Below are 65,029 nucleotides of genomic sequence, written 5' to 3' on the forward strand. Positions count from 1 at the left end.
TATTTGTTGAGAAACTATGCAGGTAAGAGAATCTTTGTTTTTGACGCGAAGAAAGTATTTTTACGATATAGTTGGGAGAACTAGGAAACCGGATGCGATTCAAAAGATTGCGTATTATGAACACTGTTGCGTGCACGTGTCGAATATTAGTTTGAAGGAATGAATGAACGATTTACGAGGCAAAAAGAGACAAAAGAAAAAATGGAAGAAATAAGAGTTGCACATCCTGTTGATCATGTATTTTTTAAAGTTAGCATTGAGACATGCCTATATTCCTATGGAATCGATGAATAACGCTATAATTTTAATGACAAAAATGGAGTAAAATAAAATATTAAATAAAAACCAAATCGATCAGGAAAAGATCTTTTATTTAATCAAAATTAAATAATTTCATTTTTGTCATTATAATTTAGTCCATACAATAGCGAAAATTTTCCTTTTCCTGTTTCTAAAAATTTCTGTTTAAATAATGCATATTTTCATTCATAATATTCGTGAAGTATTTCTTAATTTCATTACAGGTGCCAAAAAAATATTACAGAAAAAATAGAACTGCATAAATAATAGTAAAAGAAAAAAAAAACAGAAAAACTGATATAATTCTTATATGCTACAACATTGATTTTATCTTGGCCAAAATGCATCCATTTTGATATCGTATTTTTGTAAATAATGATTTAATATCATTCTCTATTGAACAGGTATTTTATTACTTATTGCCCAAAATTTTAATGAAACAATTTACACACAGATACGTATTGTAAATTATTGAAACTTCGATTTTGATCCATTATGGCAAAGATAAAAATAAGATGTAAGCGCAAAAGTTCAAATGATCTTAAGGCCACTTTTACACATGTCTGTAGAAGTGCGTCTTTTAAAGACACATTTTTTGACAGCTCCATCTGCCATACTTTGTTGAAACATGCGTCCATTCCAGTTCCAGTCTAAAGAGAGTTAACGTATTATTTCCGTCAATGTTGCAGCACATTTAACGCGTTTAAAAACGTGGGAAGAAGGTCTCAAAAGGAAAAAAAAGTAATTTTAATGGGTACAAACTAAATGACCGAAAATGGTGCGTGCAAACATAAGAACGTTATTAAATGTAAGGATTTATGTTTATCACTTTCTTCCTTTCCATTTGTCCTAATTTTTATTTTTGAAAGCTATTTAATTTGTCATAATTTATAATAATTATAATAATTTGTCATATCTGAGAAAAAAACACATTTATGTATGAACGATTGCCTTTGTGCTTGCTGTGTTTGCCTCGTCATAATCATAAATCAAATACGTTTAACTGATTGAATGCAAATATATGTCTATATATTAACGGAGAGTTTATCGGTTGCAAATACATGGGCAATCGTGAACCGAAGCAAATACTGTTACTTGTCTGATTATTGTATACAAAATAAATAAAAAATGTATATATACATCAGAAACGGTAGTTTTAATTGTGTAGATTACAACCTATTCAAGAAACTCTTTTGAAACATCTAAAATTTTATTAAGCTCAATTATCAATCCAATATAATTCATGTATATTTTTAATGCCGATTTGTGTTGTAACCGTATAAATATTACTCATCCTATTTTTATAATATTTCAATTAATCTGATTTTTAATAACTTGAATAATTCAATAATCATTCATCAAACAATTCTTGAAGAAACAGAAATTCCTGTTATTTGCAATATTAAAGCTTCGCTTTCTTTTATTGTATCCTTATACATAGCTCGAGTATATTAATAATCTATATATATATATTTATATTTATATTTATGTTCATATATATATATTTATATTTATATAATAGTATGTATATTCTCGTCACATGTAGGCGTGTAACTCTCCCCATCTTTCTCTTTGTACGTGTATTTTCTCCGAGTTTTATAACAGTCTATCGTGTCGCATGTGTAACTGAGAGTGTAATTCGCGGTGTGCGTATCGTCTATGCGTGTCTATTTATATATACGTATATACAGTGTCGATTGTTCTTAAATATTTCAATATAACATCGTCAACCAATAATTTATTTCGCTTAAGCTACACATACAGGGGATCGCGTACTTCCTCCCCGTTTCTTCTTTTTTTCTTAAGTATCATGCATGCGTCGCAAAAATCACATCCTCGTTTCGTAATGTTCTTTTCACACATTCACACCATCTTTTATTCTTTCTCTCTCTCTCTCTCTCTCACACACACACACTCACACGTGCTCACCTTCTCTCTATCTTTTTCCTTCTTTCCCTGCTCTTTTTTTTTTTTTTTTTTAATTAGTTAACACGAAGTCTCACTCGTTAAACAGCTCTCGAAGACTAAGGACACCCAAAGCGGATCACAGTCTGTCTCTGCACTCGTAGAATCTTAGCCAAACTCCCGGAAAGGAAATTCGAATAAATACAGATTATAGAGGATACACTAACTTCTCGTTTCGTCACGACGAATTCTCGATCCTTCACAATTTGCGATAATTTATGTAGTTGATCCTTAAATACGCATTACATAATGTTTTTGCAATATTTTATAATAGGTAATTGAGTATGATCGCAATATAATTGGTTTTGTCGCCAATTTTTAGATGGCGCGTTTATCGGAGGAAATTATTTTTGTTTTTTATACTACAGTTTACCTTCGCAACTGGACAAAGTTATAGCTTTAAAACAGTAGACGATAGAAAAAGATTTTACTATACAAAATTAAAATTGATCAAATGGCTACGGTGAAATTGTAAATTTAACCTTAAAATTTTCTACATTATAATTAAGATATTTTTTAAATTAATCATCTTCAAACACAAATACCTTGGTATCTACTTTGTGAAAAATAAGAAACATATCGATTGATGTATATTAAGAAAATACTTTAATTTGAAGTAGTAAAGGTGATTCTCAACTCTAAAATTACTTCTACCTCTACTTCAGTGATGCATTACTTAAAAATCTAATTGTACCTAATGAAATCTTTGCCTATCATTTATCATTTTAAATCTATGAATTCTTTTGTGAGTGTATGTCTAGAGTTAACGCGTAAATAAGGATCTGACAATAATTCGAGTCTTCGTGACGAAATCTTGGTCCGAATAAACTCAGGATATTTTTTTTGAGAACTCCAGTGTTCGACAGAAGATTCTTGGAGGAAATTTCTCGTTTATGTTTATATTAACCCTTTCTTGACTGTGTCCCGTAAAAAGTGTATATCTTTTTTTCTGTGGTGCTGGACTTCGTAATTACTTGAGCAATGGCTATTGCTCGTTATTAAAAGAGTAATATGTATTAGCGAAAAACTAATAGTATTTCTACGTTATAAACTGTAAACAGTGTAGAGATCTGAAAAAGTTTTGAATCTTTATATTAATCTCGTCACTACATTATTAAAAATTATTTTGAAAGGGTTAAATTACAATTAGATAATATCGTTTCTGTATATAAGTGAGCTGTAAATCTAATTTTACGTGGAAATGTGATGACTGAACACTGGAGAATTTTGCTTGAAACTTGTTGTTATTGTTTTTAGTTTAAAGTTTAAACATTTTTTTTCTTTGTTTAATATTTACACGTCAAGATATCGAGCGATTTTTTTGGATTAAAGAAAGAAATTTCTTTGGACGCAATTTCGTGGCAATTTCCGATCGATGCGATCGCGCCGGAATCACGGATTTTTCGTTAAACTTCCGCGTAAACGATTTCTTCCATTATACTTGATTTTAACTTCGTAATTATAACCTTTACGAGAAAAGGGATGATAGCACGAAAGGATTGTCTATAAAATGAATGTTAGATTATCATTCGATTTTCATCTTCGAACTTGTTCGAATACTTCTGAAATACGAGTCAAAGAGACTTTATCATCCTTTTTCAAGATGTCGTTCATACAGTAATGTTTCGTTAATTGGCCAGACGTCATTTTGTTTGGCTACTTAATGAGAGTGGTATGTTCTTAGGAAATCTCAAATATCTTTCATTTCTATTGAAATTCGATGGGATAAAAATGATCTGACACATTCATTTATTTTACCTGTGTAATAGCTGATGGTTATAATGTTGGCCATTTAACGAAGCAAACTCTGTGGTCAGTTAACGAGGCACCACGATATCTTTGTATTATTAATTAATATACGCCGAGTAAAATTTTACGTGAAATATTGCCTCTAAATATAATACGTATATAATCGTATTTAAATTTTGCGCAAGATTAACATTTGAAACGTTAACATCGACTGCAATATTATGGAATCTTGTATATTATTGTATCGTTGAATAGAGTGATTAACAAGAGAGACAGAATTGAAAGTATGAAATCAATAAATTGGTCGTTTCTGATGTTAATTAAAATACATATAAAAACTGTCCAATCACCCTTCGTCGAACGATACAAAAAATGATATGCCAAAAATGTAATACCATTGATCGCATTAAAATTTAATGATTGATTCGATAATCATCGACTTTCTTAATCTTGTGTCATATTATTCTGCAAAAAACACTGTATAAAAAACATTGACAATCGCTCGTAAAAAAGGCAACGACAATGACGGACAAAATAGAAATTGAAGTCTTCGACAGCTTTCTAATTACTTGTTTTTTTGTAAATCGTAAAATGGCAGTTATTTGTTGATTCATTCGCTAATCTATTCTCTCCGCGGCAGCAGCTATTTTGTTGTAATGTCTCTCGAGCTCTAAGCTAATCGAATAAATACTGGAAGAAAGAAGTATTTCTAGGCTAGTGCTGTCTCGTCGCGACGAGACTTTATTCTTCGCCTGATAGGCCTTGCCGATAAAGCATTAATAACTATAGAGATATTTTCTCGCTACAACCTGATACTGAAACTATATTGTTTAATTCACACTAATTAAATAATAAATTCGATTTGCAATGAATAGAGATATCAAAAGAATATAAAAACGAATTAATGAATAAGTATTATAGAATTATGTAAATTGAAATGAATTAAAATTATAGTTAAAATTAAATTAAATGTATGTTAAATAAGTATAATAAAGAAATAAAGATGTGTGTGTTTATATATGTATATATGTATATATGTATATACATATATTGTATGTATATATATTATACATATATGTATATACGTGTATGTGTGTGTGAGGTAAAGATAAGGTATGAGGTTGAGGAGAAGTATCGCATCTAATAAGTTACCTAACTTTTTAACTAGCTTGCGATTGTATCACTGGAGCACCTCTGTGTAATACCGAAGCCGGTCGAGATTTACGACCACCGGCAGGAGCCGTAAGATTTGTCGATGGTTGTTGAATCGGTTGTTGCGCTATTTGTTGAGCAATTGCCGATTCTCTTTTCGGTACTTCCGGTGGTGATTGAAGAACATCCATGTATTCGCGAATTAAGTTCGCAATTTGGTGTGCCTGCAAATGAAATAACGGTAATATCAGTAAATAATAATTACGCAATTGAAGAATATGTTTTAACATTCTAAAAAATAATAATTATGTAATATAAAATTTGTGCACTATAATATAAATTCTTAAACATAAAGAATTACCTGAGATGTCGTAAGGATAACTTTGCTCTGCTTCTTATCAGTACCAGTGATAATCATCAAACAACTAACAGCTGGACTATAACTGAGAATACTGCTATATTCGTAGGTACAGAGAGTGTTTCTGGAACGATGCTCCAAAAGGTGAAGACCTTGCTGGTCGACGGCCAACCACAGAACACGTGGCCAATTCGAAGTAAATGATTGCATGACATCGAATATCGTGGCCCTGTGAAGCGGCCACGATTGAATTAAATTCAGGAACGCCTTCTTCGCTTCGGGCGGTGTCATTCCTCGTAATGATTGATGGTGTTGAAGTACTCCTTCAATGCACAAACTTGGAACCAGTCTTGGTGGCAGGCAGTGACTTGATATAGTTCGGTAATCGTGATCCGATACAGCGTCCTCACAATCACCGAGTTCTAATTGCGCTTGTAACGCTGTCAACATCATCTAAAAACAGATTATAAATTTAGATAATCTATACCATAATTTATTGGATTTTAACGGATAATAAAAAAAGAATAATTATTTACAGCTTCTTTCTCAGTGATAGGAAATCGATCAGCACGTAAATCATGCAGTACTTGATGATAAAGTAACTCTTTCTCCACCGGATCATCGAGATTCATGTACTGATCAAGGAACAAATGTTTCTTAAATAAGAAGAAATGATGTGCGTGCTTTCTTTGCGATTGATTCTGTTGTGCGTTCGCCGTTCTGTAACGCTCCCATTTCGACATCACATCGGCAATCTTTTCTTCTGGTATCAATGCCCTTTCGGTCGGTCCTAAGACTTCATAAATGGCATAACCTATAAATTTCAATTAAATTATAAATATTTACAAGCCATTTAACAATTAAAAGAAATAATAAATTTAATTTAACTTCGATTACCCATGGCAGTTTCTTCTAAACCAATCTTAGTCTTGATAATCTCCATAACGTCTCTAGCTGTTGCTGAAGGATGAAATTCTACAGCATGATATTGTCCATCCATGAAATGGAATCTCGCATAAATAGGCCTGCGATTAATCGTGCACATTATTTCTTCTCTGCTCGGCGGCCATTGTCTTCTTCTCGTGCCCTGCGTCTTGTAAAGGCACTTTTCAGCAAATCTGGCGTATTTTCCCTCCTCCGTAACGTAATCACTAGCGCATCGTTTCAAATGCGCTATCAGATACTTTCGAATTACTTTCTGTGGAGGTAGAATAACTGAACAGGCCAAAGAAAGTAACGCCCAATGCCTGAGATTGACTCGACTATTAGGATCAGGGTGATCTGTAGTTTGTTTAATCAATTGAAGATACAGTTCACCTAAGAGATTCTCCTTTCTTATACAACGTTCCATCACGGTTTGTATTAAGTTTACGTGTTCATCTTCTACCCTACGAACCGTATCTCCGTTTTGTCCTAATCCAGCGTAAGTTAAAATTAATTGGAATACACTAAGAGCCATCTGTTCATCCGGATCGGGTAGTTTTGAAAGACTCTGAGGTATAGTTTGTCTGCTGAATGCCCAATAGGCATAAGGAAATCCTTTATAGGTTTCACCATGATCAGTCGCGCTACCATGTTCTTGCCTAAGTTTCTCTATTTTGTGCTTAGACAATCTTCGCAAAGTGTTTCTTAGGAAACCACCACCAGAATCTTGAGGTTTTCTCAATATCTCCGCGTCCACCAGTGTTCTTCGGCAATTGACTAAGTTATGATAGAGCCTAATACGATCCTCGTTGGTAATACACTTGAGCTTCTTAGTAGGAACCTCGTTTTCCGTGATCCAGCCTGCCAAAGCTGGACAGTAACTAACGATCAGACTACCTATCTCGTTCTTCTGCGGCGTTTCAAAGACAAAACACTTGTGCGAGCTGTCGGGATTGTGACGTAGAAGGGACAGTGTTATGAAAGAGTCACTTGGGTCTAGCATGATGCTTTCCACATCCTGATAACGATACTCTGATAAGACAAATTTATCATCCGGCTTGATTAGCATCAATCCATCGCAGTTTATACCCAAGATTAGTTGATTTCCATATGACCAATAACCACGATAAGTCACGTTAAACATAGTCGTACCGTAGAGGGGGTATTGCATCACGCAAGATAAATACAACACCTTGGCTGCCAATTCTTTGCGACCGGCGCCATACTGTCTGTGTGCCTGCGCTATTATTGGCACCCAGACATCGTCGCCTCGGGCACGGCTGATTCGATAAGGCAAAAAACTATCCACCTCGCTGTAGTAATCCAGCCGATCGTTATCTTTTGGATCGCCCAAGGCGACTTGCGCTTGTAAGCCCGCCAACTGGAGCGCGACTTTTTCTGATACTGGGAAATCATCGCACTGAAAAAACGACAAAAGAGAGAATAGGACGTTTACAAGAAAGAAGATAAGATCAATAATTTGATTTTTTCCCTCTCTAGTTTACCTTCACAACGTTATATACAGCTTGAGCGTACAGCATGTTCACCTCGACGGGATCTTGGGATATTTCTCGGGTATTTCGGAAAAGCCTTCGTTTGAAAACGAATCGATTATCGCCACTCCCTAAAGTAGCATTATTTCCACGACGAAGTGTTGAAAATGTTGATTGTGCTGTGTTTAATTTGCATTGTTTCCTAAAAAAAGTAAAATATAATAGGACAAGTTATCAATGTAAAATTAAGTATAATGAAATTTGATATAACTGCGTATATAACTGTATATTCGTAGTTTATTAATCGATAATAGTAATTAATGAAAATTTACATTTCCCAAGCGGCTATAACATCATATAGATAATCATGCGCTCGAACATGTTCCTCGCCATCCGGTCTACTTTGGTAAATTGCCCAACCTTCTAAAGACCTGAGACCCAATTTTTCACCTAACTTAGCAACAGCATCGGAAGCAGTATCAGTTGGATGCACATCGATTGCTTTAGTTCTTCCATCCAAGAAGAAGAATCGACAAACTATCGTGCCTAGTCGCCTCATGGCCGCAATCTCTACCGTCGACGGTGGATGTTGTCTACAGGAAACTTTCATAGTTTTACAATTATCCACGCACCACTGAACGTATTGCCGTAGTTTGCCCTCGAGAGCCAAATTCTTTCGCAAGAAAGACACGAAGTACTTGTACAGTAGTTTACTAGGTTGAAAAGCAACTATAGCCAAACAGAGCAATAACCAGACTCGTTCAGCCCATTCTGGATTAGGGTTGTTAGTTGCTTGTCGCATACATTGGACGAAAATTTCATCTCTTAATTCTTCACGCTCAATACCATAACCTATTATACTTTGAATAGTTGCAATTTCCTGATCTAGTTTCATTTCTCCCCTTATATACTTACAAAGATCCTAAAGATTAAGAAAAAACATTAGTTTCAATGTTAATTAACAAAGAAAATAGTCTGTACAAATAATTACTTACCCTGAAGACTGAACAAGCCACATTAACGTTATCAGGATCGTACATATGAATGTGAGAATTCGGTATAGTAGAACCTTTGTAGTAGGTAACCATTTCGTACTTTGGAATAAATTCTACGCTCTTACCACGTGATTTTCTAGTGAGCGTAGCCATGATTGTACCTTCGGGAGATCTTTCGTGGCTATTGAAATAATTTTGCGCAAATTCTACGATATCATGATAAGTAACTTCGTTATCAGGCTCCTTCTTGTCCTCCAATTCTTGAAGTTTACGCTCTACTCTGCATTTGCGTCTCTGTTCTCTCTCCACAGGTGGTTGTTGAGATTGCTGCGCCTGCTGTTGTTGTTGATCATGACCATTCTGTTGCTGTTGTGGTACCGGTTGGTGGTGATTATGGTGCAACAAATGGAGACTATTTGAGTTTCTAGATTCTGGTCTCGATGGAGGGCTACCAGCAATCGGTTCTTTAATGACTTTGTTATTTGGTGCAGGCGGAGGTGAACCACAGGATTCACCGTTAACTAATGATCCAGAATTTCCATTGACCAAAATTGGACTGCTAGGACTGTTCTCTTCACGAGGTAAAACGGACTCGTAGATAGGCTCTCCATTATCAATAGAAGAATCGCCACCATTCATCGTCAAAGCTGTAGCAGGAGGTGGTGGAGGTGGAGGAGGTTCAGTGGGCTCTGGAAGACTCGGCTGTCCGAGTTTGCCAGTGTTTGGACAAGGTATCCTTTGCTGCTGCTGCTGCTGCTGCTGTGATGATTGTTGCAATGGCGAGGTAGCTTCTTGCCCATTTGGAGTATTTGCTTTAGATTCTGCCTTTGAATTTAACTCCATTTCTTGTTGAATTACAGTCTCCAGTTCCACATCGAGGTCTTCGACCAATGCATCCATTTGTTCACCAATTTCTTCAATTATCTGATTACCCTTTGTCGATTGCACATCAGATAAAAATGAAAATAGATTGTCTAAGTCTACAGACTGTAAATCTGAGGCAGCCATTTTAGAATTCATTTGCTCCGCCATCTGCGACAATGCAGCGATCTCTTCTTGCGCTTTTCTGTAAAATGGAATAGCATATATATGAAAATACTGAAATAAAATTCAATGTAAGTATTTTAATTTCTTAAGCGCACAAATTAGTCAGGTGCCGGTGTGTGTGTATGTATTTTGTGATACTAAACGCTGCATCTATATTAAAAGCAATTATTCTTAGTGAATTCTCATCATGCCGTAAGGATTTTTAATTCGCCATTCGAACTACCGACACGTCATACGAACTTACCCGGGTTCCATCCCGACAATACCATTGTACTGTGCGCTATAAAGGACACAAATGGACATACTATTAACACACAAACGAACAACAGTCCTATATGATCGTCACGGCAGTTTGTATACTGGAATAGACGTCCTTTTATCATACAATTTCAAGATAGTATATCGTTATACCTTTGACTTTCTTCCAGAGCCTTCTTATCCTCCATCAATCTTCTCTCCTCTTCCAATCTCTCCCTCTTCCTCATCTCTTCGTCTACTCGTCTCATTTCTCTCAAAGCAGCTGCAACCTCCCTTGCGAATACGCCACGCAGATGACTCTGTATCACAATGGCTGCTCTTCGTTTTCTGATGAACATTATTCTCAGTTTCCAGCCTCGGTATGCATGTTGCACTTTCAATGCAGCGTCTCTCACGCGTTTATACTCTGGAAAAATTCAAATTCTCTTTAGTTCAAAAATAAGATAAGAAATATATTATAAAAAAATAAAATTGAAAATAACTTACCTCGTCGAACTACGTAGCCTCTCCACATTTTCTGTATCATCATAGCGTTACTGGTAACCATTTGATTTCTACAATCTTCCAGTGGCTCGTGTACATAGCTTCTTAAAAACACTTTAGTTTTGCCTATTTGCCATTCAGTTTCAGGAATACCCTGACTACTGATTAAGCACCTAACAGCCTCTTTCTCGTTATAAGAACGTGACAAACGTGCTTTATCTAAACAACGATATCTCGCTATAAAGTCGTGGAAAGGCATGTGTATAGGAAAGCCTTCCTTCCTGATTCTAATAATATCTAACATGCCTAAATATTTCAGCTGGTCCAGAACCAGCTTCTCGTCATAGTGATTCGAAACTTTTTGCATATTTGGCTTGATGCATCTAGCGTACCAGGGTGTGGTAGCTTGAAGAACATCAACTAGAGCCTGTAACTGATGTCTGAAGGAATCACAGAGGGTTGGTTTTCCCTTGGACGTTCCACGAGACATGGTAGTTGCATTTCCACTTGCACGAGCTACCGTGCATCCCAGAAGATCCTGATAAACTGTGATTTCTTGAACAAATTCATTTGTGCTCCTAGACATGAAATCGAAGAACACATCTTGTTGTACATCTCGATTCTTATCGACAAATCCTTCGACTGCGTAAGTAACGCATCCAGCGTAGTGTTTCACTCCAAATTCTTTCTCCCATTTTCGCCGATCGTCCCCTTTCACGTAGCAAGGATGATTCTCGAATTCTGCATGCAAATTGGTCAGGTAAGCTAGGTCCGAGCCTTTTGGCATATGGCACTGCTCGGTCAGTAATTTAAGAACACATCGTGGAGGTTTCTCGATTAATTCCAGGCACATGGTGTTGTCAGTGAAGGTGATATGGGAGTATTGGATCTCTTCCTGTCGATACTGAAATTCAAAACGTTTCACGTGTTACGATAGCCGACATGGAAGGACAAGTGTCAACTAGTCAACTTCGCAACCAGTTTATTTTTATCATCAACTCTCGACTAATTCAGGTGAAGTGTTAATGACAATGTATTACATGCATTTAAGTAGATAACTTGAAACTAGGTACCCATGTATAATATATCTTTGTGGTTCATTACTAAGTATTATGTGAAAAAATATAGAAGTATTCGATTCAATTAATATAGAAAGACAACTGGCATAGTGAAGTTTGGAACTAGTCAATTTTAAGCCCTACAGAAACTCACGTTCTCAGACACCTACATATAATATATCTTCAGTTTATTATTAAATATTACAGGTAAAAAATAGCTAAGAATTCAACTGAATTATCTTACTGCACCTTCGATATCGAGGTCAATATTATGTTACCCTATCGGTTACGTAACAAACCCATTATCTCATCCTATCATGTGGCACGATCGTTAATCGTGTCACACAGCTGACTAAGTATATAGGAAAACAAGAAAGCTTAGAAACGACTTACTAGTTCCTGTTCCAGTGCGAACACGTAGTGATTGAAAAACTTATGCAGCTTCTCGTTCGTGTAATTGATACACAGTTGCTCGAAGCTGTTGACGGCAAAGTTCTCGAAGCCAAATATATCCAAAACACCAAGAAATCTCGAGCTGTCCTGGCCAGGATTCGTGCAATTGTTTATATGATTGATCAACCAGGCGAACGTTCTCGAGTACAATGCTTTTGCCATCGCATGCCTATTTTCACGGGCTTCTTGAACCTTCAATGGTATCTCGGTGATATTTCCGCGGACGTTTATCTGTCGTATAAGCACCACTTTGGTGAGATCCTCAACCTGCAGCCCGAGCAAAGGAGCAACCGTACCAACGATGTCAAGGTCTTCTTTAGTTAGTTCGCATCTTTCGCCATCCACGTCCTCGAAGCTCAAATTCCCCAACCAAAGAATGGCAGACAGGACTCTGAAAATACCCTCGCACATTTCCGGCGCGACCTACAAAAACGAAAGTGCCAGTCAGTCGCGGCTAAGGATAAAATAAGTCCTCGTTACCGAAGCAATTTATAGAGGGGAGAAGAAGAAATGAAATAACAAAAAGAAATATTACATTGGAATCTATTACACGTATTTTAAGGTTTTAGGATGTTTTTTTATTCAAATATTTAAATTGTTTTATCAGAAAAAATTATGATAATACAGTTATAAATGTAATAATAAGAGAAACGAAAATTAAATTATTATTGTCATAAAAATAAGAGATGTATTAATTATGTATTTTAAGGGAAAACAAACGTTTAATAAATATTTGAACTGATTACTTTGTTTAAAAATAATTGTTCCAATTATTTGTTTGACTAATAGAGCAAAACATCATAAGGTAACTTTTACAAAGAATTCTGGACTATTATGATAAATTTTCTATTGCTCATATTATAAATAAATATTCTATCATTAATAACAAATAAAAAACAATTTTCTGACAGACTGAACATAAATTCTATTCTGAGAGAATTAAGTAGAGAAATTCTTAACATTTCATCTATATGGAACTGTTTGTACAGACTATTAACACCAATAAATCATATCCTTTGATGATACCACCCTGTGTGTACCGACTAATTACCTGTAGCACGTTAAACGCAAGCCTAAGAGCGTCGAGTTTCTTGCAGTCGGAGATTCCATCGATCTTCACACAACCAGACTGGTTCAAATACTTGTAATGGCTTGCTGGCATCAGTTTATATTGTTCCGCGAATTCCTCGTCTCTGGTTCCAGCTTCGACCAGCTGATAGAACACATGGTAATTCCTTTCTCCGCTACTTTGAAAAGTTATACGGCTCTGCTCAAGCAAGTAATCTTGGATGATACAGCCTTTGATCATCCACTTACTGTCGAAGCACACTTGCATAAACTTGCCAAACCGGGAGCTGTTGTCGTTCCTTACTGTCTTTGCGTTTCCTGTATAATATTTTTTGAAAATGAAAATAATTATATTCTAGCAAAAAAAAGACTATAATATATAAAGAAATTATAAGATAATTATTTAATATATTAAATTTCGGATAATTTTAGTCTGTAGATCCAAAATATTAAATTTTGTAAATTATCAAATTTAGTATAATCACATTTTGTAGCTTTAAATGATTAAACACTGTACAATATTAAATATAGGATAATCATATTTTGTGGTATTAAAATACTAAACTTGATAAAACGTCAAATTTAGGATAATTTTCATATACCCATTGTGAAGAGCGATTGAACAAAAAATAAGAAATTTAAAAAATAAATAAACATGAAATATATATACTAAAATAATTATTTGCAAATTTTATACAGTTATAGGAGAAAATCTAGTCTTTTAATATTGGTAGAATAGAACGTGACGACAGAAAACATTTTCACACCGAAGCAGATATTCCTGCAGTGTTTGGTAGCGCATTTTGCCGAGATACAAAAGCAAACGGTACAATTTTTATGATACCCCCTTAAATCTTTTGCCTCTCGTGACCCAGTTTTTACCCCTCGCGCTTATACATTTAACACCTGACTCGATCTCGGCCTCTTGACTCCGAGTAATGAATCCCCTTTATTTTTAAATGCCATTAGGAATAACGTTCATCGATCCGTTTCATAAAAGTCTTCCCGTTTCTATTTTCGAGCGTTGCCTTTGGAACAAGAGAAAACCTCGAGAAAAAGGCTTGCCTTTTCTTCGGCGACTTTTATGAAAAGTATCCACCAAACAATTTCGCGACAAATCTATGCTTCCAATGAAATCCGACGGAAGCCCTTCCAGTTCTTTCTATTTGAAACCATTTTCAAAGTTTCCAATTGAAAGAAAGTAAAACATGTAATTTTTTCTTAATTACTGGAAATAATATTTAATAACCAACGATTGAGAAATTTCTTGAGAAAAGTGTTTCTAAGAGGAAAAATTGCGACATAATTGTTAATTCTAATTTCGTAATATTCGTAATAATTGAGAAATTTCGTAATAATTCATTTAATATTTTATTACAAAATACACTTGACACCTTTACGTATATTTATCATAGATCCTTTTCTTCAGATTAACTCCTCAATTAATAAATAATTGTAAAATTCTATAATGTTTGTATTTTGTAACTGATGTTCTCTAACTACTTATTTTTAAATTTTAGAAAGATCCTGGAATATTAATTAGTTCTAATTTAATATAAGGTAACTTTCTATTATTAAAAAAAAAAAAAAAAAAAAAATAGAAGAGAGACGTAACAAGCTTTTAATTATTTTTATAAAAGACAAAGCTTTCGTGTTAGCGTGACAGGAAAAATTCCAGGAAAATTAAGGACAGGCCGTAAACTGTTTGAAAATATAATCAACGGGGACGAAACTGGTTATTAAGGGGAATAAGTTAATTACCGAAAGCTTCGAGGATGGTGTTTGCCTCTAGAATTTGTTGTTCCACCCACGTGTCGACATTGCTGGTCACCGAGCAAAGGTATTGCAAGATGAATTTGGTGGTTTCCGTCTTGCCAGCGCCACTTTCTCCTGATATCACGCAGGATTGATTGCTCTCCGTGTCCTGGAGAGACCTGTACGCCGCTTCCGCCAACGCGAATACGTGTGGCTCCAGGGAGCCCATCTTCTGACCATGATATCGATTCACATACTCCTACAAATCGAAAAATTTCAATATGATTTAATGAAGAAGTAACTTTCCTTTTTTAATAAAAAATATATTTTTATGTTTTCAATAAAACAGAATCAACTGTGTTATTCGTAAAAAAAAAGATGCTGAGAATAGATTGCCCTGCATTTTTACAAATGGCAAAATTTAATAAATTTATTTGTATACATTTTTATTAAATAATTATTTGTTTGAAAGGATTACTTTAACTTCGTACCTGTTACGTTGTTATTTCTGTATTTAGAGGTAGGATCACAATAGCTATTATTTTATTCTTTAAATAAATCTATCACACCGTTCTGAGTTGAAAAACCTTTATTGCACTTTCTTACACGGACTAGGGATAAAAACAAAAGGACATCTTAAACCTATCGATTAAATCTATCGATTATATCTAGAACTATCTTCTAGTTACTATTTATTGTAACTAGCGCATCTGCACATAGATGGCGAGCGCGAACTCACATTGTCATTTTCAACATGTTATTTGTATATAAAAGATTATATAATTGGTTCGACTTTTATAGAATCTGGAAAAAAACAGCAATGCCATCTTTAGTTTTACAATGTTATTACGACAGTTGGAATAGTTTGGGGTGGTGCGTGATGAGGTAGGGGAAGGAAGACGTATGTAGACAACTCTATTTCCGGTGTGGAAGAACTTTGGTCGACTTGTCAATAAGACTATCTATCTGAGCTTAAAATGTACATGTCATATCCACGAAGGATGCATACGTACTGTATGTAACAGTCGATGTACAAACAAGAACTTGTCACAATGGCGAAAAGATGTAAATTGTAAAGTTGGAAGATTATTTAAAGATCAATGCTACGGTCATAGTTTTAGTTGAGACACAGTGGATAAAAATCAAACAGTGTAATTTTGAAAAATACGATTTGCTATATTTAACAAATATTTTATACTTCTATATTCGTCAGATATTTATGGCAGAAATTAGTTTGCAAAAGTATACGCAACATCCAAATTACAATATTTTTATATTTCTTTAATTCTGCTTATAGAAATATAAATTTACATAAAAATCCATAACGCGGTCGTCATTATTTTATCTAGCTTCAACGTACAAAAAATCTCAGTACAGAAATTTCTTGAATTCCAATTACTTTAATTATAAATGTCCTTTCTTTATGGCAAAAAATCTGCGATATAGTTCATTAGCCTTAATTACCGTTTGGAACGCATCGGACACGACAAACAGATTCCGATGATCCAATAGAAGGTTTGAATTAAGAGCGATAGCTGGGCTCTGGACAACCCTGGTAACCCGATTAATTGCAAACGTCATTTGATAGGACATTCCACGGCCGAGTTCCATTCGGCCCCTTTCATTTGCTGGTTCCCTTGGGAGACCATATCACGGTTCTAAAAGGTATGTACATCAATAGTTCGATTTCAAACGGATCGCAGATTAACGCTTCGCCTTTACGTTGTCCGTAAAATGTTCCCTACTGTGCTCGTGAAATCTACTTTATTTAACGCTTCCATTATATGATTTCTGCCTAAATACAATTTATAAATTTAATATACGATACTAAATTTTTTTTTTTAATGAAGATTAAAAAATCTAACTACCAAAGAACAAAATAAAAATCTAACTACTAAACCAAAAAGGTGGTAAAATTTTATACTAAAATACAAGTTTATATTAAATTTACTCCGTGTGGTTTATTAATATTTATCTTCGCTATAAAATGAAATTACATTCTAAGTTAATATTCGTTTATAATCGAAAAATCTAAAAAGGGCAAAATTACCATTCGCGTTAACTATATTTTACCGACGTCGACATTAATGCCAGCTTCGTGAAACTTCACTTAGCAAAAGAAAAATGTAATGTATTCATTATACAAAAGACCGGAAGTGTTTTATAATTTTTTAACAAGGGAAACTTTGCTCGTTAGACGGGTTTCGATTCGACCTGTGCACCGATGCATTATGCACACAGCACCTTAGCTGGTCGTGCGGTTGCAACCAGTCCCGAGCGAAGTAGTGCAACCCAGTTTCGTGTCAGACACGTCCTCTGCGCAACTGCGAACGCAGGGAGAGCGTTAATCCACTAACCCTTGGCGGCTCGTGAAAATTCATCGAAACGCTTGATCCATTTCCATGAAACCGCCGACGAGAACACTTGGGTCGTATGGCCCCCGCTGAATATGTGCACACGTGTACCTGGTATATGCACCTTAACGAAAGGGCCGAGTTTACAACGTTTCGAGGATTCCATCTAGATTGGAGTGTCGCGTCGGATCCTTGTAATTTACTTTATCTTTCTGCCAGGAGAGGGAGGACGCGTCGAGATTTCGGTTCCAGTGTTACCGAGCGTTTCAAAGATGCATGCGCCACTTCAGGGAATGAACATAAAGAAGGGAAAAGATTATTGTGTGAGCACCACTGTGTGCACCGGGAAATTTACGTAATTGGATTGCTCCGTAAATGTTGATCTTTGCGAAAATTAGCTAAGATAAAAGTCACGTGGTTCTATGACGCATCAGAACGAAGAAATATGTTTCTTCTCTTTTATTACTTGAATTATGCTACTTCCCTTTTTTCCTTTTTTTTAGGTACTGTAGTTTTGTGATAGGATGTATGAATTTTATTGGAAGACATCTAATTAAGAGGCTGATGCTCTGATCTAATAAAGAGCCATGCTCGTATGTTATTGGCTCTTTACATGTAGTTACATGTAGTTCCTCCGTAAATAGGGGATATGTACAGTCAGTTACAAAAATCTATATACACGAATCATTGAATTCTTTGCATTCGATATTTAGATTATAATAAATATTTAAATTGTAAAAGTGAAGATTATACTATATACTATGAAAATCAGTTTAAAAGCTCTATCAATAAGGCAATAGCGTTTATTACAATATTTTAATTCTAATTTATATAACCTTTTGTATATCATACATTTTTTACTGTTAGAATCGTTAAAAATTTTTGCTTTCTTAACACTTCCTTTTTCAACTTCCTTTTCTTTATCTGGTATATACTCCACAGAATGTTTTCCTTAATGACAGAAATTATTTCAGGAACATCGTTATTGGCTATATTCGAAAAGGAATTATCTTTGGCCGTGTTTACACGGCAGATAAACTTACGCCGCGGGCCCTAAGTTCTTGAGAAAATAAATGGCCTTCGGTAAAAATAGCGGAGTGCAACGAATTCCAGGTGGCTGTCATACGGAAAATGCATAGACGTATCTTATCTCCTCCTTTCAAGGAATACATCTGGCATGCGTGGACATACGAACTTTTAAGCTCTCCTACATATTTTCTTATCGGTGATTGTTTTGTATTTTGGGAGCTTCAATTTTCAGCATGCTGCTGTTATTGAAACGATGTTTGGATAGCTCTTACCCGACTATCTAACTTTTATTGCGATATTGGCTGGTTGGAATCCGCACATCTGTCGGCGAAAATGAAATTTTTTGAAATACGATTGCCATCCATCAGTTTTTCCAATCTGCGGAATATTTCATCAAACATATAACGTAGCTCATTCTTGTGTACAGGGAGTTTCAAAACGATACATAATCACTCATTAGACCCCATTTCTTTCTACATCACTAAAAATCACTCTCTCCAGCTTCTCAAAGAAGTTCTTCTCTTTGTAGTTAGAGTGAAACAAAATGACTGTTCCACGCCTGTACATAATAAGAAGAAAAGAAAGAAGGAAAGAAAGGCGCAGAAAGCGAAGTAGCTATGCGCATCGCGAATGTTTTGACTCCAAGAGTGTAATGGGGGAGCGAAGAGCTCGTGTCCCCGTTTATTCCTGCAGCTGCGACTGCAAAATCAGCGCACGGTTCGCCGACTAGAGGCTGTGGCTCGTGTCAGGACATCGGCACCGGGGATCGTACTTACGACCCCTCTTCTTCGTCGGTGTCGTTGTCCGACCGTGCGCGCAAAGACGAATGGCAAAACGAGGTTACGTCGAACCTAGGGTAAAAACGGGACTGTTTTCCATGGCTCGTTCCTTTACTGGGTCGTTAATTAAGGTTATAATACACACGAAGTTCAACAGGATCGATTAAAAGTGTTCGATGCTCCTCTTGTATCGATGATGAAAATAATTTGAGAATAATACGAGGAAAGTCTAGGGATTTTCCCTAAGTTTATTGACGCACGTTGATTGGTCCATTGATAACGTCATAAATAACTCGTGAAGAGGTTATATGAGGAGTTGTATGGACCTATATCGTCGATGAAATAAAAATGTAACAGAGCAGGTGAGTTCATCTCTGGATGATTAGAATTTTATTTATACGATTTGAAGAATTACAGATACTAGAATTCTAATTAAACGTAGAAATGTTATAGGTACTAACAATCGAAGCGTAACAGAGGAATTGAGTTTATTTCTGAGACATTAGAATGTTACTTGTATAGACTCTGAAACTACAATTGGATGCATGAAAGTTACGAGTATTAGAACTGTATTTAAACGTAAAAGGGTTATAGGTACTGAAATTATAGATAAATGCAACCACAAGTTACAGGTACTAGAATTATAGCCAAATGCAAAAATTTTAAAACAACATGACATTGATTTTTTTAAGGATGGAAGACAACAGCAGACGATACATCGCTTTCTTATTTGCATGGGAACCTAACTAAACCTAACGAATCATCGGTCACGTGAGCAAAGCCCATTCTTCGGAAGAAAGAATGAGACGGTTCCAGAGAAATGGGGGACGCTTCGTTTTCTCCAACGAACAAAAACACAGCCGGTAAAACGGCGTAAAATAGAGAGCCCTAAAAGAAAATGGAGCGATCTAACAGCCTGCAGCAGGTCAGCCTTGACTGATCGTTAATGACGACACACTGGCGGTCCAGTTACCTGAATGATTGTCTTTGACGTGAACCAGTACGGTTGATTACTTCGAAATACTCGGATCGATCGTCCGTGCAATACTATGGGAGAAACACAGGAAGATGTATATGCATGTATATACAAGCTATGGGTGATGCGGAATGTGCAACGACGAGATAAAAATGTTTCATCTCTCTGGCATGCCATATACTGCAAACGAGGGAATATCGAGATGCTCCAGTTCCTTTTGTTTCTGGAGAGACGCGGCTGATAAAGAGCGTTCTTTGACCCGAGAAATCTGGTATTACGTGATGCTAAATACCATTAATACCGTTCTTTCTTCGGTTTGCTTATAATTTATCATGTTTGCTCTTCAATAATGACATTTTAAATCTTATTCTCTGCAATCTTTCGAAAACTTTATTGTTTGTCCTTTTCGCGAGCTGCGTTTCTTTGTTTATTCGTAATACATTATAAGCGTTGAATATGAGAAAGGTAATAAAATTAAGTAGGAGCAGTTAAGAAAACCAAATATTTGAAAATTATCCATATTAATAACTATTGAAATATAACATATATTTCTAGACTATGTAGGCCCGATGAGAACAGGATTATAGTATTTCAGACTTGTTTAAGACTCTTACAATACACATGATTATGTACAGATCCAACACAGTGCGAATAAAATAATAGAATTATCTACATGGCGTACATTGGCAATATATGTGCACTTATCATGCACGTACGGTACTGGCCAATCTCAATCTATTGCTTTATTAACTGACCGTCATATCTCAAATTTGTCTGGCCTTTAAGCCTGTTTCACTAACTGACCACACGTTGAGATCTTAATTCATATTTCCTGCTTGCAATTTTATAATTATGTGATTTGATTTTTGTATTTCGAATTTTCATCTTAGCTTTAATGAACAACACACATTTCATTATTTTATGAACGAATCGCTGTAACCAAATTGTTCCATTGTTCCTTAAAAGATTTTTTCCGGCATAGGAGTATGATATTCGTGAAGAATAAAATGTTAAATAATACAACATTTTTATTATTTCATAATCGAGTATGATGCAATTTTACTATGATTTGTAAGTGACAGCGGAAATTACGCTGGTACAAGTGCCACAGCGGATCTATCGCGATGGTCGACGATTAATCAGAGCACGACACCGTTTCACGAGCAGAACTGATATTCGATTACCACAAAATTATACTTACATGCTGAGACCGTTGAGACTTACTAACTGTGTTTCCAAGTTCCTACCACGAGTTAGGCTAACGATTATGACAAGTGGATTAATAGGTATAATTCCTGTCGATTGGAAAACAATGAGCTGCACGTTTTGCAAATCGTGGACACTGTGGAAATTAGAAATTAAGCATGTAAAACTTTCCTACCAGGGAAAATCTTCCTTTTCAGTCTCAATTACTATAATTTATATTCTATGGGAAGGAAGAATAGAAAGAAAGAAGGCAAATATACATATATAGCAATATTACGAGTTTATAAATTATTTTTCCGTGAGGATAAGATTCAAGCCTGTGGTCAATTCCCAAAACAAGGCTTAACTTTTTAAGAGCGGTGGGGCATAGCCGTGGTCAATTAATAAAGCAACAGACTAAATCAATATTTGGAGGAGCAAGGTTCAACGAATTGGATTGTAACAAGAAATCACCACTCTACCTAGTCATAAGAAAGGTAAATAGTCGTAATTCTTACCTATACACCATAAAAATCAATCGAATGGACGCTGCCCATTTTTTCGCCATATCTTTCATGAGTGAACGATTATTCTAGATGCATGACATTGGTGTTCGATTTTCAATGTACGCATTCAGTTTCAAGTAGAAATCGGTAATAGATTCATGAGGATCGACACGTGTACCCGGGCATTGTCGCCGACGAGAGGAAAGAACGAGGCTCCGAAGGCTCCAGGGTAACCACGACGAGTCTCCGAATCCGATGTGCGCTCCAGCCCGATCAATAACACGGGGCGTGCACCACAGCGAGCCACCCTTTTCCTTCTTGCCAGCCAGGGGTCCTTTGGTACCCCGACTGACCTTCGAAATTACCGATCTATTCTCACGATCCTTTGTATTTTCTCTTTTAATTACTTTTTTTCTTGTCAATTTCTTATTAAAAATTGTTTAACATTCAGAAGCTGTCGTTAAAAGAAATCAGCTCTCGTTAATTCTATTATGAGTGAAATTTTATTTAAATATGTCTGTTTCTTATTTCACAGATAATTCATCAAATCTATCATTAGACCTAAGATTAGCCTATCGGCTCAATTTTAAGGAGACCTGCTTGATTAAACTGTATTCTATTAGTGCTAGTGTAACGAAGTCTACTTCGTCAAAAGAAATCAGTTGTCGATAATTCTATCGCAATTAAAATTTCATATAAATGTAAAATATATATATGGCTTGTTTCAGAGATAAATAAGAGATAAAGCAGTCCTCATTAGCATTGTATTCGATGTTACATGGAAAATAAAAACATTATTATTTGCATAACATGATTATAATATAATAACGATGCTATCATTATGGAGTGATAATGTTAAAATGAGATACATATGAGTGTGAACTTTCAGCCATGATAGCCTTTAACGATTGAATATTCTGAACAATATGTGACTTGAAATTTTCTTTATAAGTGATGCCAACGCCCTGTTGGGTTCTAGAAACGCTATAGATATTAGAACATTCGAGCCTTTTTATACAATTGAACTGTTACTATCAGCGAAACATTACAAGCCACAACTTACTGATATATTAATAAATTCTCTTATATTGTAGCAAAAAACAGTTCGATAATAAAACAAATAAAGTTTTGTAGCTTCTAATTTATATTTTATTTCATAAATTGTCGTGACGGTTAATGGGCAAAATATTTGATTTTATTACGCATTACCGAGAGTATTACCGAGAAAAGTCATTTTTCAAGACCTTTTTAAAACGTGGTTCTCGCTTGGTATGTGCAGCGCGAGTTCATAAAGTCAAAGGAACGCGATCGAAGTAGAGACACGGGTTACAGCATCAAAGCAGTTTTTCCCGCGAACTTATTACCTACATGCACAGACAGTCTGTAAAAAGCAGCCGAACTTGAAGCGCACAGAAAGACACTGTATTAAGTCTCATTAGAAAATTATTTCAACCAAACAAAGAAAATTAGCTAGTAAATTAAAAGATATTAAATAAGCAAAAAATCTTGCCCATTTTTTAGCACAGAAGAAGATAACGACCAAAAGAATCTATTTAGCGAACTACTTGTTAAATATTTTAAAGAAATGATAATAATAATCTAGAAAAGTTACACAACGAAAACAGATTAAAACTTACAAAAATATACGAACGTATAAAATGAATAAAAGATAGAAAAATGAGTTTTATTTATACTCGAATGCAGAAAAAGAGAAATTCTATATTCGGCAATAAAAATAAAATCAAAAAAGTCGTTCGAGCTTGACCAGGTGGAAAGGTTTAAACCGCTGGCTCGGAGCAAATTCTATTGTGCCGTGGCTTTTTCTTTATTGCTTCAATTCCATTTAATCGCTCAGCCCTTTCATATTTTTTACTTTTTTTTCTTGACGAAGCCACACGTCAGTCGAAGGGTCGAATGCCGTTCGAGGACTGTTTCACTGTCGGCGACCCGTATTTACGTACAAAGTGGCTGCCACTCGATCCCGAAATAAGTCCTCGCGCGCAGCCTGCACCCTAATTCAACCAGGCTGATACGCGCGTTAACGCCGCCGATGGTTTTAAGCTCGATGCTTGCACGCCTCGAAATAGAGATTAAAGCTACGCACACCATAGGGGAAAAAGAGAAAAGTGCAACGCCAGACGATTATTGAGAACACGCCAGGACACTAGGGACCGTGTCTCTCAGCCTCTTGGACCAGATAGAAAACAATTTGCCGTTGTGCTTGCGAAAATGCTTTTAAAATGGCCTCTAAAAGTGTTTTCGAAGGTGTTTTCGGAGATGACGCAAGACGATATGGGTAATCTTATTGGCAGCCTAGAGAATATTTTTGCAGCATGAAAATGGAAAATGCTTTGAAACTTTCACCGTCGATGGGCATTTTATTTTATGCATAGAACTCTGCCATGTAAATAGGATCTGCAGTGTTCATACATAATAAAAATATGTTTTAATTACAATTAAATAAACTTTGTATCTATATTTATATTTGGGAACTGAAGGTCAATAATCAAGAAGGAAACAATAGGAAGATAAAGATATATCGTCCAATTAAGGTTCACGCGAATTAATATCTTTGAATAATTCATACGTTGAAACGAAATAAATGAAAGAAGGAATAGGAATGTAATAGTTTTTGGAATATTTGCTTACTGTTATGTCACTATTTTTAGCGATATTTACAGTTTACAAAAATATATAATATAAAAAATGAGAGGAGTTTGGTGTTTTCGCAGCTGCAAAAATAAATGGATTACTCATCGATTCGTCGGCAACGGAGTGTATCGTGACCTACAAAACCCTTCAAGAGTTGATCGGTCGTTTCGCGATATCTCCACGAAAGCACGTCGTGGCTTCCGTTTCCTGTTTTCAAACCGAGGCCTAGCAATTCCAATACGATAAAGACGTCCTGTCGTTGGCATTCTCGTGTGTCGACGAAATATATTTGATAAAAATGTACATCGCGTTATTATAACACGTCTTTCACAATAAATTACCATTCTTTCTTCCATAATATGTATTCCTAATTATCGCAATAAATATATTTCAGTTTTATATTGCAATTAACAAACGCAATTTATAAATAAATTATTAACGAAAAAAAGATTATTTGTAATAATATAACGCTATTTTTAAAATATGGATTTACTTAAAGGTATTTTGTTGCGCGTTGTTATTCCGTGTTGATGAAATAAACACGTAAAAACGTACATTGCGTTACTTTAAAATATAATTCACTGTAAATTACCAAGTTCCCCCTGTGTTCTTATTTAACGTAACAAGCATGTTTCATCCTCATAATGGAAGTAACATTGTAACTTTGAAATGAATCATTAGCATAAAAATTATATTGTATTGCTTGCGATATTATTACGCGATTCCTGTTTAATAATAAGGAGGTAAAAATTGTATCGTTAATAATTTCGAAAATTTTTCAAGTTTCTGAAAACTCCTTCACAGCAATAATTTAATAATGAAACATTTGTAATATTTTTGGCAAATTATTTTAACATTATTATGCTATTATGTAATTGTTCAAAATAGTTTTGGAATTATTTCATAATAAAATAAAAAAGAAACTCTCCATCATGAATAACTCTGATAATTTTTGAACGTTCTAAACGGTTCTTTCACAGGAGTAATTTAATAATGAATCTTTCATTACACACGTGACCAAATTCTTAATTGTATACGATAGGAGAAACCAATTATTACTTGCAGAGAAGAGGGGATAGGCACGTGCAGTCTGCTCCGTTCTTCGAGGCAGACGCCGTGTTTAATATTTGCTATTCTTCGACAGCACTTCCTGCATACATTTGACGCCGGAAGTGCGTAAGTAATTGCGCATTTCAGCAACCGCGGCACACTCTTTGTTGTTTTAATTCAGTTGCAATCCTTGGGTATGTAGCAATTTCATCGTGAGATATATTTAAAACAGGTATTCTTATAAAAGTTCTTTACATAGGAAAATCTGCAGATGAAGTTAATATTCTATAAAATATATCGGCATACCAAATCTATTACTTTCTCTAAGAAAGATATATCAAACATTAATATAAGAAACTAGAACGTTTCTTAGAAGAATAATTCTTTATGTAATTTCATAACTATTTATATGAAGAGAAGGTGCTTCCTCTTTACAAATTTTCCTACAATTTAGTACGCACTCGAGAAGTTAATGTAACGTAGCTGATAAGGGAAAGACAAGTTCTTAGGTCCAAAGATATAAGCTTTCAAAGATATATAAATAAAAATTTCTTGCAATATTATTTTGGTATTACTGGCTAGTCGAAAGATTTCATCGTAGAAATCACTTTTATATTACGTTACTCGTTCTAAAAACATATTACGGTGAAAGACTCACTCTACACTATTATCCGTACCATGATTCACGTTCTCGATAACGCCAATTACCTCCATCCATTACCAATCCATTACAATGAGCAAAATTTCAACTCATAACCCCTATGGTTCCCAATCGAACGATTAAAATAAAGAAAAAAAAGAAAGGTCAAAGGAATCTAGTATTCGCCTTAAGCAGTGTGCATTAAAAGATAATCACGCGAAACGGTTCCAATTTACTTACGTTCGTGTAGAAGTCAACCTCTTTGTACGGATTCACAGCCACTAGTATGGATCCCGTGTACGTCTGGTCGTCGAATCGTAATATGCTAAAGTCAAGGAAAATTATCGAAGCAGCGACTCGTTAAATCGCTGATGCATTCAAGCAAGTCGTTCGTCTATTAATCTCACCGTGCGACCAAGAGATGCAAATGAATGGAGGAGGGGAAAGGAAAAGGAAAAGAAAAGGAAAGGAAAAAAAGGGGGGTGGAAGGTGTGTTTACCCATAGCTGAAAGGAACCGTGTCGACGGCATTATTTCTCATTCCCCAACCTCGTGAACCGTCTTGAATGATAATGCGAGATGCATTTTGAATGGAGACCTACACTCTGTGCACGTGACGTCACGCGCAACCACGTAAATGCGTGTCGCTATTTCTCTTTTTCTTATTATATTAAACCGTTTTACGAAGTTTATGCTTGTTTCAGATGAGGGAATTTCCTGACGTTTCATTGTCAGTTTAGGATTATCGTAAGAGCTTAAGGGTGATTGCTAAAAAGATTCTTTTAATAACAAGAGCAGTAGGGAAATTTGGAAAGTGTTACGACATACAGTGTTATAATTCCTAACTCTTACGCTTAAGAACCTTTGAAAATTCTTATTATAATATTTGTAACTATACAGAGATCGAAATATATTACATTGCAAAGAACGCCACCTCAAAAACAAAAACCCGAAAGCAAAGGAAATTAATTCGACCCAAATGTAAAAATCAAAATCGAAGAGTCGGATTGAATGGAAATTGCGATATCCGCCCCTGCAATCAGCCAGACGCTGTTCCTCCTCATGATCCGAACTCCTACCCTCCTGGACGTAATTCATTCCGTCTCTCTGGTTCGATCGACGATACAGCGAAAGCGTAAGACAAAAGAAAAACAGGGTCCGACGATAACTAAATGGTACATTCACCGATTGTTAGAGAGAGAGAGAGATTTTAACGATGTCTCGAATTACCGAACGAGTCTCGTTGTTATGTAGTTCATCTACAGACTTATCTATCTTCCTTCCTCCTGTCTGGCTAACTGTTATCGAAGTACTCGATCCATTCTCCTTTATTTTAATCCTCGTCTCTATCTGTTGAAATTCGATAGAAAACAACGTTATAAAAATCGTCAAGGTCGAAAGTAGCCAAAGAAAATTTTTGCTAACTGTCGATAATGGTTACCCGAGAAATCAAAAACTAACTGATAACCAATAATGGTTTATCGGTAACCAACAAAATTTTAATTAATCGATTTTTCTGGCTAAAATCAGTTAAACGAAACCTATCTCGCCACCAGTCCCAAAAATTAAGACAAACGTGTATGTATAAACAAATTCAAATAAAATTGTCATAAAGATATCAACCCTTGCGCTACAACAATTATAATTTCTCATTTTTCTTCTTTCTGCTTAATTATTCGTTATCCAGGTACCCGATTCATCCCCTCTCACTTCAATTCTCGTTTCTATTGGTTGATAGCAATCCGTATTTGATTGAGAAGAAGATTATCGAGAGCAGTGGTTCCATCGAGGAAGAATCCTCGAGAGAATGGTTGGCGATTTTCGGCCTCCCTTGCATAATAACCGAACGATGACACGCTTCCGACGATAGATCCTCGATGGGGTGGAGGACGTCGAAATGACGTCACACCCGGGGGTTGAGTACGAGGCGATGACTCACGGATGAATGCCAGCAGCGAGAAAGGGGATAATATAAGTACTATAACCGTATACCCTTCTGTAACATTTGAAACAGCAGGCTGACCCCCCATCGACTGGTTTCTGGGACTAGTGGTGAAGCTAGGTTACACTTTGCAACCATCTAAATGTGCAAGCCTCTAGTTTCTTTGTTTTGTGTGGAAAGTTTGGAAACACGTTAAGAATTATTAGAGGTAATGAAGATGATGAAAAATTAAAGTATGGGGATGTTTTGAAATTAAAGTTTGAGACGAAACAGAGGAGAAGCGTAAGGTATTTTCTAAACTGCGTGGTTTTCTGCAATTTTCTTGCCTTGTATAGAAAATTTGGAAAACTTGAAACTCGTTGGAGCTTGCAAAAATCAAGGTCTATCGGAATCAATGGGCGTGGTGAAAAATAAAAGCCTGAGAGTAATTTGAGATGAAAGAGTGATCAAGCGTAAGATAATTGAGCCTCCTTTAGCTTCTCTATTTTATACGAAAAGATTGGAAAAATTGAATCTTATCGCAGCGTAAAAAGATTAAGCGCTGTTAGAAGTAATGGACACGATAAAAAATAAAATTTGGGGGATGATTTAAAACGAAAGGGGAGATATAAGGTACTTTTTAAGCTTCGTGTATCGATGGATTTCTGTAGTTCCCGTGTATCGGATTGAGAAAATTGAGAATTATTGGAGTTAAAGGTGAAGAATAAGAATCTATAGAGCTGGTCTGAATCGGATGGGCAAAGTGTAAGGTATCTTATAAACTTTGTGTATAGTTGACACAATATTATGTATCGATAGTTGACACGATATTATGTATCATTAGCTATATATCATAGGTTTGATCAATTTAGCTTCTGTGTGGTTCAAAGTTGTCGGTTTAAGATTGACTACCACAACATCATTCTGCGAACAGTACATTCTATTTCGAATAGACGCTCATTTTCATTTCAGGAGAAGCTTTTACGTGCTTAATGGACTGGCTTTTTATGGCTGCCTTGAGTTTGATATGTCGAAGAAGGTTACTGAAGGAATAGTAAACGGGGATGGTCTTTGTCCCGTCACTTTTCATTTTTCCTGTTCGATCGATGAAGCTGCCTTTCGTCAGACTAACATGTCCTGTGTAAACGACAGGTAGAAGGCTACCTTTACGTCGCAGTAAAGAAAGAAATATTTGCCAGCGGACAGAAAGGTCGTCGACTAAAATAGACGTAATGTCGCTTTATATGGAGGAGGTTGCTGGAGAAGGCATCATCAACCCTCTACTTTTTGGCCAACGTAAACGGAGAGAAATATGAGTCGTTTCGCTTGCTGGTTTATCCTACAGATATCCATGGATTTATTATTCCATTCTTTTACTAGATTATTCTATCTCTGAGGAAGTTACAAAATTCTTCGAAAACTACCGTATATTAACTTTCAGACAATAGTATACAGGCTGGGTCAATTCTGACACATGTAAATGTTTTACGTTTATTACATTCTAAGTTATTGTATTGGCCATAAATCATTCCTGATTTATTATAAGACTTTATAAAGTTTGTAAGATCTGTTTATATTTTTATAAATTTCATAAGATTCTACTTTATCCATTATGAGAGCATCTTCATCAATTTTCATTCGTCTTCTTTCACTACTTTCATATTAATTCTAACATAATTCCTCATAATCCTATCGTGTAGTGTATTGGTTCAAGACATGTTTTAAACAAACAATTATATACATAGTACGTTCGTTCAATGTATTCCTGATTATTCTAATCCGAGAGAGCTCTTCATTAGAAAAAAAATACAGACAAAAGAAGTATAAAAATCAAATTATAACAGAAGACAAGCTAATTATTTTAAGCAACATATCACAATAAGATCGTAACCACGAATGGATTAGAATAATTAAAAAGAAATTAAACAATCCACGTATCAGGATCAGAATCTCCCATTGGAGAAGCAGGAAACACGGTTCTGTTTGTAATCCACAGGAAACTCCTTATGGGCAGTCGCATTTCCTCCCATTGTCGTTGACGATATTAATCTTTCGTCGTACAGAAAAGCGTTCCGAAAGAGGAATTCGTGAAATTCCACTGAAAAATATTTAACGTGCACAGGGAGAGTAGCGCGTGATTTTTATTGCACAATTTCAAAGACGTTTCACGTTCGAGAGATCGGTTGAAACGGAACGTTATGTCGGCGAAACAGCAGAAGAATTTCCTCGCATTGAATTGGAACCGATCAGTGCATCGTTGGAAGAATGGTTTCGACAAAATCTAACGCTAGAATTGTCACAGAGTAAGCTCGATATGCAGCGACGCAAGAAAATATAAGGAAATCGTTATCGAAGCCTTTGGTGAGCGTTCGTATAGTCAAACCAGCTTATTTGTCTTTGGCTGTGGCCTGTGAGAAAAGTACTAAAAGCAGCCAGCGCTGTAGCTTCTAAAGATGGGAATGTAATCATCCGTTCACTTTTTTTCTATATCTTCTTCATTGTCTGGAGGCGGGTGAATTCTCTCAGATGTTCGAGGCTTTTGTGGACAGAGCAACGAACCTCTGAAGCGTCTTTCCCTAATTGGAATAATCATTGCTGCTCGAATTTCACGCTAATAACACGTAAAATGAATTGATAGTCTTGCATATTCTTAGAGAGAATAACAAAATATTTTGTGGACAAAAAATGAATGAATCATTCTGCAATGATATTACCCAGAAAAGATATAAAGAAGATGATTTTAGAATAAGTCATCGAAATAAATAATGTAAAGGATATTCAAAGATGGGGATAAAAAAAGTCTCATCGAATCAAAAACATTTAAGGAAGTATACAAATAATAATCCAAAAGGACACTGTAACAATAATCTCGGAAAATATACCAAGAAATGTAAATAAATATCTCAAGGAATAACCCTTTAAAAAAGCACGAAAGGAAAGACTACAAAATTAAAAATAAAAAAAAACTACAAAAATCTACAAGAAAAGATACAAATACAAATCTGAGAAACTAGTATTAAAATGATAAATTTCCAAGAAATAAGATAATCTCGAAGAAGCAGCTGCCTGCAGTAACTCTAATCACAAAGTACACCATTTCCGTTTAGGACATCGTCACCACTCGACCTCGCTTCTCAACATTTCCCGCATTTCCACTGCACCACCTAATGACGGTCAGTATCCGGTTCGAGGGTCAACAGACAAACGTTGCAAACAGGATGGCTGACCCAGAAACCCGGGAAGGACAATTTTGCGCGCGCGCACCGGACAAGAAGAGCATGAAATTTTCAATAAAACGCAACCCCTATACACACCGGCGAACCGAGTGACCTGAAAGGAGGCTGGTCTGGAAAAGGATCAATCTCCATCCCTTTTTCTTGATATAAACGAGCGTGAGATCTTGAATTGATATGAACGATAACCAAGAGCATTCTGTTTCAATGTACCATTGATATAAGAAATTTCATTAATCTTTCCAATACTATACTCGATAAGTTTTTAATTGATTAAACTGTATGTGAATTTACTTTCAATCAAACGAGTCATGAATTTAGAGTATTATATTCTGTTTACAAAACCATAAGGAAGAAATGTGTTTCTGTTACTTTTTATTATATCGAATATTAAAAACGAATTTCAAAGAAATTAAAATGAAAGATGAAAATATGTATATATAATATAGAAGAAGAAACAAACTTTCATTCATATACCTGGCAAAATTAAAATCCCCTAAAGTGTATAAAACTTTATAGAATGCAAAAATCTCCTAAATTACGCATAAGTTTATAAAATCAAACTTCCAAAAAAATGTACCATTGCAAATCTATACTTCTGTTAATTTCATAAAATGGAAAGGTTTTTGCGAAGTTTCACTATTATAATTTAATGCTAATTTTTGATAAACGTAAGATTCACAAGCTTCTATATTTTTTCATATTAAACTATCATCAACCGAGTTAAATTGGGCGGTATAAAGACTTTTACACGTTCTGATAGACTTGGTTGGTTGGTTTCTTTTCGTGGCCCAGTTCGGTTTCGCATCGACAGTTTCAGCAAACACGGGACACAGAGTTTTCTCGAGAGGCTGCCGCATATCCGGTCTTGTGTATTCCATCTCTATTTCGTTCCATGGCTTCGTCGGGGGTTTCGAAACGCGCCACTAAAAGGTGGCCGCGCTTCGTCCTCGACGAAAGCAATTGAAGCAGCCGGCTAAGAGCGCTTCGCCAGCGAGAGGTTAATGAGAGCGAACCACCCTCCGCCTCGCAAACCTATTCGCCTCGTATACACGTGTATAGTCGGAGGAAGAAGCGTAAAGAGATCGCGCAATCGGTATCGAGGCGTATATGTTTCAAGTATACGTGCTTTTTTAGGTATTTAACCTGTTAATCGCGGAGTTTCATTTCAAAAATCCGTTACGAGTCGCGTAGTTAAAATCAAGCAATGACGAGTATATACGTCAACGCAGGGCAGATGCTGGTATTATAAATTTTACGAAGAAAGCAAAACGAGGGAGGATTTTTATTCAATAAAAAATTAATGATTTATTGTTGAAAAAGGTATTGTTATTAAAAACAAATAGGAATGCATTGGGGAAAATAATCAACTCAATTTATAAAAAACAATACATTGTACATATAACCAATATACTAAAGAGAATAATCAAATAATCAAATTTTTTCTTGTAAAATACACAATAGGTTTACTGGGAGTATAAAGGAAACATACTACTAAATGTCATTTATATTACTTTTTACTAAAATTTTGAGTTTTTACAGTAAATGGTAATTTTTTATTTCATACGACGAGTATACACGTCAATCGCACAGAAATACAGTTTTAGATTCACGTGTATACACGTCGAACTCAATTAACTGGTTAAAGACGCATTCGGGTGAATATAATCCGAAGAAATATTTCTATAGCAATATGAAATTACTAATTATACTAATACACCAATAACTAGTTATATTTGAACATAGTCTTCACATAGTGTTATAGATATTACAAACTGTAAAATTCTCCCAATGAAACTATATTAATTAATAAAAAATGAAATAAATATGTCAACAAGCAATACAAATAATAAAAATCCAAATTTTCCTTCTTGCCTACATCGCAAATCATTTTTGTATTAATGTTTACAAGGAATTTGATCAGAAGAAATAAAAGCTCTAAATGTTAAATAGAAAAAGAAAAACCTAATCTCGTTCCAGTGGTTTCCTTTCTACTCCATTCATTCAATCTTTATCGTAAACTTCCGGTATATGTCACACAGTGAAACCTTTTTTCAAATACCAGCAAAGAAGTGGACGTTACACGCAGACAGAAAGATATCGAGAAATATGATATGTGACGTCACGTAAGCGTCGATAATATTTGGATGAAAGCTCGATTCGTTCACACGTGGGGAAAAACACGGGTTAAGAGCGAGCAACTCTTTTGGTCCCTTCACCGACTACATTTCATCGGCACCCATTATCTACCTACCACTCATACGAGCTACCCAACACTCCTTTTTCACAGGCTAGCTTCTCTTTCGCGATATCGGATTAACCCTAGTCCGGGCGACAACGTCGAAACCGGAAGCTGAGAATCCCCTCGCGCGTCCCTTATGCAACTCCGGTTATCTGATCGAGCATCATTCATCGTCTTCTTTCCCTAGTCTCCACCCACGGTTATCTCGTTTACCCTGCGCCTCGACCAATAGTGGGTTTTAATTTTGTACATGCACACGTGCAGCTCGATACAACCACGCTCACAGATTTAAGTTAACACATAAAATCTATAGTCAAACTATTCGAGAGGTAGTTTTTAAAGAAAATTGTTTGTTTTCTGCTAATCTTGTTATCTATCCACTCTGATTTCTGTTCAATGCTTACAGAAATGTTGTTTATCCTACCTTATCTGTTTTCTTTTCAAGTTTCTTATATAATATATATGGCAAATGGAAAGATCTCATAAAATAATTTTCTTTCGATAAAGTTATTTATTATTATATTTCAATTACTATCTCCAACCTTTTATTCATTTCCTATTATTAAGGTGCCTACTTATAAAATTATTTGAAATTATTTCTTATTACTCAAACTTTTCATTACTATACTTTGATCATTATTTCCTATTAATCATTTTCTTCGGATAAAGTTATTTATTATTATATTTCAATTACTATCTCCAACCTTTTATTCATTTCCTATTATTAAGGTGCCTACTTATAAAATTATTTGAATTTATTTCTTTAATCATTATTTCCTATTAAAATTCTAGCTCCTAAAATTATTTCCTGCTGTATCATAATTATTTATTATTTCCTATTATGAAAACTCCATTATTTTCCGGCTAAATTCACGTGACAAAGTACAAAGGAGGTAGAAGCTAGAGGCTCGCGAGGACGTCAACGTCGGATCTCCGCAGTTGAGCCTCTTATTTGTATGCTATCGATGTTTTCACCGCGACGAGATCGGCGGCGAAAGACACGGATCGTCGTTGCTGTCGGTTCGCCTCGGAACTTTCAATTTTCCTAACGAAATTAACCGTGACAAAAGACCGGGAACCCGTTGCTTGGTAAAACTGCACCGGTTTCGTGTAATTAGTCCTAGCCGTCGTACTTTAACGAGATTCGATCGGCCGTCACGGCACAAACGTTTCCGTAATGGAGGCGAAGAGATTCGCTTAAATGGAATTGATTATATTCGTTCGATCGTTGTTGGAAGAACGAGATAATTGGAAGCATGATATAATTTGCCTATATCACGAAATTGCAACTAATAATAGCTAAGTTGTGCACTACACTAAAGCTTGTTTTTTATTCGTATTCGCTATAACAATAATCGATTGCAGGTGTTCTTGGCTCATCTAATGTTTCGTATAAATAAACTATGGCTCAGTAATGTAGAAGTAAACGAAGAAAATAACGTTTCAAAAATGTATATGTTATTTTCTAATTTTTCGATTACGATTTTATATTTATTGTGATATTTCTATGACTAGATGTTCTGACTTTATTAATACAGCCTTAACATTTTTCTGCAGAATTATAAGAATGAAAAATGTGTATATGGAATACAGGAAATAATGTGATTAAGATGTACTAATAAATAAACATGTATATGTAATAGCAGAAAACAATAAAAACTTTCTCGTCTATCCTTCAGCGAGTTTGTTACTATTTTTTACATCGCAACATATAAAATAATTTGTTCTACTTTCTACATCCTTCAGACCCTCTGATTGCAAATAATTTTCCAAGATCTGTGTTAACACTTCAAACGTCTGATCAATCTCTTATTCGCCTAAAATTGAACCAATAGCCAATTGCTAAATAGCATAAATAACCGAAAGAATGAAACCAGCATTCTTTCACCTCTCACGGATCTTATGAAGGAAAAGGGTATCCATTAACTAAAAAGCATTCTACAGCGAACTTCGATTTCAATCGTAACCAAGTGGAAAGCTCGTTGAACGATCTATGGAAGCACGGAAATGGAGAAGGAACTGTACGACATAGAAATTCGAAGGAACATCGCCGGTTTCTTTAACGTCCGCGTGATTTCTCGATTACATCATCGTGCAAAAACGACGATTTCCGTGGTGTTCCGTTTCCAGCGAGAGGAACGCCCGCTGTTGCGCACGATTCTTGGCACAAGGGCCATCATTTTGTCGAAAAGCGAACGCCTTGCGGCGTTTTATCGTCGACGTATTATTTCACCCGGTAATAATGTGCAATCTCGCAGTTTAATATCCACGCTGACGTAAATACATTACCATTGAAAGGTGTATCGAGTTGGCTACTTTTTCACACAGATTGCCGTTTAATCACGAAAAATTGCAGATTTTAATAGTTCTACCCGTGTTGCAGTTACTATAGTTATATGCTTATTATGGCTAAGAACTTTGATTTTTCAAATTGTTAATTAGTCCATCTCAATATTCAAACGCGTAATCTTTAACATTTGATGCGAGATGCTACAACCATATCATATCGTGAAAATTACTATTCTTACTACACGAAACTGTCCAAATTATTGGATTTCTTAAGATAAGAAAAATTTTACAAAGGTAAGAAAGTTATTAAACTCATTATACAACTTTTTCGATTTTTATCACTTTGTTCGTTCTAATATTAGAATATATAATTATAACTTTGATATATCTGACCGATTTTACGGTTTATCTATATCGTAAAGGCTACTGTACTTTATCTGTGCTACTGAAAGGTATCTTTCTCGATCGAAATAGCACTCGCAAAGGCAAGCGGCTCGTAGTGCAGCTATTTAATCAACCTGCGATCTATCGATCGGGCCCTTTGGGAGGAACCAGGATATATCACGGCTAGTTCTATTAGCTAGACGCTAGGCAATAAGGTTGATAGTCTGAAGGAGATTCTGATGCATTGTACGATTGGCAAGATCTTTTATCAGAAGCTATCTATAAGAAATTCCGTATTTTTATGTTGCTTCGTATTTTTTATAAAGAATTTTTATGTTCCAGATAGTTTTAATTGGCGTAGTTTTTGTAGAAATGTTCTTTTAGAAAACTTTTAATTACTTACAAAATCCAATATCAGATGTTATCTAAAAGTCCAGTGATATACGAGAGATATATCGAATCAGAAGTTAACAGTTGATGTTTCAATTTAGCTTTTTATATAGTGGTTTCTCGTGTACAATTGCTTAGAATTATGAAAACAACCCAGACACACATTTTAATCAACCTAAAAGCATCGGAATATGAAAAATATCTAGAAATTGAAGTGTAGCGTTGTTGGATGGATTGTTTTTAGTTGAATTTAAAATAATCAACGATACATGCTGTTTGGTATTGATAGTGGAAATCACAGGACGTGGTTAGTTACTTATACTAATTACGCGTGGTTTGATTGATATGTAGTATGTTCAGTGTTTGGTCATTGAATATACGGTTTTATTCGTTCACTGCAATCAACCGATAATTAAACTTCCTGCGGAGGCTGGACGATCTGTGACTGTACACTGAAATTATTCGAGCCTACATTTTAATTGAATACGCTAATTTAATATCAGAGAACGGAAGAAACTGAAGAATCTATAACGCAATTTATAATTTGGGCATGTACAAAAATATTCAGCTGTAATTATTTTTCTCGATTCTTCTTCTGGATTGAGACGATACGAAAATCAAATGGAAAATGTAAACAGAGTTAATGTAAAGAACGTAACAGAGTTAAGAATATAAATTTACATAAACGGTCGTAGTCTATAAATTATTAACAACAACGATATTATTCCATCAATTATCGAACGTGGCAATGAAAAATGAAAAAGGAAGAATTTACGAAGAAGAGAACATTTTCTTTAGTAAAAGCTTTGTCATCGTTGATTTCGTGGCCAATTTGACGTCTATGCGTCCCACACATCGCGTTCTGCGACGTTCATCGTCGTAATGCACGAGGAAGTGTCCACTAACGAGTGCGTTCCAACGACGACCTAAATCATCGAAGCGGACGCATCACGCGTTTGAATTCCGGTGTTTGATCCATACCGAACCGAGAAGAGCAAAAACTATGCCGCTACTGGTTAGACGAATCGTGCTGGCTTCGTTAACGACCCATCATCGTCTATTCGTGTTGGAAAATCGATTTCGAATTCAGAATAACATCACGAATATCCTAGTGCTTTACGACAGAATAAAGTGTTCTTAATTTAATTCGAGTTTAACGATGGTAAATTCGTAGACATGACGATTCGTAGATATTTCATTTTAGAAAAATTTATATAGAAATCTAAAAATTAATCCCATAACGTTCAACTTTTAATGCATCAAACGTATGCACGTCTGTGTTTCATATGGACAGTAATTAGATAATTCATCTTAACCACTACTTTCATTTGCTCTAGTTTTACAAATTTATTATAATTCTGTAAACTTTGACAGAAACCCAAAACCTCTGCAATGTCTCCAACAATACAATACGTTACTTCTGTCAATTCGACTAACGAACCAAAACAATAAGAAGTAATTAGTTACATAATTATTTTTCCCTACTACGAAAATAATTGACCTTTCCGACATAAACCTTACCACCTCCAATATCCCCAAAAACATAATACAATACTGTCTCCAATCCAACTAACGAAAATCAATGAATTAGCTATCTCTTCCTAAGTTCAATAGCCTCTTCAACAAACCTCCTCACCTTCTCCAATATCTCTAAGAAAGTAATACAATACTTCCACCAGTTCAACCAACGAAACTAATAAAAATCAGCGAATCAACTATTTTTCGTTCTATTCATTGGTGAACCAATTAAGGGGAAAACCAATCCAATTAAGATATCAACAAAAGAGTCACCGCGAACTTGCCAGACTCCTAAACTTCCCTCGATATTTCTAGCTCGAAGGCGAGTCGATATTATGCGTGTGCCTATGAGAATATCGAGCCATACTCGTAATAAAAGGCACGGATGATCATTTGGACGTCTTTTCGCCCTCTAGCCATAGATCACGAACGTAGGATAATCGAGAGAAGGGTGAGGGGTGGATTGAAGCATGACAAGAAACTACAGTGGGTCGGGTCGGTGTCGGTCGTTGGGTCGGTGAAACTAGAGGATGAATGGGTCTGGCCCTGGGGTGGTTCACCAGCTGACTGGGGTTGTCGTCATGGCAACGAACCAACCCGGGAGCAACGCCCCACCCCTGCAAAATTCATACGTATAGTTCTTCTCTTCTTTAAACTACCACCGTTTCTTCCGTTTTCTTCATCGCTTTCGTTCTTCCTCTCGCTATTTCATACTCTATTGCACTCGGTTTCTCCGCTTTTAATTCCCTTTCCCAATACTGGTTCTCTATTTGCCGGGATAGAGATGTGACAGAGATAGCTTTGTCTTGGACTTTTTACATCTTTATAGGTTTGCAGGTTTTTTTCAGTTTCTTTTGATTTGAAAACGTCCGAGAGATATGGAAACTCTAGAAGTAGGTATACGTAGTTTATTTCGTCGAGAAGTTTAGCAAGTTCAAGATGTTTAGGAATTTTGGCGGATCGAAAGGAATTTAAATGTCTGGGGAAAAGTACGGACAGTTGGAAAATGTGTTGGAAATTGAGGAGGAGTAGTGGAAGTTTCAGATATCTCGGAATTTCTGTGAATTTCGGAAAGTTTATGAGATTGATCTCTAATAAAATTGTAGATTTGAAATTATTCTTTAACAGTATTTTTGGAAGTTTGACTTAATTCCTCAATATTTATATTAATGCAAATAATATTTAAATTTTTATTCTTAATCTTAGTCAATTTAATATTACATTTTAATGAAGTCCTAAAGTATCTGACATTGCACTCTAGCATTATTCTACAAAATTTGACATTACTCTTTAATGTGCTAGCTTTTCACCAGCTCCAAACGTCCTTTCACTTAGAGGCCAAAAATTGTTAAAAATTTCAATATGAAATACCTTAGTTCCAATGGCGCAGTACTGTTGAGAAAGAGGAGGAGCAGAAGGAACTCGAGAGAGAGTTATACGTAGGAATGCGCGAAGAATTCTAACTCCAGGGCATACTAACGTACGAATTACGAAATGAACGGACGTCCGTTCACTGTTTTTTGCGAAACTCTCGGACGAACAGAACAAGACGGTTCACACGTGGTCTAGCATTTTTATGAGATCATATTCATATGGAAGATTTTGCAATCATACTCGAATCAGTTTCTAATTTAATCGCTTATTTAACATCATAAAAAAGTACTAAAAAATATCTTATCTAATAAATTTCTAAATTAAAGATGTACACGAATTTTTTGAAAAAGTTACGGTATAAAGAAATATGCATTTGTGTATAAAAAGAATGTAAAAATAAAACCAATTAAGATATGTTTAAGATAGAAAACAATAAGATAATTCTTACCTAATACCTAGATATAAGAATTAATTTTAATTAATTAAAGTTCGACCAAAGGATACATATATCTGGTCCCTCTTATACCGGACTTGGAGATTTCGATTAATTCCCGTTTCATCGATGTCACTGATGACTGTCATATCCGGGACACCCAACTCAGGGCTGGAGCCTGAAACAAAAAAAGAAAGAAAATTTCCTTTATACTTAAGAACTCAATCCAGTGAGGTCATGTTAGCTTTTCCATGCTGTCGGTCATCTGAGCTCGACCGACCACTTAACACTGATCCCGTTCGTTTGGAAGGAGCGCGATATGGAAACCTGGTAAATTCTCTGACCACCTGTTGTTCTGTTCGGACAATATTGTACGTGACGATTCCTTGGTGCCACCAGTGGTCAATTTTCAACGCGATTCAACGTGTTCATAGAAAAGCCACTATAATATTGGGTCAAACACAAACATGACTACATACGTGATTTTCTAACTTGTTCTACCATTTATTTTGTTATAGGTCATCCATAAGATACACATTTTATAATGTTTAGTACATTATCAGTAATGGGTTAAATTTTATTATCATAAAGAATTGTACTCTTCAATGAAATAATAAATTTTCTAATTAAAAAAAGATAATATATAAAAATATTTTAAATATAGAAAATAATACACAAGGATATTTTAAATATAAAAAAAATAATATTTTATCAACTATGTATAATAATTTTCCTAGTCTTATCATAAGGTATTGTACTCTTCAATGAAATAATAAATTTTGTAATTTAAAAAAATGATATATAAAAATATTTTAAATATAAAAGAATAATACACAAAAATATTTTAAATATAAAAAAAAATATTTTATCAACTATGTATAATAATTTTCCTAGTCTTCTATCCGCTTTAATATCCAAAGAAATCTCCATTTCACAAACCCGTTAGCATTAATTAAAACGTACATAATACATATGTGATACACGTACGTACATATTTCCTCGCGTAACTCTGTTCGAAGAATTCAATGGAATCAGTGTTACGGGGTTTCAAGGAAAGATTCCAGCTGTTTGATCGCAATCACAATTTAATTAACGTGCTCTCACGATGACGAACCAAGTGTGGGATCGTGCACACAGTGCTTACCCCAAACGCGGTAATCTCTGATGTAACTGCTGCGGTTTGTCTTCTTTCCCTGATTCATTAACCAATCCTTTGTATATAACCTATGTACATTCGCAAGCTTTTTTTCTTTTTCACCCCGCTGCGGTTTATCGCCGGGGAAACACTGCGGAAACGATGGAATTAACCTTTACACTGCGACAGTCGAGTATAATTGAACGCTTCTGCATTTCTGTTCATTGCAGTATTCGTTAATCTTTCTATGTTCCTCCATTCATTTTCCATCGAATAGTATTTTTCCACGATTTAAAATCTTCATTATTCACATCATATATTCACGTCATAATTAGGGATATATATTTTTCTATAGTTAGAAAATTTCTTAAGTTTAAGAAAAAAAGAAAGAATTATGTTCTTTAGTTAGAAGTATTACTCACATCGCATATTCATCATACTTGGAAATATTTATTTTTCTACAATTGGAATATTTCTTAAGGTTTAGAAAAATAAGAAAGAATTATTGTTAATACGTATTTGTGAAGAATATCAAATACTGTAGCATTTTCAATTTGATCAGACATGTTTTTAAGAAATCAAAAAAAAATATCTAGTCTCATCCGGTCAGAGCATCATCTCCAATCATCGCGGCGAACCACGTGCTCGCGGTACGCAGGTGCCACAGCAGCAGCAGCAGCAGCAGCAGCAGCAGCACATATGCACCTGCGAATATGTTGCACCTGCACGTCAGCTGCCATGGTCCTATTTCCCCAAGGTCGTATATCACGTGACTCTTTGTGGGCCGTCTCGCTAACTATCGCGAAATTTGATACTTCATCCCGCAGTTTGAGACCCGTTTGACAATTTCTGACAATTCTTTTCTTTGCCACTTAGGAGATAGATTTTTCACATCTGATGGGATTTGAGACTTTTAAATGCAAAAAGCTTCTAACAAATTGTAAGATCATTTATTATACTCTTATATGTATATCAAACGATAAGACAACTAGAATAAAATGCTACAAATAAAAATGACAAGAATGAATGAATATACCCTGATATTTTGATCTTAAATAATTATATAAAAAGAACCATATAATATCATAAAATAAAAACTGCCGAAAAGTTAACATTTCATAAAAAGAGATTCACTTTTGATGCAAGAAAAACGCAAATGAGAATCTACGCGATATACACAGCTCGGATTTAAACGTAATCCCACTCATAAAGCGGTCGACCCAGTCGACGTTTCCGAGATTAAGCCGTGTTTGCAAGAAAAGAGTATCGCTTGACGTAACGACCCTCGCGCGAACTCGAGGATCATTGCAACGGTCTTGTATTAAATTTCTATGGTTCGCGAATGGTAGTCCGACTAACGTTCGTCCCGTTTATTTTCATGAAATAAATCGCCTATGCTCCTTCGCTCTCCTATATTTCCTTTCTCGCGCTTTGGAAACGGCGATTCCTTATCAGAACTGCCATCCGTTTCCCGGAGTTGACGAAGGTCCTCTGGCCATACTATTTAAATAGGAATGCAGCCAGAAACGATTCATGGCCGTACGTGACTGTCTTCGTAGATGGCGCGCGTGATTGTCATTCGATCGCGTGTCATTTGACTGGATTAGTTAACCCAGACTCTGTCAGTGATTTAGGCAAAACACGAACGATGCCAAGATAAGATCTCGAGACACTTGTGCAGGTGCTAAGATTGATGAATTTTTCGCTAGCCGTTTAACGAGCACACCGACTTCGCATCTTTCATGGTCGCTGCAAGTGCATTAATTTACCGTGCAAGATACATTTAATCCATATCAGTAGAGAACTGATAAATCTACTATTTGCTTTTTACAAGCTCTCAATATCAGAGGGATTATACTGCAGGATTCAATTTATTGATATTATGACTTATCACGGTTATATATGTAGATGTTATTAATAAATTCTGTAATTGTAGGTTATCTGACAGTAGTAGTTGTCTTATGAAGGTAGACTCTAGAGATTCCATTGGATGATTTAGTGTCTGATAGCCATAAAAAAGGAATAAAATTGAAATTCAAGCACGTTGTGGTTCACGTGACGCAGAAAAGATTGATCTAATATGCATTATGGTAGTAGTATCGTACGGTGGAAATGAGCACGAATATAATTTACGGAAAAGGGAGACGTAACACGCGGCTAGAATATTCTAATGTAAAAGGAAGGACACGGAGAGGGTGGCATATTTATCAGTCTAGCATAATTATTCATCTCGCTCCTATCTACTTCGAATAACGAATGAAATCTAAAAGTTACGATGATCTCTTACTCAATTCCTTTGAGTACAAAACTGGAAAAGAATAAAGTCAACAAAATAAATATACCTGAAGAATATAGATTTTCTGAAACGAGAATATAACGAGAATGAGAAATAGATTTTTATATTCCTCTCTTATAAATCGTAAAATGTATTTGGTTTCGTAGAATCCTTGTTCTCGCGTATCACTGTAAACCAACTCTACATTATGAAACAAACATGGCGTCCGTCATGTAAGCGATACATATCGATAAACATACCGCTACTAACATAAATAAAAACATTTGCAATGAAATCGTGTACAAGTTTCAAGGAACGATTTTACGAGCTACTTACAACTGTACATATAAAAATCGAAAGGAGGACGTAATAAAATCGAACAAACGAAATTGCTTTCAAGAGCTATGCGATGTTATTATCCGGAGATACAAGACGATTTTAACGAGCAACTTCACAAGATATGTCTTTTTTATATTCAATTAGAAACGATCGAATTCGTTTGGTAATTGCAATTTCCTTCATCACATATTTACGTTTCTCCGTAGGAGCCAGGCTTATTTAATTTTCTTCTTTCGTTTCTCCGCTTGTCCTTCCCGCTGTGTGTCTCCCTTTTACGGTGCGCCACCTTCAAGGAACTTCATACTGTCGATCGAGGCCGAAACTTTCGTGCAACGATCCAACAGTATAGTTCCCGAGGAGTTCCCAGGGAGGTCGATGACACGCAACAACGGGAGGAAATAATTAACTCACTGCATTATCATATTCAGAACATCGGTGGTATATTAACCTGGCCGAAAAACGTTCACTCTTGCCGAACGTATACTTCTTACTTTCTATATATCGCTACTTGGCATCGATAGCGGTACAGCTCAAAAAATGTCAAATGAGTCATTTCAACGACATTATAAGGCTGACTTAAGATAAGATATGCCACTATTCATGAAAGCAGCCTTCCGCTTGCAGCGTCACAAAACAACTGAAGATGAGCCGGTGTTGTTGAAAAACTAAGACCAGGTTGATAGCAGCATACGTAATAAGTTAGCTCTCTGGCGCAAAACTGATGGAATTATAAATATATTGTTTTACACGATAAAAATAGAAACATAATATAGATTCAACAACTTCTATTCGATGAAAGCAAATTTGAAATTCTTTTAGTTGTCACTATCGTTGCCAAGTAACGATATGTAAAATTAATCTCATACTTTATTAATTGTGATATACCACGGGATTTTAATTATTCTTAAAATCGATTTGATCGAAACAAAGGGTATAGCATTAAATTTTACGATTCGATTGTATAATGTTTAATGTATTTTCTTTATTCAACTAAAGATGTTTTCTTTTTACATAAGAGGTTCATAGATTATTTGGTTATTATAAGAAAAGGTTGCGACTTAAGATGATTGTGAAACTGATGTAAAAGATTCATGATGATTAATAGATTAGATTTTTAATGCAAAAAAGTATATAATATCAAAAATGTGGTATTCGATGCAATATTTAATAAGTAAAATAAATTTCTAAGTTCCATTTCATGTGATTCATTGACCAAATTGATTATTGTATTTGTTAAATAAACATTGTTCTAGGATGATTACAAAACTATTACTCTAAAAAAAAGGCCTCATATACAAAATTTTACAACATAAATCATAATTGTGTATAATCGAAAAATCATATCAAAAAAATGTTCCATAATATTTTTGCTTTCTACATCTAAAATATCAAACAATTACAAGGCTGTGTTAAATATTTCAACACTAAATGTAAATACATTTTGTAGGATTTTGATTTTGGGTTTTCGAATAAAATATATATTTTGACGTTTATATCCGGTGATTCATTGGGAGAGCACGAAATTCCGAGGAAACCTGCTTTTACCAAGATGCTGTCGTGACTCACTCGTTCGAGATGTCCACGATATACCTGTGCACACTGTAAAAGTTTCTCAGATGGACTACATATTTGACTCACTGATGATCGAATTTCGGAGAACCAACGTATTCTAGGAGTTATTGCTCCTAAGCTATTAGAAACGCTGGGGGAAATTTATACGAGATATCTCCTGTTAATCTCACCAAAGAGATCTCTCTGTTTGATCGATCGTAACTATTAGTTCGATGACACACATAGTACGTGAAGTTGGTTTCTTAAAAGAATGCGTTGCACTATCTATGGTATCATAGTCAACTGATTCTTTATCAATTAACCTCCAACCTTTTAATATTGTGTCACGCTCGTGACATCAATTGCAGTTACGATTTAATAAAGACAGATTACTTATGTAACAAAAGATTTGACTTAAACCCAGAATTTGATATTCATTCCTCGGATGGAGGATTTTTAGATACAGTGAGAAACAAAAGCATTCGTACAGTAGGAATGAAATTTTATTTCTATCTTGTTAAATATGTATACACAAATATATTTAATTGTATATTACAAACAACTATAGCAATAAATGTAAACAAAAGCTAATTACATGTATTACCGTAAGTATCTATGTATAATGTATAGTTACATATATTTGAATGTACATATTTAATAATATAGAAAATACTGCTCTTTTTATTTCTACATTTCAACTCTATTAATGTTTCAGTCTCTTACTGTATACATTATGTCTTACATTTCAATATTTTACTAATAGAAGAATTTTAAGAGGTTAGGAATACACTATGAATGTATAAATGTAGACTGTTAATCAGCTAGAATTAAATGTATGAATAGAACAAGTTGAGACAAAGGATGAATCTCTATTTTACGTATTTCGGTAAAATACGCTTAAACAAGTATTCTAATAAAAATACGTCGTGCGTACAAAGCAAATGCCATCATCCAATTAGTCATCCTGAGACTTTCAATGCTCATAAAAGACAAGAGGAGTTTTGCCTGGATATTCGTTCGAGTTTCGCTTCTCGCGGTTTTCCATTTTACAACTCGAGATTATTAAGGAGACGGATTTCAGTTCTGACTTGTATTATTCTACGAAAGAATTTTTTTTCATTCTCTATCTACAGATACAAAACAATACAAATTGTCTACGTTTTCAATCCGATTTGCAATTAAATTACCTCATCTTTTCTATAAATAAAATAATTTTTTAGTTCTCTAGAGTTTTTTAATTCTCTAGAGTCCTTAAGATAAAGAAATGTACAACTAGTGTAACATAGTATTAATTTCCCTTGGTCTCGACTCACTAGAGGCATTGTATCCACGATCGGAAGTAACATGTATACACACGTGTATGTGTCCCGTAAGTGGTTTTATCATACGCGACATGATAACTCAGGCCCTCGCTAATATACACACATATTGTACACACCAAACTGCCGTGAATGCTGATTGTGTACGAACGGCGAGATTGTATTGCCTGCTCTGTACAGAACTGGATCGCGTGTCACAAAAAAAAGGTCGTTTTTATGTGAAACATTTTACGAGCCCCCAACGATCTCAGTGATCTTTCGTTAGAAAGAAACATACTCTCAACATCTGGCATTCCTTTGTTCTAGGTACATGATAAAAACAATATTTATTTTTACCAATTGTAAGTATTACTTCTAGTAGCTAATATAAGGTAAAAAATAATAAGATAAATTAAAAAATTGCATGTGCAATAGTTCCTCATATTTAACAAACGTGTATTGAAATTTTACCACGTAATGATACTTTAATTTTATATTATAAATTATGAATTTTATGAAACTTATAGGAACAAAAATTGACAGAGTTTCCTGATTGAGAAATGTGTAATGAAATCCTACCGCACAAACAGATGACAAAATTTTTATTTTAAATTAGTATAGATTATAAATTCTATAAAACTAAGTAGGTACTAAAATTATAGAGACTAATTTAGTGACATCGAAACTCAGTTTCCGTAAAATTGAGTAACGGAAGTAACAAGTAGAAAGGCTGATTCGAAAGTGCAGAGGAACGTGCAACCTTTATCGACCTGCACGATGGAAGAATTCAAAAGAAACGACGTGGAAGATGGAAATCCCTGGACGTATCACTGCACTGCAGGTGTACATAGTATATAGAAGAAGCGAGGCCTGATGGATTTAGAGCGGAAGAATCATCGCATACTGTTGAACGCCTCCTTCGTTAATCGAGCTTCCGTGAAAAATTACTAGTGACATTTACACCTACCGTGTGTGACAAACAGATGCTAAAGGTAAACCAGAATTACGTCGAAGATTATTGCGTGGTAAAAAGCCAACAAATATAGCAATGTAAATTAAAAGGGTTGTAGAATACCAGTACAAATGGATTACCAATCACGAACGATAGAGATAAAATTAGACTTCCATTCACTTCATTTCACTTCATTGAATGTATTTTTATTATCTCTATATATAAATGAAATAAAATAAAATGTATAATCAAAGACGAGATTCTATAATAGTAATAAAAAATCATAATGAAATTTTAATTTCATTAAAAATATTCTGAATGTAAAGAACTGTCAATTTTAATGTCTATAAATTTCATAGAATTTACCGCATATAGTTTAAAATTAAATAAAAGGTATTCATTTGAATAAAACTTATCACATATATTATAAAAATCTAGAAAATTATTATTGACAACTGTATCCTGACAATAGAAGTACCAAGGTATAAAATTTGTACCAGATAAATTAAAATGAAAGTAAATCTATAAAATTTCTATGAAATATAACGAATTCATTATATTAACAACTACAGTGTTGTAGTTCTAGCATTAAAAATACGTTACGGTCAACCATCTTGGGAAACGTGCAGAATGGTGTTCAGCCAATTTTTTCTCTTTGCTTTCGTCCCCTCAATTTCATGCAGAAAAACATGCGTGTTCAGAAGGGCACGCGCGAGTAAGATTACGCCAAGTGTCGATCGATGGGACATCGAACGAACGGTTTAAAAGCCACCACGAACTTGACATCGGCCTCACGCAAGCTCCAGAGCTTATCCCCCAGAACAATCGGTCAATGCTACTCCACCCAGACTTGACAAGCTTTACTTAAAAACGTGATCAAACTATAAACTACTTTGGAAGCTCATATCTAGTTAGTAGTTATATTCACATATAATTATATTATAACATACAAATTTCCTGTCTACAAATTTATTTCTTAAAAATATCAGTGTATGATTATAAATTACCGAGATTTTACTTTCACCGAACACCTTTTGAATAATGGATGAAAAACAAGAAAAAGGTCTTACAGTATTTGAGTATTCTTAGTTGTATAAAAATTTCACAAAACCGTGTCACGAACTATAAAAGTATCATAATAATAGACAAGCGATTTGACTCTGTTCTTACTAGTGTATACATGTCTATATCACGTAGAAAAAAATATTCATATGTGTATTTCTTACTCACATAATTTGAATGAATTTTGTTCGAACTTTGTTTTATATGTTAGGTTATAATTCGTATATAAATATGTATATATATAATATTTGTATATATGTATGTGTGTACGTATATAATATTTAAATAAAATTCGATTGAACAGAACAAAAATCTTCCGATATCAGTATATATTTGAAGTTTTGTGATGAAAAACGGTGTTTTGTTGACAAAACGTCGAACTTTTGTGATTCTTGTCGAGAAATCAAAATATATGATTCTATTAAATTTTACATGTTTACACACAAAACTGTAATATCTGATCCCTTCTAATTTCTTTGATCTCTATCGTGGAAGAAGTGTGATCTATCATGTAATACGACCTTACAAGTGTACCATTATTCCTATTATTATTATTATTACTATTATAGAGTTGCACCACCCACCATGCACCGTATTGGTGCACCATGGATATTACGTGTGCACGTTTTCACCTCTAGGGTACGCAACGATTCCGAGACTTGTATTATCCTGTTTTATCAGATCGAAAATTCGCAGGAAACGTAGTTATATACTAGAAACAAAACGTGTGGTTGGAAGGGACGGTTAGGAAACTTACCCTGTGTGAAGTGCTTAGCAACCATGATGTGCGTGGTTCACGGCTCAGAACATTATTCTCCACCCCCTCGAACGAAGCTGCTACAGGGTAACGATATATCCGGCAAGGAAAACCTTCACTTTTCACGCACGCGGTAACGAGCGTCGACGAAACGTATTCTCTGTCAAAATCACATGTTCGCGAACTGTCTGTCGTTCGTTCATGTACTAGGGTGTACATGCAATTGGTGTTCTGTGTGCAATTTAAGACACAACTAAACAGACACGAGGAACGACACACATGCTCGACAGTTGCCACCCGACTGATACCTCGGCTTCGTTTTTCAAATGAACTAACCCTGACTCGCCGCGCCACCATGCTGCGTCTCAAGCCTGCCCTCCTGCACTGCTTTGACGATCGAAAGTCACTTCTCTACATTATCGGTGATATCACAATTGTTAGTTCGGGAGAAAGCTACGTGGCAGCACATATTCAAATACAGTATTGGTCCTCTACTTTATCGAGGTAGTTAAAAATAATTTTCAAAAGAATTTTGATAAAATGAGTAATCAATAATTAGATACATACTTTATATATGGATTATACCTGGATTAGGTTATATATATACTTTATATGTGGATATACTCAAATGTATACAAAAATGTATTGTATATATTTTCTACCGTATATTGCTAATCCAACTACTTCTATTCGATTAAGTGCAATTTTTCCAGCTTCCCTAATATCACTGATCAAGCACAGGATAAACATGACATTACATGGGACTTTGTGTCTTACTTTCTTGCATACAGACTTTTAAAAACTCAGAATGTTCCTTAATACGTTGACGTCTGCGCCGATATTCATGGTTTCTCCGTGAGGCGGCGTCCGAATTCGCTGTCAACTTCGTGGGACAGCGCTGGGTCACATTAGATTGTTCGACACGACCGCAATTTTTTAAATTTGACTTCAATTTATAGCAAAATTACAAAAGCTATACGATTCCTGTTGGGTTCAATGAATTCCGTGGGCTTCAACTAATACATTAATATACAATAGTTTGTCAATATCAATTTACATATATCTATAAATGTTAAGTAAAGCTGACGGGTCCAGCTTTGGCCCTAATTTTGTACTCTTTTCAATTTTTCTCAAAAAGTAGAGGTCTGACGCGAATTCTGACCATCGCACGAAATTCTGTGAACATTTTTCTATAAGAAACGTTTATAGCGCAAATCAAAAAAATTTTTCAATTGCGTACAGGAAAAAAAGAATAGTCATGTATATTTGTCGGAGAACAACGGCGCGCGTAAGAAACATGCACGACGAAAATAGTGTTAGGTTACGTTAAATTTTTAAAGTGAACTGACAAAAGGCCAGTATGTATGCCAGGTGTGTTATTGTTCAGGGGAAAAATAGTAAATTAAAGCCATACACTGTTTTTCTTTTTATGATGATGCTAAAAAGGAGGTTGATCTATCCGATCAGATGTCATCCTATTATAGTTGTTTGCGCAGAACCATAAAATGGTATAAAAAATTGTAATGGAATTAATGTGTGTAAATGCGTCGTATGTACATAGAAAATGGGGTATTAAAGGTATTAAAATTTTAAAATTTCGCGAAGAAATTATTTATCGCCTTTTAAATATAGTAAATCCCCCACAGAGAAGAAATGCCAAGTGAAAATGAAGTACTGCCCAAAAAACGTTCACATTTTCTGCAGTCGTACCAAGGGCCCGCGAACAAAACGAAACGGCAGTGTAAAGAAAATTGTACACGCATTTCTAGAATAAAAGGTAGAGAATATGCTGCGAAAAGAACCAAAAAAAGTAACAACATATTGTGATTATTGTAAGGACCAGCCGGCACTCTGCCTAACTTGTTTTAAAAAGTTGCATGAAGAAAGAAAATAATTATGTTAAGTTTATAATATTAAATTGTTATGTTTGTACTATCGTATGTCTGCTTATAATGTTGAGATAAAATGATATAAACCTATTTTGTACTATCTATTCTGTGAAAGACATGTGTGACCCATCGCCGTCCCCGGGACAGACATGTGACCCACCAATGGGTCACGCCGTCTTGCGGGGTGGGCACGCGTGAACCGCCGATGGGCCACACCGCCTCGCGGGGCAGGCACGTGTGACCTACCGATGGGCCATGCCGCCTTACGGGACAGACGCGTGTGACCCGCCGATGGGCCACGCCGCCTCACGGGACAGACACGTGTGACCCGCCGATGGCGCACGCATGCGTCAACGTGTTAAGCCACTCCATGCGATGATATCTTGCAATTAAAATGTGAATATGTGTAATAATTATTCATTCTAATACAGAATTAAACGAAGTGTTTTATATTGTAAGATAAACTTCAAGAAATACGATAACAACTTCTTAAATTTTTGAACATGATATTTTACCCAAAAAGAACTACAAGATAAAAACCTATGCCATCCTTATTTATACATAATTCAAAGAAACTATTTAATAAAGTTAACTAAAATCGCGGTCACAGCCAATCAGCTGGTATTATTTGTTATATAATAATTAATAACTGTATCACGTATAGTTATGCGATTAATAATTATATATGAAATAATACTGATTACCCGGATCTCACCGCAAAGAGTTTGCTGCGAGTAGTCCTTATCCACGATCCCATCCATCCTTCCCTTTACGTAAAAATTTACTAATTTTGTTTTAAAAAATTTTAGAAAATTCTTTTAATGCGGGTTTGCAAAACGTTCAATTCTTTGATCGTTGCAAAAGAAATATCAAAAGAACTTTAAAAAAACCGATGTGAATAGCTAAACCTGTACCTTCTAGCAGTAGTAACCAATGTCCTATTAAGTAAGATGATATCTTAGCACATACTTTACTAGTCGCAAGTATTAGTACACCTATTGATTACATTCCAAGAAAGGCTAACAAGCTTTACTTTATTTGGTATTTTACATTATAAGGCACATATAATACGAATAAAATAACAGATTTACAATAAGGTAATTAGAAAATAAATGCTGTCAGAGGTATTTGATTAATCTTAAATGTCTATATATAAGTGTCTTAATACTTATGTCCGGCAGTGTATATGTGATGATATCATTTAAAATATACTCTATCTACAATCATTCAAAGCAATCGAAGTATTGAAACCATCCCATCTATTTCGAAAAAGTCTGACATTATCTACGAACCCATAGAAATATTTTATAAAATGGATATTTTATTTTCCTTTATTATTTATATTTTTATTTTCTTTTGTTTCGTTTTATTTTACTCTCTCGAAAATTTTAAAGATTTATTTATGAGAATCCTATATAAAAATGTAAATATCGTAAAGAGAAGTAATGGGAAATTGTATATGGACCACTGTGTGGAATATAAGTGTTCTTTCATCAACCTCACGATGGACTCTGAAACAAACTTAGATTATAAAAAGATTAGTAGAATTTTCTATGAGGAAGAGGATGCTCGAGCATCGTTTCTTCGTATTTGCCTCTTCTCTTATAAATTATATTATCTCTTTCCTTTAATTATTTTCTTTAATCCATGTCTTATTACTAGATTAGTAGATTAGTTATAGATTAGTAGATTAGTAGATTAGTACTTAAAAAAAGAAAGCTGAAAGAAAGACGTATTAGGAAAAAAAGATATCAATCTAATTTTAAAAACTTGAATTCAAATTTAATTTTGACCTTAAATTGAATGAAATACTAAGATAAAAAAAGAACCTATTGAAATCATTATTTACTTCTCATTTATTTTTTAACAGCCAAATGAAATTTTATTTAATAAAAATCTTAACTGTATTAACCATACTGAGCAATAACGAAATTATATTTGATATTTAAAATGAAGACTACAATAACGAACATTCATATTATTAGCTTTAAAAAGATAAACTGAATATTATTACTTATGTATATCTTATATCATTAATCAATTTTAACAAATTAAAGGTGTGATAATTTACAGAAATATTATGTATTTCTGCTAACAAATTCTCAAACTATGTTATTCAAATGTTCCATTACAACATTTCTTTTACTTACTATATTTTCTTTCAGTCGCGGGGAAACGCGATCGCGAGGAAACGCGTCAACGGGAGTCGTAAATTCCCGTTACGATCTTAATGATCGACACCACGAACAGGTCGATCCCCTTATTTCGAGTTAATAGGGGTGGTTGATGTGGTATAACACTGCAATTGACAGATTATAATAATATTAAGAATATATTTCTATATAAGAATATATATAATAATATACTTATAACAACTAATAATAAGATAAGAATATAATAAGAAGTAATAATAAAAATATATTTCTAACAACTTAATACAATAAAGAGTTACGTCGTTTCGTAAGGTGTCCGTGTAGTAGACGATTCTTTGATGAGTGAAGACCTGATAGCGAGACGCTGACTGATCTATAACGAGATCGAGTCCATGTAGATATGTTGATGTTGCTCGAATGTAGTAGAAGCAGTCCGAGATGTTGATTGATCCCTCGATGACTTGTTAGTTGTCGACTTGGTGCCGGAGTATTGACTGAACTAATGTCGTAAAGACAGTGAAGTCCGTTACCGTGTTATTACGGAAGAAAGCTCGGTGTGAGTGTGCCTTTTGAACTAAGAATGCGGATTGGTTGTTCACACTTTTCGTTAGGAAAGTGAGGGTAATAATCCGGGATGCCCATTGGTTATAGCCAACGTTGATACATGAAAATTGAAAGAGGAAGATCCTGCCAACATGGGTCGTGGATATCCTTATTTATGGGAAACTGCTTTTTTGTGAGACAAATATCCGCTTTCTCCGTAATTTGTAAGATTATGTAATTTGTGCAATAAACCTAAGGACCGTTTTACTATTAAACATTAGGTTTCTTATATATCTGTCTCTACGAGGACCCGCCAAATTGACGGATAAACGAAAATACTTAAAAAATACTTAAAATACTTAAAAAATCGATTTATTTAAATTAAGTCTGAATTGAACAATATTAGGCTTCACGTTTAAATAAATTATTAAGAAGTAAAAAGTCTTCTTTTTTAAATTATCACGGAAATGATAACAATAATATTAACGCTATAGGGTAATCATATTTATTGAGCACATTTTTTACAAATATACTGAATTTTGTTTCTGCATTTTCCGCATACGATCATTTTTGCAATATATACAACAATTATTGCTCCTATTTTTTTTACAGTAGCCCACTTGACAACTTTTTCGCACTTGTGACGTTGAAAGTGACAGAAATGAAGCGTCTGATCTTCGGCAAGATATGAACTCCTTTTTGGATATTTTTGCACTCTTTACATAATATCCACGCGTTTATCGCTGCCAAATCTAAAATATTGAAAAAAACTTGATGGGACCATCGGAAAATCCTTTCTTTCACACTATATTTGCGTGTCATTTGATCAACGACGTCCACACCAAACTTTGTTTTATTATAAAAAGCAATGATTTCTGGAACATGTTTATAATTGTCTTCTACTGTATGTTTGGTATTTTGAAGGAGAACTTTTACGTTAGGTTTACTTTTATACACAGTAAGCGTGCAGATTTCTGATTTATATAAATTTAAGGAAAACAATGTCATCTTGTCCTTTTTTTTTTGAACATCGAGTTTCATCTTTCCCCATATAAGGGAAACGATTCAAAATATATTTTGTTTGGACGTCAACTGCAAACTAAAACTTCTTTTTTTATTATTATTTGCATTTATTTTACAATCAATTCTCGTTAGAGAATTTTAAGTAAATTTATCTGGCGTGGTACTATGACATGGTTAATAAGTCTTTATAGTATGTTTGATTCTATTTGAATCTAGAGCTTAGGTCTAAGGTGTAATGTCTTTTTAGCTTGCGGATCTGTTCCGACGTGTCGAGTAATTGAGTAATTAGAGAGTTTTGATGGTTGTTAACTCTTGCGCTATATCTATTGCTGAATTGAAATAATTCTTTTTTGACTATGGGTATCTTGAGGTAGTGATGTATCGTTTCATTGATGACGTACCAAAGTGCATCTATTAGGGATCTTAAGGTTTTCGATTGGAATCGTTGAAGAATTTCTATGTTGGAATTACTTGCTGTTCGCCATAGTTGAATTCCATAGGTCAACTAAATCTTAATGCTAAATTTATGAGGCTTATTCGGCATATATTGCGTAAAACTGCATCGGGCTTTCGTTGGAAATAATTGTTCATCTATTGAGATATTTTCATATGGCTTGTAACAAGCCTGGCTATTACTTATAAATCTGTTCCATAGTTCGGAAATTAGCGCAAATTTATCTGTTTGTAAGCTTTCAATGATCTCGCTTCATATGCGCCCCGGACATGTAGAATTCCCAAAAAGCTATGTAACTCAGCAACCGTGATCGTCCAGTCTTTTTCCAAAATTCGATGCGCCGCAGTTTCAGTACAATCTTTAATGTCTTCCATTATATGTTTGTCAATTATCAATTCGAAAGCACTAGTTACTCAACCCGACATAATATTTCTCTTAGTATAGCCAGTAGATTCTGCGATATCCTTGAATATCATACGAACGGGCGTCCTACCCCTAGATCCGCCTTTTTTCAGTTTTATCCACTGTGTCCCGTTAATTGCAATTTCAATTTCACCTATTACGTTTTGGGATGTGCTTGGAATGTTCGTCCTTTCATCCTCGGAGTCAGAATTAGAAAATATACGCATCCTTTTCTTGTTACGACATACTTTCAAGAAGTTTTCCTCTTCACTATCCGAAGATCCACTATCTCTCCACTTTCAGTGTATTCAGAACTTTCATTCTCAGTTTCGCTTTGGCCTAATTCATATTGATCTTCTTCGGATGTATCCTCAGAACAATCTTCATTAATGTTGACAATTTTGTTCAATATCTTATTATATCTCCTGGATTTACTCATGATTGCTAGAAAAGGGGATTGATCAAAAAAAGAGAATACTAAGCCCAAATTCAATTATCCTATTGTAAATACTTGCAATAAACAGAGAAAATAATAGGAAATGTCTACAATAACTGAAACTTTTACACACTGACTTTGAAAAACGGTTTGTTTATGAAATCAACTAGCCCATCAATTTGACAGGTTTCGTAGAGATAGATATACTACATACAGATTTCAAAAATTAGAAAGCCTAAGAAAAAATAATTGTGTGTATAAATTCTTCAGATGAAATGGTTAATTTACGATGCAAAAATGGTTAAAATTTATGCTATGGTTTTTAGGAGATATTTCATTTCGAAGTTTGAAAGTCGTCAAATTGATGAGTCCTGTAAACCTATTGTTAATGTTACGGCTTTTGGAATATTTCATTTCCAAGTTTGAAAGTCATCAAATTGACGGGTTCTGTAAACCTAGTGTTAATGCTAGGGTTTTTGGGATATTTCATTTCGAAGTTTGAAAGCCGTCAAATTGAAAGATTCTGTGAACCTAGTGTTAATGCTATAGTTTTTGGGATATTTCATCTCGAAGTTTGAAAGTCGTCAAGTTGACGGGTCCTGTAAACCTAGTATTAAGGACCATCCTTAAACCGAAAATACTTGCAGGACTAGAGATTAAGTTAAACCGATTCTGTTCATGGCGGTTCCTTAGATTTATTGAGGATCTGTCTAATAGTGCGTGGGCCTTGGCGGCTACATCACGAAGGACGTCGCACGGACCATCTCACGCGACGTAACACTTGCCTTTTTATACAGTATGAAATTATTTGATGAAATCATTTAAAAAGGAAAACCATCCCTTTTAAAAAATACTGAGTAATTAGTAAACAACATATCTTAGTAGCATTTTCAATCACAAACACTAATAATAAAAAGCGTTGAAAAAGAGTCTAATAAGTTATTCATTCAATGTAACCGGACTACCACGAGTGGAATGTCCATTCTATTTTGTAATTCTAGTTTACTATATGTAGCTATAAAATAGAAAATTCTTAAAACAAATTGCGATGAGCGCTTCCTCATATGTGTAACATTAATTAATTTACTATTTATAAAAAAAAGCAAGAAAAGAGAATAGAAAACTCCCGAATGAATTATTTGCACAATGTTAATAACTATTAATCTATACACTCAGATTTATATATTCGTAACACTAATAACAGTCCAGTATAGTCATATAGAAGGCTATTGATGAAACTGCATCAGATGATCTAGGAGCAGGAACGTACTTCACAGTCTCATGGACATTCATTAACACAACTCTAACTAATTAAAACAATCGCGATAAAAAGCCGCAATACTAATTTTTAAAACAAAAATAAAATAGATATCTATACATAAAGGAAAATGCTACTTCAAATATTGTGCTATTACAGACCGTAATACTACAAAATTAATGAAACGTTAACATTTCTAAATCCAACTTCAAATTAGAGAAGGAACTTTAAAAGACATAAGAAAAACTTTAACATGTATTAGTCTATAAGAAATTCTAACAATTTATAATCAAAATTGCTAAACACAATCGCGATGTCGTAATTCGCAACATTAAAATAAACACGATTATCGTTGTTTCGCAACTTTAATTTAAACCGTAACCAATCTCTCACCACACTAATAAAAAGTCGCGAAAGTTTTCCGCAATTCTAATTCAAACCGTAATTAACACTAGAAATACCACGCCGGTCAAAATGACTGAGTTCACACTTTTATTTTAGAATTCCTACTTCATGTTACATTTTTTCTCCGCAATGATGTAATGACTTTTGCAGGGATAGCTAAAGGAATAATATAATAAACTTTAATTTTGTTTTATTCATTTAGAATGAAAGTAATTTTATATCATGGCTACTTATACCAGTACCGGTCAAATTAACTTATCATTTTGTAGAGCACAGTCGTTGGAATAAGACCTGATTTCTCGTTTTATAAAGCATATTTTACAAGCCTTGAAAATGTAAACAATTGGAAGCATCCGGATTGTTGCAAAAGCTGAAAAGGATACCAATGGAATGCTCTGATATCGAGGATAGTGAATTGTCTGAGTGCGAAGAAAGTGAACCAGGGGAAAGAGAAATTGAAATTTCTAGTGATAACAGTAATAGTGACATTAATGACAAATAAAATAAGTCCTCAGAAAGTGAGTCAGAGAACATTCTGAATGTACGCAAAAGAAGACGATCTCGGGTGCTTTCAAGTTCTGAAAGTGAAACTGAAAATGTACAAGCTAGTCCAAATGAAATTGCCAAGTGGGGAACAATTCAAGAAGAGTCAGCTTCTTGGAGATCACCCTTGCACAATATATTCAAAGACACATCCGGCTCACAGAATATGCAAAAAAAGTATCATGAAAGATAAAGTAATTAGCGCATTTTCCTTACTGATCGACAGCCATATGTTGCAACGTATATCTTTCACCGAATCAAAAGCTTCTCGAGTTTTGGATAAAAAATGGATCCTTACAGAAACAAAATTGAAAGCATTCCTTAAAATATTGTACGGGGAACATACGAAACGAAAAATTTGAAACTTTCATATTTGTGGAATACAAAATGGGAACCAAGCTTCTTTTCCAACACAATGAGTTGGAATGAATTTGTTGAAATATTGACATTTATTCGATTTGACTAAAAAGATGATAGAAGTCGACGTTTGAAAAATGAAAAATTTGCACTAATATCATCCGTATGGGATAAGTTTATTGAAAACAGCCAGAATTGCTATAAACCTGGTGCAAACATTACAATAGACAAGCTACTTTTCCCAACCAAAGCCAGATGCAGGTTTATGCAATATTTACCGAATAAACCCGACAAATTCGGAATTAAATTTTGGCTGGCATCTGATGTTCAAACAAAGTATGTTGTGAATGGATTTCTTTATTTAAGAAAAAGCGAAAAGGGCCTACCTGGAACGGTCTAATTTTATAATAAAACAAAATTTGGGGTAGATATAGCAGACCAAATGGCAAAAAAATATAGCATGAAATCGGGATCAAGAAGATGGCCACTTCAACTATTTTTTAATATTTTAGATTTAGCTGACATAACTGCCTGGATTTTATATAAGAAAACCACAGGTGAGCAGATATCCAGAAAAGACTTTATGTTTCAATTAGTAGATGAACTTGGCGCTGAATGAAAAATCACGGATTGAACATAGAGCATCTGAGATCCGAAGTACGTCAAAGAACTTACCTTATTCTCACAAATGGTATCAGATACGGTACTGTAATAATAATAAGACCACCACCATTTGCAATTTTTATAAAAAATATGTTTGCGAAAAATGCACACAGAAGAAAGTTTATGTTTGTAAGAAATGTGATGGATGATAAATTTTGTACCTAATAATTTAAATTATATTTGTATTTTATTTATTCCATTACGCTTATTATTATATTATACTTCTTATATTTACCAATGGAAATTTATTTTAACATTCTTGTTATCAAAGCTTTTGGTACTGAATATTCTTCGTTATTGTACTTATTGTTATTTTTGAAGTTGTTATTATATAGTTTTTATGATCTCAGAACATGGAGTTCCTTTTGTAAGATAATAATAGACCAATAAATATAAAAATATTCTACTATCACGTATTTTTTAAAGACCAGTCATTTCGGCCGGCTTTGGTAGAGATAGCTACGTTTCAAATGTCGGTAGTTCTAGTGTTAATCTCTCGCAACACTAATAAAGAAGACGCGTTTTAGCCAACATAATGGTGAGCTGACATATATGTATCAGTCGAAAGGTGTCCCTTTAATTTTTCGAAGTTTTCCTCGAAATCAAATAATCATAATTTGCACAAAAAAAGACTAAAATATTAAAAAAAATGTATAAAAAGAACAAATTATATCAAAGTGATGCAATAATTAAAGTTAAATTGCTTTTGCAAGCTCATTGTACATGCTACCAGCAAATGTAACAACTAAAAGATTGATTGAAGAAAAAAAGATAATCTAACAATAGATTATAATAGATTATAACAAATAATTGAATACCTTACATATAAGTTATGAAAACGTATGTCTAATAGATTATAACAAATAATTGAATACCTTACGTATAAGTTATGAAAACGTATGTCTGTTCGACCAGTCGCGGAGACGCGCGATCGCGAGGAAGCGCGTCAACGGTTACGATTCGAATAATCGGCGCCACGAATAGATCGATCTCCTGATTTCTATTAGGATAATAGAGGTGGTTGAGTGAGTATAACACCGCCGGTTAACAGGTTAATACATATTTCCAACATCTATATACAGAAGATATTTACGCTGTTGCGTAAGGTATAAGAGAAGAAGATGAATGAGTTCGAGATATTGACTGCTCTGTCGTTGTAGAACAAGTCCAGATATGTAGTGATTATTCTGTAATTATATCTCAAGTCCGGTGACAATGCTGTTGCTGGCGATGATCACCCCATCACGGCTCGCTTGAGGGTGGAATCCTGGGAAACATGAGAAAACTTATGTTTCCCTTATTTTTACCTGATGGAACAATAACCATAAGGAACCTTTTGAATCGAAGATGTTTTAAGCCGCTTACCGGCCTTACCGGTAAATTCAAAAGCCTTGTTTTATGACCGTTCCTTAGGATTATTGCGACCTGCTTAATTATATGTGCACAGCTAGTGGACATTTCGACCGTAGAAAGTTACTGGACGTAATAATGTACCTGAATTGAATGAAGTTAACAAAAGAGTGAGTTGGGTGATGTAGTAGGGAAAAGATATCTACCTGTCGCGGATATAGCGGATAATAGAATATGTATACACAAAGACCCGTCTATCCCTCCGATTTTCGTTCACAGAATGACCCCCGCACGGTAATTTACTCAGTGAAGTTCAGTTGGCAAGGAGTGGGGGAAGGCTCGTCGGCAAGTCAATCGTACACAAGCAAGAATTGTCAAGGAAAGGATATGTTTACAATAGTTCGATATTATGTTCGAAATGAAAAAAATAATACTTTAGATTGAAACGCGGATATACGTATAGAAAGTAAACACGCGTAAGTTAACTGTAATTCAGGCGAACAAAATTTAAAATAAAACATCGCGAAATTATTATTACCATAAAATCGATCGATTATCGAACCAGATTTCGTTAATTTATAATTCGATATATATATAAGAAAAGGGAAGAAAGGACAGAAAATGAAAAAGAAAGTAAAATTGAGATAGGAAAGGAATTATCAAGAGGAAAGAAGGAAAGGAAAATGATCGAAGGGAGTAAAACGGAAAAGAACTTCATTCTAATTGTTCGACCGTTCGCGAAGAGACGCGATCGCGAAGAAGCGCGTCAACGAGAGTCGTAAATTCCCGTAACGATTTGATAATTGACGCCACGAATTGGTCGATTCCCTATTTCGGTTAGGATAATAGAGGTGGTTGAACTGATGATAACATTTAGTTAACAAATTAAAATATGCACTTTATTCCAACAACTTCGTAGATGTAAATAGTTACGCGTGACGCATGTAGATGCATTCTCAGCGACGTGTAAATAGTAAGTTAGAACTGATGACTGATCAATGCATCGAAAACCAATTAAAAGATAGTGATTGATCTAAGTATGAAAAGCTAATCAAGATATTGACTGGTCAGCAGATGAAACCAGCGAAGTTCGGTGACGATGCTGTCGCAAAGGAAAACTATTGATAGGTGTTAGTCATCCCAGTAACGGTCGCTTGCGGGTGAAAATGGCCATTGAATATGAGGAAAGCCCGATCTTTCCACTTTCTACCTGACTGAATAATAACCATAAGGAACATCCCGACTTGAAGATATTTTATAAAAATTAAGGACCTTAACGATAAAATAAGAATGCTTAGTTCTGTGGCAGTTCCTTAGGATTACGGTCCGACTAATTATATTTGCATAGGTAGCGGCTGTCTTGACCGAGGGATGGATTCTGATTTATGTAAAGAGTCACCGGATGTAAGAATAATGATACATGATTTATGCTTTTTGACATAACTGGCTTTGATCGAAAATCAATAACTGTCTATCCACATCGAAAAACAACAAATTGATATAAATATAAAATGAAACAAATTAATATAATAAATAAATAAGATTCTCACTATTTTAAAGCAATAACATATCGATGTATGCTAAATTCTCCACATTTATGACGATATCTCTGCAGTTGTTTCCACTTTTCGATTTGACAACGTGCGAAATGATATGAATTCGATTTTTAATTCTTATCTCTGCCATCAGGGCGCAAACGAGTCAGGTACGTATTATGTTCTATTAGTACTCTGATACTGCATTCTTTCGATTCTTATCTTATCTTCACACAAAATTCTATAATTCATGAAAAAAATTTGCACTCTACGTAATTCATTCGATTCTTACTAATAAACTATATGTTGTATTATAGTAAAATACAAGATATCATAGTTATATAGATATCTTATTGCTAGGTAGTATTAATTTATGACGTAATAATGTTTCCTAAATATTATTACTTAAAAAGCGATACAAGCATTATTATTTCCGAATATTACTATTTGAAAAATGATACGTGCAGCCGGAGCCATTACATATATGTACGAGTACACAATTTTTTATTTACACACACACATACACACGTATAAGGCAACGAATAAGCTATTAACAACAACCATAGGACACCGTGGGACATTGGAAGATGTAAACCTTATTATTAGTATATTTGTGAAAGTACTTGATCGATATATTTATCCACAGAAGCAAGTTTTAGTTGATCTATTTCTCTTTTTATTGGGCGTAATTTGTCTGTTTGATTTATCCATAAATAATATTACGATTTTGTGAGACAAAAGTGTATGCAAGTACAACATTTTATAATTCGTTTGCGATTATACCATAACTATCCTTTCTATATTTTATTTGTAATTTCATTGTAGACTTTAATTAACATCGCTACTATATTGAATTGATAACGTCGTACGTGACATGTAGCACAAAAATGAAAAGGGGTCAGGCGAGCGCCAAAACATGGGACACGAATATATATTATATGTTATGTCTGTATCTCGTCTGTGCTAATACCTATGTTTAATATGGTTTATATAGTACATAAGGGTTAACATAAAATACCATAGAGTCTAGATTATAATAATATAGTGTAAATAAGATGCATGAATCACAAAGGTCAAAGTTATAACAATAAATAAAAATGATACAGTACAGTTTTCGAATTAAAAATTGGGAAAATGATAAAAATGGTAAAATAGACAATGGTCAAAATAATGATGTAATTTTATTCGTTACATAACACCAAATATTAAAATTCACTAGAATTCTCTATTCATGAATATTTTTAGTTCTCAGTTTAAACGTTATGAATGGTAACGTGGCTTTTCTTAGATTCGACTAAAGTTTATACAAAAGTAAGTATGAGTAATACAGATTCTAAAAATGTGTCAATGAAATATATACTCAAACGAATTCGTTCAATATTCCAGAATCGATGTATATGTTTCTTGTGAGACTGGATTAAATTACGGTTGTAACTAAGTGTACATTTGAGTATGTTGTACATCGTATATTGTAGAATTGCAGTTTAATCTTCTAGAATGCTGTTGGCGTTGTAACATAGTGATAACAGATTTTTATTAATCACCCTTGCAACGCATGGAACAACGGTAAATTCTCCGATATATCGCTCTGAATTTATCTACGTACATTTTTTGTCATTCTTAAATGATATCGAGTTATATGAATAACAATGATACAAGACGAGCAAGAATGGACAAGTGACGACCGTATGACGCCATATTTGGCTTCACGGGAAATGTCTTTGCCTAAACAGTATCAGAGGATTGACACGTTTTTCTGTAGCAGTCAGTAGTCCCGTAACATGTACATAGGCACGGTTACGTCAGTACAATCGGCTATGAATCATTATGCACAGAGCATATCATATAACTATATCTCGTCATTTCAAGGCTCCCGTTTTATGATCAGGCCACGTTCCTTGATATCAAGTGCCGGTTTTATAATTACCGCAAGAGAATTCAATTGCACCCATCGTTAAATATGACCTTAAAATCTTTAATACAACTTTTAACATTTTCTAGAAAAAAATTATTTTAAACATTTACCCTTAATGTAGATTACCTAACATAAGTATATATATAACTATATAAGTATATAAATATAAAAGGCGTATAAGTTCGAAGCTTTCTTCTAATAAAAGAAATACGGAAATAATTACCTTGATATCTGATTACTTACTTTAGAATTAAATCAATTGTCAAAATACAACTTAAAAAACTTAAAAAGATTTTTAAAAGATCTTGGAAAAGTTGTATCTCTTTAACTGTACAGCATTAGGAAAATTAAAATAAAACATTTTTTGTATCTAATAGTATGTATCTAATAGTATCTAAAATCTGTAATAGAGAAATTCTTATTTTCTAATTTATTCATTTCTTAAAAAATTAGTTTGATTTGTGTATGTAATTACACGCGCATTGTACAGTCTAGGACTAAAACGTATTTATAGAATCACGCATGCCGTTAACAATGAATCGAGTTCGTTTACACGCGTCCACCAAAAACTATGAATGATTTAATTACTTATAAGCATTTGGGAAAGCAACAGGCTCCGAATTTAGAATGATGGACAACTACGACTAGGATAGGATCGCAACGAGAAGGGAAAAAGGAAATTTGTTTACACCGGCACCGCTGTTGCAGATCGGTGATTCTGT

The 65,029-nt window shown here is 34.7% G+C and overlaps 1 protein-coding gene and 1 long non-coding RNA gene across 3 annotated transcripts; one reads left to right on the forward strand and one right to left on the reverse strand.

The window, feature by feature from the left end:
• Positions 1 to 353: 353 nt before the first annotated feature.
• On the reverse strand, positions 354 to 49,704 carry Myo81f (unconventional myosin 81F). Of its 2 annotated transcripts, XM_072012875.1 has the most exons (16): positions 49,382 to 49,704; positions 40,084 to 40,190; positions 26,470 to 26,532; positions 15,065 to 15,317; positions 13,287 to 13,621; positions 12,176 to 12,658; positions 10,728 to 11,628; positions 10,395 to 10,647; positions 10,228 to 10,263; positions 8,937 to 10,002; positions 8,274 to 8,863; positions 7,954 to 8,143; positions 6,422 to 7,868; positions 6,061 to 6,338; positions 5,528 to 5,977; positions 354 to 5,390 (listed from the first exon to the last, which is right to left on the reverse strand). In XM_072012875.1, exons 1-16 carry the CDS (start codon positions 49,404 to 49,406, stop codon positions 5,175 to 5,177), a joined length of 6,693 nt encoding a protein of 2,230 aa, XP_071868976.1. In that variant the 5' UTR covers positions 49,407 to 49,704; the 3' UTR covers positions 354 to 5,174. The 2 variants fall into 2 exon arrangements, with proteins under 2 accessions (XP_071868976.1, XP_071868978.1); XM_072012877.1 differs by lacking the exon at positions 10,228 to 10,263.
• On the forward strand, positions 42,490 to 47,872 carry LOC139992021 (uncharacterized). The gene is made up of 2 exons (XR_011800993.1): positions 42,490 to 42,898; positions 43,084 to 47,872. It is a non-coding gene; the product is annotated as an uncharacterized lncRNA (long non-coding RNA).
• Positions 49,705 to 65,029: the final 15,325 nt, after the last annotated feature.

Source organism: Bombus fervidus, chromosome 11, assembly GCF_041682495.2.
Source record: "Bombus fervidus isolate BK054 chromosome 11, iyBomFerv1, whole genome shotgun sequence".
NCBI classification, from domain to species: domain Eukaryota; kingdom Metazoa; phylum Arthropoda; class Insecta; order Hymenoptera; family Apidae; genus Bombus; species Bombus fervidus.

Excerpts from the sequence above, each read along its gene's own strand:
- Myo81f (XM_072012875.1), bottom strand. The coding sequence starts at position 49,406 with ATGGTTGCTAAGCACTTCACACAGG. Across the intron at positions 13,622-15,064 it reads CACCATCCTCGAAGCTTTCG|GAAACGCAAAGACAGTAAGG; the intron begins GTAATTAACTTA and ends AATATTATACAG. Across the intron at positions 6,339-6,421 it reads TTTAGAAGAAACTGCCATGG|GTTATGCCATTTATGAAGTC; the intron begins GTAATCGAAGTT and ends TGAAATTTATAG.